The 72,089-nt window shown below is 39.1% G+C and overlaps 3 protein-coding genes and 1 long non-coding RNA gene across 4 annotated transcripts; 2 read left to right on the top strand and 2 right to left on the bottom strand.

Moving 5' to 3' along the window:
- Positions 1-2,906: 2,906 nt before the first annotated feature.
- Positions 2,907-4,490, top strand: LOC104229166 (uncharacterized). The gene is made up of 4 exons (XM_070146711.1): positions 2,907-3,146; positions 3,189-3,705; positions 3,844-3,950; positions 4,347-4,490. Exons 1-4 carry the CDS (start codon positions 2,907-2,909, stop codon positions 4,488-4,490), a joined length of 1,008 nt encoding a protein of 335 aa, XP_070002812.1.
- A 41,278-nt stretch (positions 4,491-45,768) lies between these two features.
- On the bottom strand, positions 45,769-47,425 carry LOC104229162 (uncharacterized). Its single transcript, XR_711540.2, has 4 exons — positions 47,321-47,425; positions 47,165-47,236; positions 46,866-46,991; positions 45,769-46,222 (listed from the first exon to the last, which is right to left on the bottom strand). It is a non-coding gene; the product is annotated as an uncharacterized lncRNA (long non-coding RNA).
- Positions 47,426-48,497: 1,072 nt separating this feature from the next.
- Positions 48,498-49,190, top strand: LOC138869119 (uncharacterized). Its single transcript, XM_070146710.1, has one exon. It carries the CDS (start codon positions 48,498-48,500, stop codon positions 49,188-49,190), a length of 693 nt encoding a protein of 230 aa, XP_070002811.1.
- A 9,130-nt stretch (positions 49,191-58,320) lies between these two features.
- On the bottom strand, positions 58,321-66,925 carry LOC138869118 (uncharacterized). The gene is made up of 4 exons (XM_070146709.1): positions 66,740-66,925; positions 66,227-66,376; positions 61,529-61,663; positions 58,321-58,894 (listed from the first exon to the last, which is right to left on the bottom strand). Exons 1-4 carry the CDS (start codon positions 66,923-66,925, stop codon positions 58,370-58,372), a joined length of 996 nt encoding a protein of 331 aa, XP_070002810.1. The 3' UTR covers positions 58,321-58,369.
- Between the last annotated feature and the right edge of the window lie 5,164 nt (positions 66,926-72,089).

Genomic DNA, 72,089 nt, shown 5'->3' with positions numbered 1-72,089 from the left:
AGTATATTTCCCCTACCATTTTCCCACATAATACCAAAACCTTGATTAAAATCACTAGCTGAATAGTCAACAACCAAAAAACTTATAAGTATTACTACAAGCAAACTAAGTTTAATATTAAAGGAAGACAAAGAAGTTTGTAGAGTATATATTTGTTTAAGTGTTATTAGTGGAATTGGTCGTTTGTGAGTATTTTAGAAAGTAAAAACATTAGTCATGAAAATGACTTGTAATGAACCTATTAAGTTGCCACCTAATTAAAGGTGACTAATAATATGCCGTAGAATTTTGGCACAATTGATACCAATTGCTTAGATTTTAACTTGTCCTTTAATGCATTTTTAGTTAATTCTGATCAAGTTTGGTTGTTTTGTAGTGCATAAGCTTGAAGACCCGAAAACATGGAAAATAAGTGAAAAGGTCACAAAAAGATGGATATGTTGCAAGTATGCGGCCGCATAATTCACATGCGGACCGCATAACTCACATGGTGATCGCAAACAAGGAAAGACTTTTGGCCAAATGAAGAATAAAATATGTGGTCCATGATGCAGTCGCATAACACCTATGCAAGCCGCACAATGGTCGTATAACTCCAGTACAAGAAAGTTCTCAACATGATATGCGATGGAATATACGGTCTCATAAGACACATGCGGACTGCATAACTGTTATGCGACTGAAGCAAGAACTGGAAATCAGCAAGTCTGCGATGGAATGAAGAATATGCGCACCGCATAACTGGTCTGCGATCGCATAAGCTAACTGAAGGGGCATTGTTGTCCGATTTTGACTACGACTTTTGGTCCACTATAAAGAGAATAACTAGGGGTTTTGTGGGTCATTCAAGTCTGAAACAAGGTCCTACTAAGAGAGCATTGAATACTCCATTTATTTGGAGGGTTGTGAAGAAGGAATCTTGCACTTTTGTAAGCTTTATGGCTTTATTAAATACTTTATTTTTGTATTTTAGTATGAGTAGCTAGTTTTAAATACTAAGGTTGTGGACCCTAGATGGATGTACTGTTAATGGGTGTTTAACATTGTATATATATATAATGGTTGGTTGATATTTATTCAATTCTTGTTCTTTATTTATGGTTGGTGGTTGCAAACATTAATCTATTCTATTTTACTCTTTCTTTACTTCGAAAAGTGAGTTAGGGTTTGGTAGAATTGAATATCAAAAAATCAAAACTCTAAATCTTGTTTGATAGAATTGCATAGGAATGATTGGGTTGTACTTGGCATAAATTGATTGTTCTTAAATTGCAACTCTTTTATATTTGGAAAAAAACAAAAAGGGAAAATACTACCAAACCATTGAAAAATATTGGGTAGTCATTTAGAAATCATTTGCATATCAAAGGACCTTCCATTAGAAATATATCATATTAACACCGATAGCATTATATTCCATTGACGGGGACGCAACCTTGGTTTCGTTAATCAAATCATTTACATTCTTAAAATTACAATTAGTTATCTCTTTAATTCATAATCATATCATTCTCTTGTTACGTTAACGGAATAGAATTATGACCTAAGTCAGGTTTCACACTACTAAAGTAAGCTTTTCACACTATATTCCCTGTAGGATTCGACCCCAACCTTGTTAGGTTATTATATTTGACACCGACCGCCTTACACTAATTAATTGGAGTGTAATTTGAGCGTATCAAATTTTGGCGTCGTTGTCGGGGAATACGGTTTTGAAATTACTAATTAGTGTGCGCTTTACTTTGCGTCTTCTTCTATTCCATCATACTTTGCTTGTTTTGCTTGGTGTTGATAGGAAAACATGGCTGAATATGAGGAAGAAATGGAAGAAAATCCTTTTGCGGACATAGATGAGTACATTGAGGATACAAATACAATTGTACCTCCGATAGTTGGTGCTGCAACTTTCAAGGTGGAACATGGTTTAATCCTAATGCTAAAAGCAGAGGGGTTTTTTAGGAATTCTACTGATGATGATTTGACAAAACATCTTAGAAACTTCTTATGTGTGTGTGCGATGCACAAGCAGAACAACATCTCAGATGATGCCCTAAGATTGAGGGTGTTCAAGTACTCACTAGTTGGGGATGCAAGGAAATGGCTTCAAAATATGCCACCAAATTCCATTCATTCTTGGCCTGAACTTGTCCGAGCATTCTTAACTAAATGGTTCCTGCAAAGCAAGAAATCTAAGCTCGGGGATAATTTTCTTTTTCAAGCAACTACCGGGAGAACATCTACATGAGGCATGGGATCAATTAAAGTTATATTTGGTGAGGTCGCCCAATCATGATTTTCCGAATTCTATCCTGTTGGAGAAATTCTACATGGGTTTAGACGCTATGAACCAATCTATAGCCAAGAATGCAGCTGATGGATCTATTATGGATAAGAAATTTGCAAGGATCACACAAATCCTTGACAAAATAGCAAAACATAACCAAGCTTGGCACTCAGAGGACACCCTGGGTGGAATTGCATATGGTACTCCCTCCTTGACTAACATGATAAAGGAGAACCAAGAAAGAGATCAAGTAATTGCAGTGCTTGCCACCAATGTCAATGTGTTGACAAAAATGTTCACTGAAAGCCAAAGGAAGAAGGTAAATGTGGTGGAAGATGTTCAACCCTCATCGAATGAAGATTATAAGGAAGCAAATTATGTCAACAACTCTCAAGGAGGCTATCAAAAGCAACAATACCAAGGTCAAGGACAACAAAATCAATGGAGGCCTAACCCGCAAGGGCAAGGCAACCAACAGTGGTGAAATGACCAAGGTAGCTCAAATCAAGGAAATTGGAATATTAACAACAACAACTTCTCAAATCGGAGTTCAAACCCTTATGTTCCACCAAAGGGGAAATATTCAAATCAAGGTTCCTCAAGTTATTCCATGTTGGAAAACATGCTTGAACGGGCATTGCAAAATCAAGAAAGGTCTGACACTTCTATGAGGAATATGACCGAGCATGTTGGTTCTTACACTGCATCCATTCAAAAATTGGAGATGCAAATGAGAGAACTCTCTAGGGAACAAAATCCAAAGAAAAAGGGGATACTTCCAAGTGACACAATTGCGAACCCAAAGGGTAGTGGGATTGGTCCAACTTCTCATTGCATGGCAGTTACTACTCGAAGTGGGAAGGTACTTCAAGGAGAGAGTGAACAAGTGGTTGATGTGGAATAGTCCAAACAAGAGGTTGAGGCACAAGTTGAAGAGCCAATTATTGTTGAAGCTAAAAAGGTTCCGGAAGAGTTGAAAGTTCAAGAAGTAAACCAGGAAGAGGTTAAGGAAAAGGTAAAAGAGACACCAAAAACTCTACCACCTATTCCTATACCTCCTCCTCCTTTTCCTCAAAGACTTGCTAGGAAGGTTGACGATACCAAACTCGAAAAGTTTTATGACATTCTCAAGCAGTTAACGGTAAATATCCCATTTGTAGAAGCATTTCAAGAGATGCCGGGTTTTGCTAAGTATTTGAAAGATTTGATCACCAAAAAGAAAACCATCAAGAATGAAGTGGTGAATGTGACTCACCGGATTGGTTCCATCATCGCAACAACTACCGTTCAAAAGAATGAAGACCCTGAAGCTTTCACCATTCCATGCACTATTGGGGCTCATGATTTTGCAAGAGCTCTTTGTGATAATGGGGCTAGCATCAACTTAATGCCTCTTGCTATTTACAAGCAAGTAGGGTTAGGTATGCCGAGGCCCATAAGTATGAGGTTGCAAATGCCCGATCATTCCATAAAGAGACCGGTGGGAATTGTCGATGATGTGCTTGTGAAAGTGGGAGAGTTCCATTTACCCACTGATTTCATAATCCTTGATTGTGCAGATGACAAAGAGATTCCTATCATCTTGGGAAGACCATTCCTTTCTACAGGAAGAGCACTAATGGATTCAGAACAGAATGAGAGCAAGTTCCGTGTGAATGATAAAGAGGTCACATTACAAGCAAGCTAGGGTATGAAACTACCACATGAATATGAAATCATCTCGGTGATTGATGTTGTTAATGAGATGGAAGATGCAGTTGAAATGAAGATGGAATACAATGCCTTGGTGAGGCGTTGTCGACTATTGTGGTAAATTTTGATGGTGAAGATAGAGGGGTACGTGGAATTAGTAAATGCATTGGAAGGGCTCGGGTCCTACACTTATGCTCCAAAGAAACTCTCTCTCGACTTAGAGAATAAAGTCACTCCTCCCGCAAAGCCTTCAATTATTGACCTGTCGCAACTAGAGCTCAAACCACTTCCACCACACTTAAGGTATAAATGTTTTGGCTCCAATGACACTATATCGGTAATCGTTTCTTCTTTGTTGAATGATGTGCAGGTAGAACAATTGTTGAATATCTTAAAGGAGCATAGGCAAGCTATTGGGTGGACAATTGCGGACAACCGAGAGATTCCTGCCAAAATTTGCGAACACAAGATCCAATTGGAGAATGAAAGTAAACCAAGTGTGGAGAATCAATGAAGATTGAACTCTTCCATGTAGGAGGTGGTAAAGAAAAAAATCATTAAGTGGTTGGATACCGGGGTAGTCTACCCCATCGCTGATAGTTCTTGGGTGAGTCCGGTGCAATGTATGCCGAAAAAGGGAGGCATGACCGTGATTGAAAACGATAACAATTAGCTCATCCTAACAAGAACTGTGACCGGATGGAGGGTTTGTATGTATTACCAGAAGCTAAACAGTGCTACGTGCAAGGACCATTTCCCTATGCCTTTTATTGATCAAATGCTTGATCGGCTAGCAGGAAGGTCATTCTACTACTTCTTGGATGGATATTTCGGTTACAACCAAATCAATATTGCATTGGAAGATTAGGAAAAGACAACATTCACTTGTCTATATGGGACGTTTGCATTTAGCCGGATACCATTTGGGCTATGCAATGCTCCGGCTACTTTCCAAAGGTGCATGATGTCAATCTTCTCAGACATAGTGGAGGATTTCTCAGAGGTATTCATGGACTATTTCTCTATCGTGGGTGATTCTTTTGAGCATTGGCTAGGCAACCTCAGACAAGTGCTTAAGAGATGTGAAAAAACAAACCTTGTGCTAAATTGGGAGAAATGCCACTTCATGGTGGACGAGAGCATTGTTTTGGGCCACAAAATTACCGAACAAGGCATAGAGGTCGACCAGGCAAAGATCGAGATCATTTCCAAGCTTCCTCCACATACTTCAGTTAAAGGTGTCCGAAGTTTTTTGGGACATGCCGTCTTCTATAGGCGTTTCATGAAGGACTTATCCAAAATTGCAAATCCCATGTGAAAACTCCTTGAGAAAGATGCAAAGTTTGTATTTGATGAGAAGTGCCTCAAAGCCTTTGAGGAATTGAAATAAAATCTCACCACGACACCTATTATTGTCACACCTGATTGGTATCTTCCATTCGAACTCATGTGTGACGCTAGTGGTGTGGGTATTGGGGAGGTTCTTGGCCAACATCATAACAAGATTCTTCACCCTGTCCTTTATACAAGCAAGACACTTAATGATCCTCAAATAAATTATACTGTGACTGAGCAAAAACTTCTTGCCATTGTCTATGCTTTTGAAAAATTTCGGGCTTAATTTTTGGGGTCCAAAGTGATAGTATACACCAACCATGCAACTATTTGTTATCTTATGGCGAAGAGGGATGCCAAACCAATATTGATTCGGTGGGTCCTTTTGTTGCAAGAGTTTGACTTTGAAGTCAAGGATCAGAAAGGGACGGAAAATCAAGTTGCGGATCACATATCTAGGCTTGAAGAGGCAGGGAGACCAAAAGAAGATCTTGAAATCAATGACGTTTTTCTAGATGAACACATATTGGCATGGTCTAATACATTTGCTCCTTGGTATGCCGACATCACTAACTTCTTGGTTAGTGACCTTGTTCCCAATGGATTAGAAGCTTATCAAAAGAAAAAGTTCTTATGGGATGTAGGCATTACTATTGGTAGGAACCCTTTTTGTTCCATAATTGTGCCGACAGCATTATCCGGCGGTGTGTTCCGGAAGATGAGGTAATGCCAATTCTCAAGGCATGCCATGATTCACCGGTTTGGGGTCATCATGGAGGAAATCGGATTGTGGCAAAAGTGCTTACATGTGGCTACTATTGGCCAACGATCTACCAAGATGGAAATCAAATGGTCAAGGCATATGACGAATGTCAAAGACAAGGGTCAATATGTAAAAGACATGAGATGCCGATGAATTTTGTATTAGAAGTTGAGATCTTTGATGTGTGGGGGATAGAATTTATGGGCCCCTTCGTAAGCTCGTATGGCATGACCTACATCTTGGTGGCTGTGGACTACATCTCTAAATGGGTCGAGGCAATCTCCTTACCGAACAATGAAGCAAGAAGTGTGACTGCATTTTTGAAGAAGAATATATTCACACGGTTTGGTTCTCCAAAGGCCATCCCGAGTGATGGTGGGTCTCATTTATGCAACAAGGCTTTCGTCGGGATGCTTGAAAAATATGGTGTAAAGCACAAGGTGGCCACACCCTATCATCCTCAATCAAGTGGTTAGGTTGAAGGTTCGAACAGAGAAATCAAATACATCATAGCGAAAACTATCAATGCAAAAAGGACCGACTGGTCAAGGGAGCTAGATAATGTGTTGTGGGCATATCACACAGCATTTAAGACCCTCATTGGCACTTCACCATACAGGTTGGTTTTTGGCAAAGCTTGTCACTTGCTAGTGGAACTTGAACACAAAGCCATGTGGGCTTTGAAGAAGCTGAATTTTGATTGGGCCGAGGCTGCTAACTTAAGGATTACACAACTTAATGAGATGGAAAAATTTTATTTCCATGCCTATGAGAGTGCAACCATGTACAAATAGAGGATGATGTTTGTCCATGACAAGAAGATCTTGACGCGGGAGTTCAATTCTAGTGACTTAGTCTTACTCTTCAATTCAAGACTCAAGTTATTTCCGGGTAAACTCAAATCCAAATGGTCTGGCCCGTTCAAAGTTGTGAGTGTGTCTCCTTATGGTGCTATTGAACTGGAGTCGGGGGATGTGACTCGAATTTCAAGCTGAATGGACAACGAGTCAAGAATTACCTTGGTACTGCAGGAGAAAGGCATTTGATAGAACAATTTTCTCTAAGGGATAGTCCAACGGCAACTCCCACCATGGAATAATCCAAAAGGAGTCAATTGCGTCGTGCCGCGATGTTAAATTAAGTGCTTCTTGGGAGGCAAACCATGTGTGGTAACACTCTTTTATAGTTATTTTATAATTATTTACGTAGATTATATTGAGCAAGTTGACGTGTGTGCTAGAGTGTAGGTAAAATATCATGAACATGGTCGTAATGCTGAAGAAACTGAAGGAAAGAGAGTTCCAGATTGAGCGACAACTATGCGGTTGCATAATGACTATGTGAACCGCATAGTCATCGCAAACTCAGGCAGAACATTTGGCTAACTTAGTTGTCAATTATGCGGTCATTTTTCATTTATGCGGCCCGCATGTGCACTTTGCGATCGCATTTTGCATCGCATATTGTATCTAGGCTGCCCAGTCATAGGTCCACCGCATAACACTTATACGATCGCATATTGTGTTATGCGATGAACTTATGCGCCATATAACTTCCAGGTATAAACCTAACCCACTCTCTACACACACTCATATTTGAACAAAAACAAGAAAAACAAAGAAAAGAAAAAAAAGAACGCTAAAATCTGCCAGGACGAACCAGAGAAATGATCAAAACACATTTAGAATTTTTCTCATTTCCATTGTTGAATCCTCGAGTTTCAGGTATGACTTCTGGTTTATCTCTCTTCTCTTCACTCTCATTCTTCCTTCTTGTTCTCCCGCTTGTGAATCTCATGAATATCTTAAGTTTGTGCTTGTAAATGGTCAAATTGGGCTAAATTTGTGACTAGAATGATAATATAGTAGGTGCTTTTGATTTTCTTTGGTGATGAGTGGATTGAGGAATTGTTTGTGTGTTATTGTTGATGAACCAAAGAGGGGGAAGTCTGAGTGCCTCTCTCTCTCTCTCTCTCTCATGAAATTGAGCAATGGGCTTTAGATTTTAAATGGGTGGCAATGGGAACCCATGTGATTTGGGAAAAGGAACTTTTTGTGTGAAGAAGATGACTTCTGCGGGCCACATAATCTCTTTGCGGTCCGCATAATCATTGCATATGACCCCCTATATTTCCCTAAGTTAGAACAGGTTGTGCGATTACTTTTACAATCGCATACCTATTATGCGATCCGCATATGTGCCACAGACTGAGGCAGAACTTCAGGCTTCCTAGCCTTCCAATATGCGGTCACTTTGCGATCGTATAACCACTTATGCGGTTGGTTATGCAATCACATAACTGCTGATGACTTTATGCTTCTTCACATATGCGATGGTTATGCGGTCCACATACTTGATATGTGAACGCATAACCCATCGCATAGTAGGCTCAAATTTGTTTTTATTTTTGTTCTTTTTCTTTTGTCTCTAATGACTTTCCCTGACCTATTTCACTCACTCCTACAATGTTTTATCAATAGGAATGGCACCAAAGAAGTCCAATCCAACGCAATCAACGCCCGGTTGTAGACAAAAGAGGCTACAAATCCTAGCCAACAAGCAATACAAGCCAAACATCAGCGGGCTCATGCACTCCGCATTACTACGGAGCACTCCTCCTAGTCTAAAGAGGAGGAGTCACAGAGTGACATTGGACCTACTGTTGGTCTACAAGCTGAGGCACGAAGGAAGCTGGGGGAGGACCTTAACCTCCGGTTTGAGGTCAAGGGCTCCTTAGATTTATACAAAGTCGGGCTTTCAAAGAGTAAAATTCTCGAGGAAAAGCAATTGAGTTTAAATGGGTTGTCGGAGCATTACCCTCAAATACTTGAGAACATCAAGCAGAGGAAGTGGGAGTTCTTCGCTGAGGTCCCAGATAAATACATTGAGATAGTTGTGCGGGAGTTTTATGCCTCCTATGGGGCCTCAAAGAGTGCTTCACATAAGCGCAATAGGATCTTTGCAAGGTCTGTCTTAGTGCGAGGGGTTGAAGTTAGTTGTGGTGCTGATACGCTCAATGAACAGTATTTTGAGGATTGGCGGGCAAGAACAACTGAATATGATGCTAAGGTAGCCAACAAATACAATAAGCGTTCCTGGGTTGCCTCCGTAATAGCAAAGGGGACACTGTCCTAGATTGACCCTAAACACAAGATTTACAAGGAGAATCTCATAAGGGAGGGTCGATACTGGCTTAGCTTTGTTACATCCCGTCTGATGCCATCCAAAAATGAAACTGACATCAACATTGAGAAAGAACTCCTCATTGCGTGCATCATGATAGGTATCAAGATTAATGTGGGGGAGATAATATTCCAAGAGCTGGGAATCAGAGCCAATCAGAAACAAAACTCACTTCCTTTCCCCTGCTTGGTCACTGCTCTTTGCCAAGATGCAAGTGTGCCTCCTCTGCCTAGGCGTGCTAAAATGGAGAAGGCTACCAAAGACATCGACATCATGAGAATCAATGACACAGTCACAAAGGAAACTGCAACTCTGTCAGAGACTCCCATTCCTCCTCCAGCAGATATAGAAGCATCAGAGGGCCCAGCACTGTCGAACACCTCTCAGGCCCCAGCTACCTCCACAGCCGCTCCACAACCCTTTACTGCACATGCCTAGGTCCCTTTACCAGCTCTATCCAAGCTAGTTCTATATGCTCAGCATGTCAATGCTAAGGTAGACCGTCTTATCAAGGAAATTCCTAACCTCATCCGGCAAGCATTGACCCGTATCCAATCCTCAGTGACTGTTCTTCAGTAGCAGCATCAAACTTATGAGGATCGCCTCAAGAGTATTGAAGTATGTCTTGAGAAGGTTGAGCGGGGTGAGGTTTGAGGTATGCCTCATCTCCGGAAAGATATGGATGATTTGAAAGCAGAGCTGTAGAAAATGCATAGCTTAGAGTTTGACTTGACTCCATTCCTCCTGAAGGAAGGTGAGTAGGGTGCTGACACTTCCGTCCCAGGCATGGATATTGACTTCATGACCTTGATGACAGCCCCAGAGGCACAGCATTTTGAGGCCTCCATGACTCAAACTCTTCCTACTCACATTGATGTTCCTTTAGATGAGGAATCTGGAGATACTGAGGAGTCCGATGAGGGACAATTAGGAGATGAGGAGACGGATGAAGAAGCACTGGGTAAGGACACTGAGGGTCATCAAGACAAGGGTAAACCGGTTGTTGTCTCTACAAGGGCAGAGGATGAAGAGGAAGCAGCGGTGCAGATAGCAACTTCACATTTTCTAGCAGATATGGTCGCCAAGGCATATCCCTGGACCACTCAACCATCACTGGGCGAGGCTAGCAGCTCTCAGGCCCCAGCTCTAACCTCATAGCAGGTGGAGCTTCCTGCTATACCCTCACAGTAGTTGGAGCCTCTTGCTACAACCGTGGAGGAGACCACTCAATCCGAGGTTCTACCAGCTGCAGTTTCACTACCAGCAACCAATCCCACAGCTGCCACAGATCCTTTAGTTTCCCCGAGTGCCTACTGCGCCCCAGGGAGTCTGTGAGCTTTCTTTTGCTTTATGTATGCATTGGAGACAATGCATGATCTTTGGTTGGGGTGGGGTAGTTATGATTGATCATGTTCTCCATGTTTTGTGTAAATATTGTGTTGTACCCCATGTTTGTATATAAACTCTTGTAGTTTAGCAGTGAATTCCCTTTGGTTTTTCTTTGTCGGGTTCTTTTCCAATGGTGTAATAGTAGAACCACGGTAGTAGCATGAAATATTTTAACTTATTTGGTGTTGACTGTGTAGCTTCAAGCATGTGCTAAATGTTGTAAACATATGATACCCTTCCTTCTTTTGAATCTAAAAAAAATATATGTTGGCTAGTCATTATTGTGAATTTGAGGTTCGCTCTTTGACTTTATGCATATTCAGAATCTTACATATTTTGAGATGAAAGTGTTGAGTTGCCTTGTGTCACTTAAGGGCTGAAACTATGTTGAGTTGAACAATTCATATGTTGTGAGTGAGTGAGGATTTGTATGAATAATGCACACGTCTAACTTGTGATATCTAGAACTTGTCTGGTTGGTTTCTTAATGCGACTCTCAGGTTAATGATTGGATGTTGAATTGATCTTAGCCTCTCCTTGCGATTACTAGCCAGCTTTGCCTAAATTGACCTCCCTGGTACATTAATTACCCTAGTTACCCCCTTTGAGCCTTTAACCTTTCATTGGCTACCATATTACAAACCTTTACCCCTTCCGTGAAGTAATTCCTTCTTTGAACCCATCCCTCCTTACATGTGAGATTGAGGGTAAAAGCCTAAGTTGGGGGTGCCGTCATAAAGTGGAAATTGGCAAGGTTTTCTACTGTGTGTATATATATACAAAAAAAAAGCAATAACCTCAAAGTTGTGTTTATAACGAAATGCAAGCTCCAAAAAGAAAAGAAAAAAAAGAGAGAAAAGAGAAAAAGAGTGGAGTCTTGTAGAACTTGAAGAAATACTTTGAGGTGGTTCTAGGTCGGTAACCCGAGGTAAATAAGGGCTATGTAGTAAAAGAGCATAATGTAAGTAGAGTTTAAGGAGGGTATAACCACTATATTTCTAAATATTCATCCAACCCGTCCTGAAGCCTATATTATAACCCGTGAAAAGTCCTTAGTGATCTTCGGTCAATCATTCCTGAGATAGCGGCAAAGTTAAAATAAGGGCAAACATATGGACTAATACTTGTAGCATGTAGCTTTCGTTCCGAGTGTTAGAGTGTTTTGATTACATCCTCTGTGTGTGTGTGTGTGTGTGTGTGTATATATGAGTGGGATTTTCTTTGTTGTCAGTGTGCATGAATTGTAAGACTTAGCAGAAGATAGGTTCTTGAAGTAGAACACAAGTGCACTTAACTATGAATATCATTTTGTCATTTTGGTCAAGGCTCTAAGGTCACGAATTGATTAGTCGAATGGTTGAATGATAAGTTGTTTTTCAGGAAGGGTAAATAAATGGGGTTACATGCTTGTTATCTATCAGTCAAAACTATCTATAGTCATTACTGTTTTGTGGAATGTCAGAAATAAAAGTAGTATAGAATAGGATAACTTTGTTTTAGTTACTTGAGGACAAGCAAGAGTTTAAGTTGGGGGTGTTGATGTGCCGTAGAATTTCAACACAATTGATACCAATTGCTTAGATTTTAACTAGTCTTTTAATGCATTTTTAGTTAATTCTGATCAAGTTTGGCTATTTTGTAATGCATAAGCTTGATGACCCAAAAACATAGAAAAGAAGTCAAAAGGTCACAAAAAGATGGATTTGCTGCAAGTATGCAGCCGCATAATTTACATGCGGACCGCATAACTCACATGGTGATCGCAAACAGGGACAGAATTTTAGCCAAATGAAGAAGAAAATATACGGTCCATTATGCGGTCGCATAACACCTATGCGAGCCGCATAATGGTCGCAAAACTCCAGTACAAGAAAGTTCTCAACATGATATGCGATGGAATATGTGGTCTCATAACACACATGTGGACTGCATAACTGTTATGCGACTAAAGCAAGAACTGGAACTCAGCAAGTCTGCGATGGAATGAAGAATATGCGGACCGCATAACTGGTCTGCGATCGCATAATCTAACTGAAGGGGCATTGTTGTCCAATTTTGACTACGACTTTTGGTCCACTATAAAGAGAATAACTAGGGGTTTGTGGGTCATTCAAGTCTGAAACAAGGTCCTACTAAGAGAGCATTGAATACTCCATTTATTTGGAGGGTTGTGAAGAAGGAATCTTGCACTTTTGTAAGCTTTATGGCTTTATTAAATACTTTCTTCTTGTATTTTAATATGAGTAGCTAGTTTTAAATACTAAGGTTGTGGACCCTAGATCGGCATAATGTTAATAGGTGTTTAACATTGAATATATATATATATATATATATATATATATATATATATATATATATATATATATAATAGTTGGTTGATATTTATTCAATTTTTGTTCTTTATTTATGGTTGGTGGTTGCAAACATTAATCTATTCCATTTTACTCTTTTCTTTACTTGCAAAAGTGAGTTAGGGTTTGGCAGAATTGAATATCAAGAACTCAAGACTTTAAATCTTGTTTAATATAATCGCTTAGGAATAAGTGAGTTCTACTTGGCATAAATTGATTGTTCTTAAATTGCAACTCTTTTATATTTAGAAAAATCAAAAAGGGAAAATACTACCCTACTTGGGAAAATATTGGGTAGTCATTTAGAAACCATTTTCATATAAAAGGACCTTCCATTAGAAATATATCATATTAACACCGATAGCATTACATTCCATTGACGGGGATGCAACCGTAGTTTCCTTAATCAAATCATTTACATTCTCAAAATTACAATTAGTTATCTCTTTAATTCACAATTATATCATTCTCTTGTTATGTTAACGGAATAGAATTACGACCTAAGTCAAGTTCCACACTACTAAAGCAAGCTTTTCACATCATATTCACCGTGGGATTCAACCCTAACCTTGTTGGGTTATTATATTTGATACCGACCATCTTACACTAATTAATTAAAGTGTAATTTGAGCGTATCAACTAAGAGTCGTCTTTTGGAAAGTGTCTTGCTTCCACGTGGGGTGGGGTGGGGCAATTTTAGTCTTTATCCACTTATTAGGTAATTAGGTAATGTCCTGTTACACGGTAATTAATCAATTACCCGTATAATTAAGAATTGTTTCAGATTACTTAATATTCTACTCATTTTTAATATACTTTATACATCATAATATCACAGCCATGTGGTACCTTGTGTGGTATTAGTCCACAAATATCGGGTATTATAGCTCGAACCGTATTTTACCCCAAATCGTTAACCTTCAACGAAACTCATTTTCTTTAATTCATGTACCCTTTATCCTCCATGGTACTTACTTATCGCTTGTTATAAATAGCATAAATATGCTAACCTCGAGATAATCTCATCCCCGAGTCTCTATCAATTAACTGAGGACAAAACTTTATCGTACGAGAAACGCGAGATTTAACACATCTATGTCAGGTCCTTCTACCAGTTATCCCAGTGCTCGAGGCTCCCTTCAGCCCCCACCACCATCATCGGGGAGTTTCTATATTTGTGGAGATTTTGGCCATATAAGGAGGTAGTGTCCCCGCCTAGTGGGAGGTGCAGCTCAGCAGCTGAGGGGTCGCGCTAGAGCGGGAGGCCGATCAGGTGGCGGTCGGGCCTGTTTCTATGCAATCCTTGCCAAACCCGATGTTATTGCTTCAGATGTTGATCACATGTATTATCTAAGTTTTCCATAGGGATGCATTTTTATTATTTGATTCTGGTTCCACTTTTTCATATGTGTCATCGTATTTTGCTCATTATTTGGATACGCCCAGCGAGTCTCTTGTATCATCTGTTCATGTATCTATGCCGGTGGGTGATACCATGTTGTGGACTGTGTATATCGGTCGTGTGTAGTGACTATTGGGGACTAGAGACTAGAGTAGATCGATTGATGCTTAGTATGGTTGACTTTGATGTGATATTGGGCATGGATTGGTTATCTACGTGTCATGCTATTTTGGACTGTCACGCTAACGTTGGTTGTGCCAGGGTTGCCACAGATTGAATGGTGAGGATCGTCGGATTATGTTCCCAGTAGAGTGATATTGTTCTTGAAAGTCCAGCAGATGGTTGGGAAGGGTTGTCTTTATTATTTGGCCTTTGTCAGGGATGTCAGTGCAGAGACTCTTACTATTGATTCAGTTCTAATGGTGCGAGATTTTCCGGATGTGATTCCTACAGACCTGTTGGGCATGCCGAACAGGGATATTGACTTTGGATTGATTTGGTGTCGGGTACTTAGCCCATTTCTATTCCATCATATTGTACGGTACCGGCAGAGTTAAAAGAACTAAAGGAGCAGCTTTAGGAAGTCCTTGATAAGGGGTTTATTTGGCCTAGTGTGTCACCTTGGGGTGCACCAGTTCTATTTGTAAAGAAGAAGGATGGCACCATGAGAATGTGCAATGACTACAGGCAATTGAACAAAGTCACAATCAAGAACAAGTATCCTTTGCCTCGTATTGATGATTTATTTGACCAGCTTCAGGGAGAGAGGGTGTTCTCCAAGATCGACTTGAGGTCAGGGTATCACCATTTAATGATTAGGGACTCAGACATTCTTAAGACAGCTTTCAGGACCCGATATGGTCATTATGAGTTCCTTGTGATGTTTTTTGGGTTGACCAATGCCCCAACAGCGTTCATGCATTTGATGAACAGTGTGTTCTGGCCTTATCTCGACTCGTTTGTTATTGTATTCATTGATGATAACCTGTTGTACTCTCGTAGCCAAGAGGAGCATGCCCAGCATTTGCGGATTGTGTTGCAGCGGTTCAGTGAGGAGAAGTTTTATGCTAAGTTCTCCAAGTGTGTGTTTTTGCTCAATTTAGTGGTGTTCTTGGGGAACGTGGTGTCCAATGAGGGAATTCAGGTTCATTTGAAGAAGATAGAGGTAGTCTAGAGTTGGCCCAGACCGTCCTCAACCACCGAGATTCATAGCTTTCTTGGTTTAGCGGGTTATTGCCGTTATTTCGTGCAGGGTTTCTCTTATATTGCATCGTCCTTGACCAAATTAACCCAAAAGGGTGCTCCTTTTAGGTGGTTAGATGAGTATGAGGCGAGCTTTCAGATGCTCAAGACTACCTTGACCACAGCTCCAGTGTTAGGTTTGCCATCAGTTTCTAGTACATATTCAGCATATTGTGATGCTTTTTTGATCGGTATTAGATGTGTTATGATGCAGGAGGGAAAGTGATTTCTTATACTTCTCGTCAATTGAATCCCCATGAGAAGAACTACCATGTTCATGATTTGGAGTTGGCTGCCATTGTTGACGCGTTCAAGATTTGGAGGCATTATCTCTATGGTGTGTTTTGTGAGGCATTTACTGATCATCGTAGCGTCCAACACTTGTTGAAATAGAAGGATCTCAATTTGAGGCAGCGGAGATGGTTGGAGCTTCTAAAGGACTATGATATTACCATTTTGTATCATCCGGGAAAGGCCAATGTGGTGGCCGATGCCTTGAGTAGGAAGGCGGTGAGTATGGGCAGTCTTGCATTTATTCGTGTTGGGGAGAGACCTCTTGTGGTTGATGTTCAGGCTTTGGCCAACCAGCTTGTGAGATTGGATATTTCGGAGCCCAGTCGTGTTCAAGATTGTATGGTTTCACAGTCTTTTTTGTTTGATCGTATCAAAGAGCGCAAGTATAATGATCCTCATTTGCTTGTCCTTAAGGACAAGGTTCTTCATGATGATGCCAGATATGTGACTATTGGAGATGATGGGGTATAGAGGATGTAGGGCTGGATAAGTGTGCCCAATGTAGATGGGTTTGGGGAGTTGATTCTAGAGGAGACCCATAGTTCACAGTATTCCATCCATTCCGATGCCGTATGTTATACCTCGCAATATTACGTCCATATTACGTCCTGTAGTATTATATTACGATGATGTTACGTCCTACAGTATTATATTACGATGATGTTACACCTTGCAGTATTACATTACGATAGTGTTATGATTCGCTGTATTAAATTACGACGATGTTTCACCTTTAGTATTGTACGTTGAATTTGTCGCAAGGTAATTGACATCAGTCCAAGGAAAAGAATATTCCGAGATTATAAAGATTATGCTATTTCACAAGTTATAAGTAAATTTGTAAAGATGAGAGGGAAGCAAGTCGAAGAAAATGAATTTTGTTGAAGTTTGACATTTTAAGATAAAATACAGCCTGAGCTAAAATACCCGGTGTTTATGAACTAGCACCATACAAGGTACCTCATAGCCCTGATAGTAAGGTGTAGAAGGTATGTTAAAAGCGAGTAGTATTTTAAGTAAGCTTCAGATAATTCTTAATTATACGGGTAATTGGTTAATTACCAGGTAACGGGATATTACCTAAATAAATTGGGGATATATATTGGATAAACATTAAATAGTATGATGTGACAGCCCCATATTCAAAATAAATGACTCATAATATTAGCTTGAAAGGTGTCACACCTTAAAGTGACACTAAGCTTGCAATATGGGCCCCCTAAGGTTAAGAATAACATTTCAAAATTCAAAGATCATTTCCTACATGTCTTAGGAAAGAGTTCAGCAAGCTTTCATTATTTTTGATATCCAAAAATCACTCCCTACATATCTTAAGAAAAGTTCAGCAAGCTCTCCTTACAAAACCACTAACGTTAAATCATGTCTCATGTATGCATCTACATATTATATATCATATAAGCAACGCCCAAAACCTTCAACAATTCAAATTAACGTGAGATTTTGTAATATTAAGGGAGTACGGTGTAATCTTTCTCAAGAGGCTCGACTTAGGTATGTTAAGGCTATCCCTTCTTTCTTTTGGCATGATCTATACGACACAAACGAAACGAGAAAATACACAACTTCCATAAATGAATCTATTCATAAGAGGATTAGAGGTGCCTATGTTCATGAATTTCCATGTGTCCTATTATTTTATCATCTTTTCATGGGTCTCATAAAAATACGTAATTTGAAAAAAGTTTACTTCATGATATTACTCAATGGTATAATGGTCTTATGACATTCCAAAAGATTTTATTGACATACTTTTCATGCATTGTATTTATTTATACATGTACATTGACCCATGACTAGATGGTGTTATATACGCATATATGTGTGTGTGTGTATATATATATATATGGGGTATGGGAAAAGATTACGGCGTTATATACGCACCACCACCTGAATAGTTGGTATACATTGTTGATTTTGCCTACAGTGGCTGAGATGATATGATGTGATGCCCTCATAGGCTTGATGACATTAAGAACACATGTACTTATGCACAACATGATATTCATACGCTTATATATGCCACTATAAGTATTTCATGATTTACAGAGTTGTCCAAACTTACAGGTTGAGTCATGAACTATATATTTCTTCCATGTCTTTTATGTACTTATTTATGTGCCTTACATACTCAGTACATTATTCATACTGACATCTCTTTTGCTTGGGACGCTCCGTTTCATGCTCGCAGGTCCCGATAGACAGGCCGAGAGCCCTCCAAGTAGGCTATTAGCTCAGCGGAAGATGTTGGTTCTCTCCATTTGCTTCAGAGTCGCTTGTTTGGTTAGTATGATTTAGACGTGTATTGTTTGATAATGGTGGGACTCTGTCCCGGCCTTTATGAAAATTATGTATTCTTAGAGGTTTGTAGACAAATGTCATGTACATAAAAGATTGTATGGCCTTGACGGCCTATGTTCAGTATACGAGTGGCTATTTGATCTTTTGGGCTTGCATGTCTTGTGCATTATTTGGTATCACATGTTGTGTTCTACTTATCTAACGGCAACCTTCCGGCTCAGTTATCTATGATGGTATGACATGAAAGATACGTTATGTTGGTACTCGGTTGAGTAAGGTAACGAGTGTCCGTCGTGGCCCATCGATTTGGGTCGTGACAAAAGTGGTATCAGAGCAATTCTGTCCTAGGGAGTCTACAAGCCGTGTCTAGTAGAGTCTTGTTTATGGGTGTGTCATGCACCACAATTATAAGCAGGAGGCTACAGGGCATTTAGTACTGTCACTCTTTCTTATTACTCTAGATGGTTTGATAGAGCTAAATTGTAAGAATTCAAACTCCTAAATTAAAATTTTACTCGTAACACGATGATACCTATATCCAGAAAGACGGTTGGTAAGAGATATAGCTATGGAAGAGTTGAATTAGAGGAACTCGATTCTGTATCATTCTTATAATGGATATATGTGAAGTTTTTAGCAGAACATTGGTGTACTAAGACGTGTAAGCCTTTTGATTAGGAGACTTAAGGAAGGAATATTTATCCATAACTATGGTGAAAGACAATGAGAGATTCAGAAGATAAATACAAGTTTCAAAAAGTAAAAGAAGCAAGGTGAAAAAGGGTACGAGGTACCCAATTTATGAAGATTATCAGTATGTTCAAATCAAGAAGATAGATATAAACATTTTGAGTTACCTTCAATAGTAACAGAGGTATGTACAATTGGTCACACCCATTCCAGATATGCCCTATGGGGTTAACATAACTAGTATAAGAGGATGACGGGATATTAGGATTTTGCTGGTGTTAGAGTAACTCAAAATATTGGATGGATTGTTTCGTCAGTTGACATTTCTGAAGGGTATTGCAAATGTGCTAATAGATCTCTTTATGAGACACTGAGATTGTGCACTCTAAAATAGTACAACTCGATATGAGTAATACAAAGATTGGCACTAAAAACCTTGAAAGGATAAATATTACCTTAGTATGGCTCATATACCTAGTAGAGCGAGAATTCTTGACAACTCAAAGAGCCAATGGATGAAGCAAGGGAAGCTAAAAGCAAAAGAATGTATTGTTGAAGTTTTCAAAAGAAAGTGATAGGCAAAAATATTAGCAGGGAAATAAGAAGAGAGATAAGAAAGCATTATGAATAAGGTGTGATACATGGATGACAACGGTAGAGTGTTGCAGAATCTATAGTCAAATGAAGAAAGAGACAAAAGATGATGGACCTTAAGACAACAAAAGAGTGTAGGAAATACAATCACATCCTCATTTCGAGAAATAAGTCCGCAACTCTAACGTGATTAACAGAAGGAAACGTTAGGCCCCATAGTAATAGAAATCAGTATGGACTAGGTTATGGGATAATAGTCGTCATCATGAGAGTTTCATATTTCGTTCTGGCAATAATAGAATGGACAACAAAAAAAATAAGATTCATGAGAAATCCAGAGAATGGTCATTCAGGAAGACGTTTCCCTAAAGCAAACAATGTGAGCAAAGTTCAGCTTAAGGGATTGTATGTGCCAGTTATACTAAGTGTCACCTTGGTGAGTAAAGAATTTCCTTATCCTTGGAATAGAAAGATTTCCACAAGGCGAGTAAGAGTCATTGATAGTGTGAGAAGACACCAATGATGAAGGGGTAAAGCATCTATAGGTAGATTGTCATAGTGCCAAATATTAATAATTCCCTAAAAGGGGGGATATGGAGTGATGTGGCATTAAGTGGATCTAGTAACTATGGAATGATAATGCAAGAATGGGATAAAAACGATAAAGGAATGAGATTACACTTATTCAAAGCCTACAAATATGCTATGATACCAGAACATTATGTAAACACGACGTTAAGGAGAGAAAGTAAAGGTTCCTTCCCGAGATGTTATTGATTAATAAGGAGCCAGTGCGAGAGGTAACTTGAGACAAAGGAAATAACCCAACAAAGATTACGCGGAATATTGATACGAGAATGGGCCAACAAGTAGTTAGTAGTTGATTCAGGAAGAGTCTAGCTATGTCTAGACAAGAGGGTACAGACAAATCAACAGATCGTGCATGATAAACATAGGCAACCCCAATATGGGGAAATTCAGCCTTGCAGTTATGACATCTTGATCCTTGAGAAATATTCTAATAGGAGTTGGGGTAGATAAAGATATTGTATGAGTGTTGTGGAAATAAAAGAGAGTACCACTTGGGAAAGAATTCAAAACATCAGTTCAGAAGCAACCCTACAAGCACAAGGGCATGGAGGTAAGAAACTATGGATAATTATAGAAATGGAAGGACATCAAAAGGGTCTGTAATAATCACACATATTTACAAGAGTCAAGGGTTCCCCCTTAAGTACCACAATGAAAGACTACTTGAGAAACTAAGGAAGAAGGCTTCAACCAAAGCACAATGACCTAAAGAGGAAAGGGTTGTGTAACAACAGTTTAATTACAAAATTGTATGCATTCCAAAAGAAAATTTCACCTACCATGGCTAATAATCGGGGAGTAAAACCAAAAGTAATATTCGAGACCATATGAGTTGCACAAAAACTTCAGCATGCGTGAGAACTCAGATAAGCTAAGTATGCATGCAAAAAGGGGGCAAAAAGACCAGGAAAAGTAGTTGCTTACATTTGAAGAAAGCTGAAATGGAAGGAAAGGAATTATTCGGTTAATGATCAACCGTAGAAGACTCTGGTATAAGCTAAAAAAATGAATTAGGTCTAGGTCATAGACAAAGGATTGAATCATTAGAAGATTATACCATGGTCTTCCATAGCATCCACAAAAGGCTAAAGTAATAACTAAATGTCATGAGCTGCAGATCAGAAGATAGCTTGAGCCTACATAAAGGCTAATCAGAAGAAAGAGGAAACTAAAGAATTACATCAACTAAGTAAATTAGGAGCCTGCTTATTGGACCCATAAAGTTACAAACATCATGATTGAGAACATTGTAAAATCACTCATAATATCAGAGGTACAAGAGAAATAGTACAACAGCCATATTCTATAACGGCTCTACGATAAAGCCAGTTAGAAGAATACCAGTATGGAGCTACCACCAGATTGTGTATGCACCAGAGGTGCAAGTATTATAAGAGAACTTCAAGTTGTTGATGTGATTATACCGATGTGGAAAGGAGATCATGAATGATATAAAAGATGTGATGTGAGACTTCAAGATAAGTAAGGTAAAAGTAGACAACGTATGAGATACTCAAATATAGAAGGTTGTGAATAGTCTTTACTTCGTATAGAAGTCTAGAAGTGTAGGGATTCAATATCTAGGAATAATAGCAGCATCTTCAGTAGCATATCCTCCAGCCTATGGTCTAGGTATCGAGAAGCCTAATTAAGAGAGTAAAGAAGAGTTAGAGACGATGTGATGTCTCTCTTGATATTCCAGAAGGACATAAGGAAATCTATGATGCAACCAAGTTGAAAGGTTTCAAGTAAAATAAATAGATATGTGTAGGTCGCAAGCTATTATATGGTGAAGAAAAAAGGTTCTAGAAGATAGAGTAAGGATAAGAAAGGGCGAGTGAGAAAGTAACGAAGATGGATAAGTCCTCAGGATTAAGCCCATGAAAAAGAAAAGAGCAGATGGTTTCTCTAAGTTATACAAAGCTCACTATAGCCTGAATGAATTCAAAGGAGTCTAATACTAATGGATTTTAGAAGAGATGGAATGTTGCCCTAGTAGTAGAATGAGGGTGTGATTGTGATAGATAAAGGACGACGTTTGGGCCTTCGATTAAATAATAGTCTGATGAAGAAAAGAAAGGGATTTGATGAATTGGACATGATTAAAATAGCAACATAAGATGAGTCACATTAGGATTCTATGAAATACGGTTATGGAAGTATAATATCGTATCACCCAGGTGGATACGAAAAATCACTTCAAATGTTCCACGATGCAACATGAGCCCTAGTGATTACGTAAAAGGTTCCAAGTTATTAGTGGTATAGTGTATATCAATATTAAGGTGAATCAACAATAGATGGATACGAGTTACAAAGTACGAGATAAGATTAGGCCATTAGTCTTAAGATGAATAGTAATGAAGAAGCATTAAAAGACTTCCCTTTATGCATATAGGATAAGCAACGAGAGTAACCTGAAGTTGGTTGCAGACCTCAGTAACGATAAACCGATGTAAGAATTATGGTATAGTATGACCTATGTAGATGCAGTAAAGTCATACGAATAGATAACTAGGTCTATGAAATAAGATACAACGATATTCACAAGTTCTTCAAAGTACCGCGCGAAGAACTTCAGTACACCTATAGATGCCTAGAAAGGCATCATATTAAGCCTTGTATATGTTTACAAAGTAAGGCCTAGAGATTGGCTAAAAGCTGGAGGAAAAAGGAGAGAAATGTTGCATAGGCACACTTACAAGGTCAGTATCGTAGAGGCTGCATGATAGAAGGTAGCAACAGTTACGAGATTGGAAGGAGTTCGATCACAAGTCATGGCGTGGGAAAGAGGCCTAAAGGGGGGAATGCCCTGGCCTTTGGATTTATTCACAGAACTGCATAAATGGCAAGGAGAGTACTATGATATTCACAAGAGCTATAAGTTATGAAAATGATAAGAGCATTAGTAAACACTCAAGGATGAATGTTCCAAAGCGGGAAATGATGTTACGCCCTGCAATATTGCGTCAATATTACGTCCTGCAGTATTATTTTACGATGATGTTATGTCCTGCAGTATTACATTATGTTGATGTTACGCCTTGCAGTATTACATTACGATAATGTTACGCTTCACAGTATTAAATTATGATGATGTTTCACCCTGTAGTATTGTATGTTGAATTTGTTGTAAGGTAATTGACATCAGGTCAAGAAAAAAAATATTCAGAGATTATAAGGATTATGCTATTTCACAAGTGATGAGTAAATTCGTGAAGATGAGAGGGAAGCAAGTCGAAGAAAATAATTTTTGTCGAAGTTTGACATTTTGACAAAATACGGCCAAATCTAAAATACCAGGTATTTATGGATTAGTACCATACGAGGTACCCCATGGCCATTATAGTAAGGTGTACAAGGTATGTTAAAAGCGAGTAGTATTTTAAGTAAGCTGAGATAATTATTAATTATACGGGTAATTGGTTAATTACCGGGTAACGAGATATTACCTAAATAAATTGGGGATATATATTAGATAAACATTAAATAGTATGATGTGGCAGCCCAATATTTAAAATAAATGACTCATAATATTGGCTTGAAAGGTGTCACACCTTAAAGTGACACTAAGCTTGCAATATGGCCCACCTAAGGTTAAGAATAATATTTCAAAAATCAAAGATCATTTCCTACATCTCTTATGGAAAGAGTTCAGCAAGCTTTCAGTACTTTTAAAATCCAAAAATCATTCCCTACATATCTTAAGAAAAAGTTCAGTAAGCTCTCCTTACAAAAACACTAACATTAAATTATATATCATGTATGCATCTACATATTATATATCATATAAGCAACGCCCAAAACCTTCAACAATTCAAATTAATGTGAGACTTTACAATATTAAGGGAGTACAGTGTAATCTTTCTCAAGAGACTCGACTCAGTTATATTAAAGCTATCCCTTCTTTCTTTTGGCAAGATCTATACGATACAAACGAAACGAGAAAATGCACAACTTCCATAAATGACTCTATTCATAGAAGAATTAGAGGTGCATATGTTCTTGAATTTCCATGTGACCTATTATTTTATCATCTGTTCATGGGTCTCAGAAAAATACGTAAGTTGAAAAAAGTTTACTTCATGATATTACTCAAAGGCATAATGCTCTTATGATATTCCAAAAGATTTTATTGATGTACTTTTCATGCATTGCATTCATTCATACATGTACACTGACCCATAACCAGATGATGTTATATACGTGTATATATATATATATACGCACCACCACCTGATCAACTGGTATGCGTTGATGATTTTGCCCACAGTAGCTGAGATAATATGATGGGATGCCCTTAGAGGCTTGATGACACTATGAACACATGTAATTATGCAGGACATGATATTCATACGCATATGCATGCCACTATAAGTATTTCATGATTTACAGAGTTGTCCAGACTTACAGGTAGAGTTATGTACTCTATATTTCTTTCATGTCTCTTATGTACTTATTTATGTGCCTTACATACTCGGTACATTATTCGTACTGACGTCTCTTTTGCCTGAGGATGCTTCATTTCATGCCCGCAAGTCCCGATAGATAGGTCGAGAGTCCTCTAAGTAGGCTATTAGCTCAGCGGAAGATGTTTGTGCGCTCCATTTGCTTCGGAGTCGCTTGTTTGGTTAGTATAATTTAGACGTGTACTGTTTGGTATGGCGAGACTCTGTCCCGACCTTTGTGAAAATTATGTATTCTTAGAGGTTTGTAGACAGATGTCATGTACGTAAAAGATTGTAAGGCCTTAATGGCCTATGTTTAGTGTACGAGTGGCTATTTGATATGTTATGTTGGTACTCGGTTGAGTAAGGTAACGGGTGCCCGTCGTGGCCCATAGGTTTTGGTCGTGAAATCGTGATGATGTATCAGGATTTGAGACAACACTATTAGTGGAGGAGAATAAAAAAACACATAGTTGGGTTTGTTGATCGGTGTCTCAACTGTCAGCAGGTGAAATATGAGCATCAGAGGCTAGGTGGTTTGTTTCATAGCACGACACGGAGACAACCAATCCATACCCAATATCAAATCAAAATACACCATGCTAAGCAACAACGGATCCACTCGGGCCTCCCAACCTCCAATAGTCACCACACAAGACTGATATACGCGGCCTGTCTATGAGAACTCCTGGTCTCCAAATCCATAAAGCACATGAATCACCATATCCGATCCCAACTCCATCGCTCGAATACATAACACGCATCTAATACTCATTCATTCCACGAGGGATACTCCTATAATTCTTCTGTGCCACCAAGCAAACTTGAATGTCAGCAGTCTATCCAACAAGAGAGCGTCTCAATACCAATGAAGTACCCTAAACTCAAACATATTGCCCTTTTTGAAATGCATATCCTCATCAAGCCGCATCAATTAGTGATATTATTTACCTAGTCTTCTAAACTACCCATGTTGTCTAAGAATTTATGACCTTTCTTTCAGAACTAAATCGTGACCTTACACATGCAAATCTCAATCCTACACAACATACCGCATATACCATACCATCCTAGGATATACATGAGAACTTTGTATCCATTCTGAACTACAAGCAGCTACGTACTCAACTAGCCAAGAACTTTCCATTTGATCCCATCTAGAAGAAAATCACTATACATCACATGCTCCTTACCCAAGTAGAAAATGTACACCTCCAACCGTGGTAGAAACCATCAAGAGCTCTCTGAATCCCATTTGCACAAAACCAAACCGCCAGGACTGAAATCCTCTAACTCAACCAAGCTACGCAAGCCATCAAAACCTAAGACCATTGCCTCAAAACACCTGTAGAAACCCACCGCATCATAAACACCTAAGAACCGATCATATCCATTACCATGCCGATCCAACCTACTACCAAGTTATCCTAATGTTGTGAGTTTCTTCCCAATTACCTTCAAATTGATACGTTTCCTTGCTAGTACACCATTATCCTTAACTAAAACTTGCCCCATGAACTTTAGCATAAAACCACACCGCCCTAAGGCTCATAAACCATTGTATTCTTCTAAAGTATCCCTAAAAGTACCACAACCGAGATACCCGCTCTGAAGAGACCTTCTGCAAATCTAAAGCCATTATCTTTGCCTTCCTGATACTGGTATGTAGAATTCATATTGATACAGAAATGCAACAAGTCCTGACATCCTCCCATATAAATCTCAGTTTCTAAGCCAACACACATCTTGAAGATTCCCAATCACTACATGTAAATCTTGAATCCTTTAAAACTATTCCCGGGAGTCATCCACTCTACTTCGGTCTCAATTAGACTAATCGAATGAACTGAACGACCTGTGCCCCATTAGAACATCAACACCTATGGAAGTAACACTACCAGAAAATGGGCCTATGGGAACAGTTATTTTGGCAACGGTTCACAAACCTTGCCATAGATCAGATATAGTAACGGTTGAAACTGTTTCAATAGAATTTGGGTGCTATCAGCACACTACTGACATCAAACCGTTGCAAATATAACAAAAGCGTTGCCATAGAGTTTTGTTTTAGCAACAGATTTGTGAACCGTCCCAATAGACATGAATATGGAAACGGTTTTGTGAAAACAATTACTATGGGAACGGTTATTTATTCCCCTTCATTTTTTCCGCTGAAAATTTACTGGCCCGCCAAGCTAATTAATTAAGTGACCTGTATTTTATATTTTTTAACTAATTTAATACAAAAGACCCCTCGACCCAGAACTACTCCCCTCGTCGATACTGCAAGCTCCCATCGTCGAATACCCAAAATCCCCTCCTTCTTCATCGTCGAACTACTCTCTGATCTCTTTTCTTTTTGCATCTTTGCCGAGTTTAAGATTAATGGCTGAGTTTCATCAAATACCTATTCATTAGACTTCCATAATCATCAAACCCTAGAGTTCCCAAAGCTCAAAACCATGAGGACAGTCGGGGACTTCTCCGGCACTTCTTCAGGGACTTCCGTCGGTTTTTCGGCACTTCTTCAGGGACAGTTGCTTCGCCGGCACTCCTTCCCCAAATCCCCAAATTCTAAAATTAGATTTGTGCTTCAATCAGAGAAGCCCAAAATCACCATAGCCTGGTAATTTTCTTAATTCCTTTGGTCATTTTTACTGTTTTTGTTACCACTTCTATACGTTTTTACTATGTTTTTTAGTTCTTAGCAAAAAGGTTCTTAATTCATGGATTTATGATATAATTAAACGAATCCATTTAGGAATTTTTGGTTTAGTAGATTTTTAATTGAAGACGATAGAAGGAGGTTAGTTGATTAGCTAGTGGCTTCTTATATGGTAGCACTCAACATATTATTACTGAGATTGTTGAATCCTGCTTGCAGTATTAAATCTTTAGCTTAGAACTGTTAAAACAACTAGTCTTCGTGATCCATATAGATCTGGATTATGCATCCGCATTATGTGAATATTTGGGCACTGAGACGGAAAAGTACGTAAACTCTACAGATAATGTGTTTATTAAAAATTTGCTTGAACTTGAAAATTTTAAGTGGCTATGTCTTAACTTAAAATTAAATCTTTGCAAAAAGATGAAATTTGGAGACTTTGTTGTTGGCATTGGGAATGAGAGGAAGCTTCGGACAATCAGTGTGGATATATGTAGCTAAATCCTAAACTTACTATTCTGAAGATATTCTTTCTGTGTAATCTGTTTAGTCCTGGTGTCTAACCTAATCGGCCCTCTGCTATTTCATATGCTCAGTGCAGCATTTGTGTATGGTCCAATGTGGCTTCAACGTCAAAGATGGCTTATGTTTGTTTGTCAAGCACTTAACCTCTTGACAAAGTAAAAATATATTAATGGAAATATAACAGTGATGTTCATAAGTCTATGTCGTGTCATCCATTTTATTTTTTATTGTTTCCTACTGTTGTGAAAATCCGTTTGTTCTTTTTGGTTGAATCTTAATCAGAAGAGCAGGTTAACATTACTATATGCTGTAAGTAATGCAGTATGTTTCAACTAGTCTGTATGATCATCATATCTCCTTAAAGCAAACTAAAGAAAGAAGAAATTTATAAAACCTAAGTGGTCATCTGTCTTGTTAAGCAAAAAGGAAAAATAAATTTGAAATGAGTACTATTACAGTACACTTAAGAAAGAAAGAATTACAGTAGAAGACAAGCTGGTCTAGCCCTCTTAATGTAGGTTGAATGTTCCATGAATAGGATAAGCATGTGTTGTTAACCAAGAATAGCTATCACTGTTTCGTGTCATGATAACCATAATCCATACTTCCTCATTGTTGTAATACTTCCCTCTTACCCAAGTTATATCCATGGGGCTGTAATAGATTTTGCCTATAAATCATAAGGATTTTGTCTTAGAAAAGTATAATAACTTAATCACATCTTTCCTATTCATATAGTAAGAGATGATTTTTAAGAAGTTAACTTTTAAAGGCCTTGAATTGCTTTAGTGTTTCTGACTTTCTCAGTTTCACCCTTAAATTAATATGCTTTTGGTTTATTTGGTTAGTTTTCTTGATTTACTTTTATCGTATAGGATATCTATGGATAATGGTGATAAAAGTTGGATGAATCCCCTGAGATGGACGGATGAGTATATCCATGGAGTGAATGATTTTCTTGATAAGGCATTTGAACGAGCCGCCCAAGGAAATGAAATATTATGTCCTTGCAAAAAGTGCATGAATCGCTAATGGTATTATAGAAATGTGGTGGAGGATCATTTGGTTGTTCATGGATTTGTTGATGGTTATACCAAATGGGTTTTCCACGGGGAAGGCTTTTCCTCAAGAAATACTCCTCATCCAAGCAATGATGATGAAGGTTCTACTATGTGGGACGATATTGATGGACTACTTCATGATACATTTAGAAATATAGAGGGTCAGGCAGGGGATGAAGAAGGAGTTGGGGAAAGACTATTTGAAGATGCAAAGAAGTTTTTCAAATTGCTGGAGGAAGGAAAATAAGAGTTATATCCGGGGTGTGAAAATTTCAGTAAACTGAGTTTCACTATTCGATTGTACTTGCTTAAATCCTTGCATGGGTTGAGTAATGTGGCTTTCTCCGATTTGTTAGAGTTGATAAAAGAGTCATTTCCCTTTGCTCAGGTACCAGAATCTTTCAACAAGGCTAGAAACATGATAACAGATTTGGGTCTTCATTATGAAAAAATACATGCATGCCCTAATGATTGCATGTTATTTTGGAAAGAAAATGTGAATGCCAATAATTGCTCTATTTGTGGGTCTTCAAGATGGAAGAGTGCTGGTCCTTTGACTAAAGCAAGCTTGGATCTTGGATCTTCTTTAGATGCTGATGAGAGGATGCAGCAGAAAATAGAGGAAATGGAAGAGAGGATGCAACAAAGAATGCATGAAAAGTTGAATGAACAAAAGGATGCTATGGAACAAAATATTACAATGAACGTCATCGCACGACTTCAGCGTCTGAACCCAGATTTGCGACTTGATCCTGACATGTTAAGGTTCAGTGCACGTTCACCTGTAGATGCTTTCTCTGCACAACAAGCTGATGTTCCACTAAACAGTCAACCATCTGCTGGTAGTAACCATGAAGGTTAGTACGTACCAAATGTTATATATGTTCTTCTACTTCTCCTCCTTCCTTGGTTGGGATTTTGCTTTGGTTCAAGACAAAGTGGATATGGTAACATTCTTTGTTTCTTCTTCTGTTTTTGTTTTAATGCTTCAGAAATTAATTGGTAATTTCTGAAATCACAATTTTACTTCTTTTCTACATTTTGGATTAATTAGTAATTTCTGAAAACTACACATATAAGATGAGCTTTCAGTTTAATTCTTCATTCTCTTCAATCAACATAGAAGTGCCAAAATATGCAAATCAAAAAAATCATACATTCGTGTCTTTGGATTAAAAGGTATGTCAGAAACAAAGCCAATAAGAAAATCTTCGTTTTACTAGTGCGAATGTACTTTAATTCTATCTCTAGTTTGGTTTCCCGGTCGTGCAAGGCCATTGATGCTCAATCCTGAAATATTGAAATCAAACTGAAGCACCTATTTTAACATAGTCACTACTCTAGTCTTCTTCTAGTTGGCCGAAGTAACTCAAATTACATATCAAACTACATAAAGTTGTTGCCTTGCCATTTTAATTACAGTCGATGACACAGCAATCAGAAATTGATAGTGATGCTCAACAGGATAGGTTATATTACATCTAGGATTGACTACATCATAAGAACAATATATATCAGTAATTGAAAAAAAAATCGCACTGAAATAATTTCCCAGATGATTGTACAGAACTATATGTTGGGATTATTCACGTCTGACTAAAGGCACAATCACTTAAACTAATACTACTACATACAAAAATTTTAATGAAGAACCAACTCAATTTTAATGAATATTCTCACTGCCACTATGAAGTAGAACTTGAGCAGTTAATTAAATGAGCAGGAACACAAAAGCTCCACAAGTAAACAGGAGGATAATATATTTCTCTAAGGCATCTGTTTGCTGTGATGGTGGGCCTGATATATCCTCAGAGTTGTGCCAGCACTGAAGCTACACACTATTGATATGCTGATATAACCAGTTTGGGCTGCAGCATTAAGGTTGTGTTTCTGCTTTGTCCCGGCGATACTGTGGGATATATGCTATCTTTATGAATCATGTCAGTCTTCTTGTATATGGTAGTCCTATGTAGGATATTTTTACATCTCCTTCCGCATCCAACTAACGAATTGAAAATAAAGGAAGAGATTATTTGCCTGCTCAGTTTTCTTAGTGTTTTTCCCCTTAAATTTCAAAATTGGTAGCCATGGGATTGGTTAGCCGGATGTATTTCTCTGTTTTTGTTCTTACGGGAGGGACTTTGGGGGAAGTGAGGAAAGTCCAACTGGATTTTTTTTTTGGTTTTGGCTCACGTGCATTTGATGTGAGAACTCTGATTACTGACTACGTCAAACCTTATCTAACGGAAACTAAAGCTGTTCATTTTTAGTAAACTTAAGGGACTAAATATACTCAAGGATATATTAAAAGGGTGATTTTAGACCTACCCCAAACACAAAAGATGTAAGGGACCATTTATCAGTTCTGTGGCCAGAGTGTACTGTATAGAATTTTCCGTGTTAGCTGACTTAGCTCAAGGAGTCATTTTATCTGGGTATAATTATGCTAGGCAGCTATTATCTCCAGTCTTTCACTAGAAAAGCAAGCTTCTGTTTGACTGTTACTTTCTTTGTATGTATAGGCTTTTCTGTAAGAGGCAATTCTTGTATTTCAATGGTTTACATTGTGGCTTGTTCAGTAGTTTACATTTCAATGGAATACATACAAAAATACAAAAATAGCTTGATAGTTTGAAAGTATTGGTCGTTGGTAATAATATCAGATTGTTATAATGTTGCGTATAGTTTGTTGAGATAAATAAGTTGGATTAATAAAAGAAGAACGAAAACAGTTAAATGCTTGAGTATTCTTAGACCGGATTCTGTTGAAGGGTAATAACTTTATTTATCTTCTTTTGTAAGTGGAGTAGATCAAGAAATGGATGATGAAGACGATGAAGAACTAGACTTTACTAGAAATGAATTTTGTATTATTATATATAAATGATCTAGGAATCTTTTGTTACCAACATTTTTGAAACTTATTTACTCTTTTGAAATGTACTAAACTTATGCACTCATAGGGTAGAACATTTGCTTTATGGATAATTTTGTACTATTAATAGTTTCATTTTATGATAGTATTTAAATTTTAGTGTTATTATAATTTATTAAATGTATAAATATTTATTTATAACAGGTTCTATATTTGGGTTTTAACTGAACTGATACAATAGACTACCAGAACTGTTGCAATAGGACACAAATGGCGTTCCAGTAGACAATGTAAACTGTTGCAATAGGTCCCATAAATTGTTCCAAATACAAATATAACTGTTACGATAGCCTAAAGAAATCGTGGCTATATCCAACATAACCGTAGCAATAGCTTACATAAGTGTTGCTTTAAATAATATGGTAACGGTTAAAAACCGTTGTATAAACAATACAGTAACGGTTTTGAACTGTTCCAATTAAAAAAAATAATCGTTCCAACGGAGAAAGGGAAAAACATTGCGATAGACGTATCTATTGTCACGGCGATGCAAACCGTTGCAAGAACCGTTCCAGTAGACCTATGGGTATGCCGGCTGATGTGACGGTCTTTAAACCGTTCCAATATCCCTATGGCAACGGTTTGGCAGTCTGTTGGAACGGTTTTCTAACCGTTACAGTAGACCAACTTTTCGGTAGTGGTATAACCTCACCTTAATGCAACCAAATAAATTCCTGCTCTATACACCGTACATCCTTCACCAATAACAACTCAAGTCATTCTATGATTCTCATACACCCATAAAGCATAACATAACCTTTATTAAAAATTTCCTTTATTCAAGCCATCCTCGATCTCAACTCATGCAAGCCACAGTTGATTCACTAGTATATCTCAAACTGAAACCAATACAACACATAATCGTGTAATCAACTAATCAATAGTAGGATCCCCTACTTGGCTCAAAGCCATAGGTCAGAACACACAGAACTCACAATTCCCATACTTTCTTCTGTCATAATGCCATGGTGAGATTAAACTAAATCTTTCATAAGCTCGTGCATCACAAGCCATCTAGTACCTCAAATCTTCTGTGAATCTCGCATTCACCCTCATAATAGTCAAGCCCACTCCTAAGCGATCCAAATTCAAATTGCAACACATATATTTCAATGGTAATAGAGATCTCGCTACAAAACAACATAGGGATCACACAACTTCAAAACACTCCGCAGGAGATAACCCACCTGTTTCGCCTCAAACTAACATCTCTTCATACCCGTCCAATGTCATAAACATCACGCAATCACTTAATATTCCTATGTCTGAACTCATATCACAACATGAAATCTACTTTACTTCCTAACTAGACGACATGAAAAGATCCTTCAATACACCCATAACTCAGGGCTACAGATCAGATCAAGATGGAAATCAAGCACCAAATAATTCTTTCTACCCTCAAACAGACCCCTCTCATCACATTCAAATCATATGAACACATCTCGCAGTCACATCACATAGCCATCCAGTCATCACTCCCACTAATAGGGACACTATCGGACATATAAATCTAAAAGCACGTGCTCACACAATCAATACATCAGTGCTCAAGCTGCAGGCAATGCCCGGCCTCAAGTCCTCCAGACTGGCCCAACATCAACACACAAAAATCACATTTTGCCCCTCGATCGGGGAATCACAAGCCGTCGATGCACAACGGATATCGAGCACTTATGCGCGCATACGAACGCATGGAAGGAATTCAAAGAGTTATTTTCAAGCTGAATCAATGTCGCACGATAAGAATTCAAGAAGGTGGGATTTCTTAAAGTTTCTGCAGCCTCTCGAAGATAAGTACAAACGTCTCTATACCAATCCGCGAGACTCTACTAAACTTGCTCATGACTCGTGAGACCTATGTAACCTAAGCTCTGATACCAATGTGTCACGACCCTAAAAGTGACCCGGTCGTGATGGCGTCTATCGAGAAACTAGGCCAGCCGACACAATTCTCGATTCAAACCATTATTCTATAAAAGTCATTTTAAGCCATTAATTAATAAAAAATCTCATAATATAAGTCTAAATAACTAGTGCAAAATAAATACACAAGCCCGACATCGGGGTGTCACAAGTCACGAGCAACTACAACTCTGTGTCAATACAATAAAGTCTAAACAAGACAGTAAGACCATACTAAATAAATCTAAGAAAGATATGCGGGAGAAGAATAGGGTTGTGAACGCTATGCAGCTACCTTGTCGACTCTGGTGAACTTGCCACTGAGTAATCAACACCCGCTACCGGGTTCAAAAATACCTAAATCTGCACATAAGGTGTAGAGAGTAATGTGAGAACGCCAACTCAGTAAGTAATAAGAGTAAATAAAGACTGAGCAGTAAGAAAATACATAGTCCACGTCATAACACCACAGTAAGTACAATGTCTTTCCAAAATAGTGTATATATATCAAATCATTTCATTACAAAACTAGTTTTCGGTAGAAATCGTTTGAAGATGTGTAAAAATCCATTTAAAACATCTTTCAGCAGTTTTCAAACAGGTGATAAAACTGAGTAGAAATGATGAAAACATAGTCGGCCCCATGGGCAATACTCACTCGTATACCTTCCCTCGGGCACAATGAATAACAAATCACCCATCGGGAAATATATTAACAGCACTAGCCCCTCGTGCTAAAATATCAACAGCACCAGCCCTTCGGGATACCTCACAATCACTCGTAATCAGTCCCTCAGGCAACAACATAAATCAAACAGCCCCTCGGGAAACATCACATCACTCACACTGGGTACCCACACTCACTAGGGGTGTTCAGACTCCGGAGGGGCTCTTACAGCCCAAGCGCTATAACAAGCCATCTCATGGCATAATAACTCAGGCCATCGACCTATGATATATTACAAATCAGTAAAACATGTTGCAGTGTGCAGCCCGACCCCATGATATCTTCAAAACACAGGCCCTCGACCTCACTCAGTTAGAAACCTCTCAAGCCACCCGGGCGATAGTAAAACAAGATGCTCCGCGCAAAATATCATTTAAAATATCAGAAATAGTGTAAATATGGCTGAGTTGTGAAATTAGTAAATCACAGCATGACTAAGCACAGATAGTCAAAATAATGAGGAATAGTAGTAAAAAAACCCTAAGGGTCCAAAACAGGTACGGGGCCCAAATATGGCATTCAGCCCACAACATAGTAATACTTTCCAAAATACAATAGTATCAAATAGTTTTCAATCAAATACATGACTTAAAAATCGCACGGGACAGACCAAGTCACAATCCCCAACGGTGCACGCCCACACGCTCATCATCTAGCGTGTGTGTCACCTCAAAGTAGCACCACGATGTGAATTTCGGGGTTTCATACCCTCAGGACAACATTTACAATTATTACTTACCTCAAACCGGTCCAAGCTCTAGCCCGCGATGCCTTTGGCTCTCGACTTGGCCTCCAAATATGCCAAATCTAACCAAAATAAGTATATATTCATCAATATACGTTAAAGGAACAAAGCCCAAGCAAAATAGTCAAATTAACTCAAAAATTCTGAAATTGGCTCGAACCCGGCCCCCGGTCCCATGCCTCGGAATCCGATAAAATTTACAAAACTAGAAAGCTCATTTGCACACGAGTCTACCCATATCAAATTCACCAAAATCTGACATCAAATGGCCATTCAAATCCTCAAAATCAACTCTCCAAATTTTCTTCCATTTCCCCTAATTTTCACCCCAAGTTCCCAAATTAAATGATAAAAATCAAGAATTAATCATGGAATTTAACCAAATTTGAGTGAAGAACACTTACCCCAATCAATTCTCTGAAAATCCCCTCCAAAATCGCCTTCTCCCGGGCTCTCTAATGAATTTTGAAGTTATGGAACAAGTGCTCAAAACGACTGGTCGGGTCGTTGCAAAGAGAATCTAAAACCCTAACCTTTAGGGCTAAGTAAGAATCCAATAGAGATACGTAAAACAACCATACTCACAAAGAACGCGAGATGAACACAAATAGAATACACAACAGGTTAAGGATTTTGAACCAAATTTGGTTCGAATCTCTTAAGATCTGCTTGCCATTTTAGGCAAGCTATTAGGTAATACCAAAATCAGGGTGCCAGTAAGGAGGAGGGGAAAAATAAGGTAAGTAATCAACAATTGATTCCATTATATGGTTGGAATCGGAGAGATTAGGGTGATGACAGTGCTAGGGTTTTGAGAGGAGAGGAAGATGAGAGAGGGAGTGAATAGAGACGGCGGGCTGGGTGAAAATGATTTAGGGTTTTGGTCGGGTAGGTTAGTTTAAAAGGGTTGTAGTGATGTGGACCGTTAATTTTGGGAGATCAATGGTCCTGATTTAAAGATGTCGGGTCGGGTAATTTGGATGAGTACAAAACATGATTAATGGGTTTTGGACTGGGGGTATTGGGCTTGGTATATTGGGCTGGGGTAATTGGGCGGTGTATATGTCCGAAATTGGGGTTTTAGGGGGCTATATTTTAAATATCCCATTTAACCAATAAATAATTTATAAAAAATAATTATTAAATAATAAAAATATAACTTGTGCATGATAATGATTTAAAATAATTACTTAATATTATAAAAATATAAAAAGTTATTTTCTGTATGAATAATGTAATTATACATGCATATGGGCTATTATTGTAAAATGTGCAATTTAGCCTTGTAAAATATAAATGTAATTATAAAAATGCACTGAAAAGTATTTTAAGCATTATGCTGGTATAAATAATAGGTTTTGATGATTAACTCATCATAAAAAAATAATTTAGAGGGTAATTATTGGATATTTATATAAGAAAATGTAGAAACAAATTGATTCAAAGCCTTTAAAAATTATGAAAAATTATAAAAAAATACTTATGCATGCCTGTAAATCAAATGATGATGTATATGCATTATTTTGAAAGTATACATGTATATGAAGAAAAAAATTGGGAATCAACAGCGTCGGGCTACCAAGGTGTTGTTCTCGAGCATAGACGAGGACAAGGATCGAGGATGGATGGGCCGGTTCGTCAGAGTGAGGACTTCCGACATAATTCCGGCCGAGAAGATGAAATTCCCGTAGGAATGGAAATGAAGCGAAGTACAAACCCCACCCATGGTCTCCATTTAGTGCCTTGTTTCCTTTGCTTTTTCTCATCGATATTCCTTCCTATGATGCAGTGGTTTCTTGGGTGCCTGGTGCAATTCCGAACCTTGAGGGCTGGATTCGGAAACTTGCATCAACCTCTTCATATGCTGATAACTCGTGGCACGATTTGGCTAGGGGCTGATGGGAGGCCAAAAATCATGGTAAGCTTCTTTTCATATATTTGATGGTTTTTTTTCGAAATGTTTCCTTTCTCATTCACTTGATTTCTTTTTATACAGGCCTCAGAGACATTGCGGAAGAAAAGTACGGACCGCACATGGAATTGTGTGGCCGCAAAACCTCTGAAAGGGCATTTTTGTCTAAATTTTTTAGCCTTGTATAAATAGACGAGTTTCATATTTCTAGGTCAAGTTTTGACATCAACCTCTATAGTAGACGGTTTCTTTTACTCTTTTAAGTAGTTTTTTCTATTTTGATCTTTTTGAACATTGATTTCATCATTTTAATTATAAACATAGGTTTAATTATTATTTCTTCTTCTACTTCTTCTATTTTAAGCATGAGTAGCTAGATTTTTCACTAGGGTTTTGACCCAACCCTAGAGTGTAATGTCAATGGGTGTTTGATTTATTGCTTGTTTATGGTTGAGTGTTTATTATTTAGCCTTGTTCTTGTTTTTAAATGTAGAATTAATGGTTGTAAACATTAGTTCATGCCTTTGTAACTTGGTCTCTACTTGAGAAAGAGAGACTTAGTCTAGGAAAGCTTGGCTAACAAGAAAGAGTCATTCGAGAGATTGATAAGCCCAATCAAAGGGTTGAACCTAGAAATAGTAAACTTCGACTTGAGCTTGTTATCATTCATTTTGTTCAATACCCATTTGGACTTGAGAAAAACAAATTGGGTAAAATCACTCTCTGACCGAGAGGTATTGAGTGGGTACTTGAGTGTTGATAGCTTGTAAGGATCCGACCGGTCGTTTCATGAGTTACCGCTCGGTCCTATTTTTGCTTCTTTATGTCTTGTTCAACTGTATTATGTGGTATCGGGTCGGTTGGTAGGGGCTCGGAGTGGTTTTGGAAAGGAATGAGACACATAGTCTCTTTTGAGTAAGCCTAAGTTGGAAAAGTCAATCGGATGATGATTTATGTGAAAAAGGTCTCGGATGTGAATTTCGATGGTTCAGATAGCTTTGTTAGGTGATTTGGGACTTAGGAGCGTGATCAAAATATATTTTGGAGGTTTGGGGTAGATTTAGGCTTGAATTGGCGAAATTGGAATTTGGCGCTTTCCGGTTGGTAGCGGAAATTTTGATATCGGGGTCGGAATGGAATTTCAAAGGTTGGAGTAGGTATGCTCTGTCATTTGGGACGTGTGTGAAAAATTTTAGGTCATTCAGACGAGGTTTGATAGACTTTTTGATCGAATTAGGAATTCGGAAGTTTTGGAATCCTTAAACTTGAATCCGAGGGTTATTTGATGTTTGATATTGTTTTGAGCGTTCCGAAGGTTGGTACAAGTTTGAATGATGTTACGCAATGTGTTGGAATGTTTGGTTGAGGTCCAGAGGGCCTCGGATGAGTTTCGGGTGGTTAACGGACCAATTCTTGGTTTTGGAGAGTTGCAGATTTTCTGGTATTTTTGTTGCACAAATTTGTTCTTCACGTTTGCGAGAGGTCCCTCGTGTTCGCGTAGAAGGGTGAAGCAGGCTTGGGCATCAGGCCCTAAGGCATCGCGTTCGCGGCCAGAGGGATGCGTTCGCGTAGTCTAAGCTGAGTAAGGCATCACGTTCGCGAGGTGGTGTTCGCGTAAGAGGAAAGTTTGAGCTGTGATATTTTTGCTTCGTGAACGCGAGGCTTTGACCGCCTTCATGAAGAAGGAAATAATGCCTGGGCAGAAGGTTTAAATAGTTGTCTTCGTGATTTTTAGCTCATTTTCCACCATTGTTGAGCGGTTTTGAAGCTTTTTTAGAGGGATTGAAGAAGGAATCAAAGGTAAACACTAGGAGGTAAAAATTGTGAACTCAATACTTGATTCTATGATGATTTCTAACTAATTAGACATGAAATTAGTGGGATTTAAAGCCTAAAATTGGGGAATTAGGGCTTGAAATTGGAGAATGTAAATTGGGGATTTGAGGGAATATTTGAGGTCCGATTTTGATGTTCTTGGTATGTACGGACTCGTGGGAGGATAAGGATTCTATTGGTGTGATTTTTATTGCATTCCAAGAAGTGGGCCCAGGGGTCGAGTTTGACCAATTTCGGGATTTTTTATGTAATTTGATTATTTTCACATGGGCTTCATTAAATTTCAGAATCATATTGATGTTATGATTCTGATTTTGGATAGATTCGACGCGAGTTGAGGCTGAGTCGAGAGGCAAGGGCATCGCGGAGTAGTATTTCATCCGGTTTGAGGTAAGTAACGATTGTAAATCTAGACCTGAGGGTATGAAACCCCGAAATTTTGTATTTTTTGATAAATGAGGTGACGCACATGCTTGGTGACGGGCGTGTGGGCGTGCACTCGTAGGGATTCTGACTTGGTTCGTCCTGTGGTGACTGTATAGTTGCACATTTTAATATATTGTATATCATATCCATGTGTTTTAGAAATTGGTTTGTTAACTTGGGCTGAATGCCATGTTTGGGGTCTTTGTGCCGAATTGTTTAGATCCTTAGGGGTATTTTACTATTTTCCTCACACTGTTTTGATTTGAAAGCATATCCTCAATCATGTTTTACTTGTTTATTGTTTAATCCAATTTCATTACTCTACTTCTTAATATACGAACTGTTTGGGCTGAGTTTCCCTGATTTTCACCAATATGCCCGAGTGTCCGTGAGGTTAATGACTGAGAGAGGTTGAAGACCTAATGGTGAGGATTATATATATGTTATGGATTGGGCTGCACGCCGCAGTGATATCTATATATATATGGATCGGGTTGCACGCCGCAGCGATATATATTATGGATCGGGCTGCACGCCGCAGCGATATGACACTTGGGCTGTAGGAGCCCCTCTGGAGCCTATACACCCCCAGTGAGCGTAGTCGAGTATATATTATTGATCGGTATGCACGCCGCAGTGGTTATTATTATTATTATTATGAGATATTCTATTGAGCCGGAGTGCTGAGTGTGAGTACTTTTGACGAGAGCTGAGTCACAAGTGACTAAGGGGCTTGCCCGAGAGGCTATACTTATGAGTGATACTTTGCCAGAGGGCTTGTTTATGAGATTTTCTTGTTTTCACTCTTCTTTTATACTGAGCCTCTATTGAAAATGCAGAATAAATATTTTAAAGGATTTTCACTAAAACTGGAGTTTTTACAAGGTATTTGGCTATTGAACTGCAGATTTTGACTTTGATATTTCTGTTGAGATTCCTGATTTAGTATGAATATGGTTTTAAATGCTCTTCACTGCACTTAGACTTTATTTACTTTAGTTACTTACTGAGTTGGCGTACTCATGTTACTCCCTGCACCTTGTGTGCAGATCCAGGTGCTCGAGCATCAGAGTGAGAGCTTCCAGCACTCTCAGAGTCTTATCCGGAGATTGCAAGGTAGTTGCACGACGTTCGCAACCCTGCCTTCCTCCTTATCCTAGTACTTTGTATTTCAGACTTGTTTTGTATTGAGCAGACAGTGTTGAGTTGTATTTAATGGCTCATGACTAGTGACACCAGATTCGGGCTAGGTTGATGTATTTACGTACTTGTTTCCTCATATTTCTTTTGATATTTTATAAATGAAAGGTTTGAGACTTAATCTGTTTAGATAATACAAATTTTACAAAAGATCTTCTATTGTGACGACCCAAAAAGTCATCACATGTTTTAAAAATAAATTTTGTGTTCCGGGGCCTTAAAACCTTCTTTTTGTCTCACCTCAATTTGCATGCGCAATTCGGGCGTGTATCCAAAAAGCCATTATGTGAAAATCTGTGAAAAATAGTGAATTTTGCTTTTAAAATGAATTTAGGTTGACTTCGGTCAACATTTTGGGTAAACGGAACCGGACCCGTGATTTGACGGTCCCGAAGGATCCGTAGGCAAATATGGGACTTGGGCGTATGCCGGGAATTGAATTCCGAGATCTCAAGCCCGAGAAATGAATTTTTAAAGAAAATTATTTTCTGGAATATATATGAGTTTTTAGAAATAAAATATGTTTGAATTTGATGGTATCGGGCCCGTATTTTGGTTTTGGATCCCGGTACAAGTCTTATATGGTATTTAAGTTGAGCCTGTAAAATTTGGTAAGGAATGGACTTGAAATGACGTGAATCAAAACTTCGGTCGTTAAAAATTGAACTTAAGAGTTCATGAGATTTTTCTTTGATTTTGGTGCTAAATTCATAATTATTGATGTTATTTTGATGATTTGATCACACAAGTAAGTCTGTATTATGTTTTTGGACTTGCGTGCATGTTTGGTTTGGAGCCCCGAGAACTTAGGTGAGTTTTGGATACGCCACAGAGTGAAATTTGGACTTAGGAAATTGCTGGTATGTTGTAGGTCTGCTGGCTCACAAATGCGAAGAATGATCGCAAATGCGAAGAAGGCTTGGGCAGGCCCTGATCGCAAATGCGACCATCTGATCGCAAATGCGACCATCTGATCACAAATGCAGAGGGTCGTAGTCGCAAATGCGAAGCCCTCAGAATTTTGGGTGGTCGCAAATGCGATAATATCTTCGGAAATGCGAAGAAAGCAGACTTCTGAAGGGTTCGTAATTGCGACATCTACAACCTGCTAAATCATAACTTAGACGCATTTTCCGCCATTTTTCAACCCTTTTCAAAACCTAAACACCTTTGGGCGATTTTTCAAAGACAAGTACTCTTCCAAATCGATTGTAAGTCATTTCTAACTTGTTTTCATTAATTTTTAACAACTTTTCACAAGATTTCAACTCAAAATCAAAGGGTTTTCATGGGGGAAATTGGGTGTTTTGGGTAGAACTTAGGTTTTTCAAAATTTGGGAATTTGGACCTTGATTTGAGGTTCGATTTCAAAACAAACTTTATATTTGGGTTCGTAGGTGAATGGGTAATCAGTTTTTGGTTTGAACCTCGGGTTTTGACCATGTGGACCTGGGATCGATTAAATGACTTTTTTAGAAAATCATTGAAAAACTTATTTTCATGCATTAGAATTGATTTATTTAGCATTTATTAATATAGTTGAGTAACTTGTGGCTATATACAAGCGAATTGGTGGTGGAAACAAGAGGTAAAGCGGTAGTTGAGGCTTGAATTGTGTTCGTGGTATCGAGGTAAGTGTTTGGTCTAACTTTAGCTAGAGGGATTAGGAGTTGTGTCCTATTTGCTATGTGCTAGTTGTTGAGTACGACGTATAGGCGTGGTGACGAGTATCTATACGTTGGTGTCAAGCATGCCCGTGAGTCTTATACTATGATTAATGTGACTCTGTTTGTATTGTTCATGCTTTATGTGATGATTTCTATTGTTAAGCAAGGCTTGTGGAAGTAATATTGGTATTTGAACATTGAAGAGCGTTGACTCAAGTTGTAAAATAATTTGTGGAAGTATAATTGGCAATTGAACATTATAGAGCATTGGCTCATATTGTGAATTGAGTTGTGAAGTAAATGTGAAAAAGAAAAGAGGATTATGATATTGTCTCCCTTGCCGGGATGTTGTTGTTTTAATGTTATCTCCCTTGCCGGGATGTTATTGTTTTGATATTCTTTTTCTTTGAGGGGATATGATTGTTGTACTATTGTTCCCTTGCCGGGATTTTATTATGATTTTAATGATTCCCTTGCCCTTATTGCTTCGTGATTGTTGTTTGGGTAAGGAAGAGTGTTAAAGCACGAAGGGTGATGCCATGCATGACTTTTGTGAGAGAGTGTTAAAGCACGAAGGGTGATGCCGTGTATGATATTTGTGAGAGAGTGTTAATGCACGAAGGGTGATGCCGTGCCGCATGATGTATAATTATGTGCTATTATATGAGTGATAATGCACGAAGGATCATTTTGTGTCATGATTGTGTGAGGTAAAAGCACGAAGGGTGATGTGCCGATTTTATTGATTTTATGGTGAGGACGAGAGTAAAAGTACGAAGGGTGATGTCGTGTACTTGTCTGATATTTCTGATTCTTGTTAATAATTGAACTTTGGTGTTCCTTATATTTATCAGCTATTCTTCTATCATTACTTGATGTTCCTCGCAGCATGTTTCCCCCTACTATCCTTAACTATACATTTCTATCTTTATTTTCTGCTGTATATGCTTTAACTGCACAGGTTTATTTGGTAATCTGGTCGTATCCTTGTCACTACTTCGTCGAGGTTAGGCTAGGCACTTACCAGCACATGGGGTCGATTGTGCTGATACTACACTCTGCACTGTGTGCAGATCCCGGTGCAGCAGCTTTTGGACAGCAGTGAGGGTGTTGTCTTCAATCCATTCAGGCGAACCGAGGTAGTCCTATAGGCGTCCGCATGCCTTGGCGTCTCCTCCTATCATTTTCTTTTTGTTTTTACTTATTCAGAGACAGATTCGTGTATTTCTATTCAGACTTTATTTGTAGTATTCATAGATGGTCTGTGATATTATGACACCAAATTTTGGGTTGAGTTGTACTTAGACTTCCGTAGTTTGTATTATTTTAAATTATAACATTCGTCTTCCGCACTGTTTTTGTTATCATTATTTTTTTTGTTCTTGTTATGTTGTTTTTTAATTGCTAAGGGATATAACTGAAAATAATTTTAATAACTGAATTAATCGGCTTGCCTAGCTTTCACTAGTAGGCGCCATCACGAATACCGAGGGTGGGAAATCTGGGTCGTGACATCTATATTGTTCGTGTTTTTTGGCTGGCCTAGTACTGTTATAGGCGCCATCACAGTCGGTGTATTTGGGGTCGTGACGTAGCTATAATACACCCTATCCAATAAAACAAGCTTTAACCTTGAATAAAGGTATGACTTGGACGAGATCAGCATTGGAAAAATCGACTTCGACTCCTTGTGGGTACTACTATTGCATCGATAGTTTCATATCCTTGAATAGAGGTATGACTTGGACGAGATCAGTGTGTGCTTTCACGAAGGAATCTGCAAACATAGCAAACGAGTCAATATAATTAGGAGGTAGGTTGTGGTACCATATCATAGCCCCCTTGGACAAAGTTTCCCTGAACTTTTTTAGCAGGACAGACTTAATCTCATCGTTCTCCAAATCATTCCCTTTTGATGGCACATGCGTACGAGGTCACATGCTCATTTGGATCGGTCATTCCGTTGTACTTTAAAATCTCGGGCATGCGAAACTTCTTGGGAATCGACATTGGAGCAGCACTTGGAGGAAAAGGTGTTTGAACAAAATTCTTGGAGTCCAGCCTTTCAATACCAGTAGTGCTCCTAGGATTTGATTGACCCTAGAATTGTAGGTTTTCACCTTCTAGTCATTGGCTTCGATTCTCTTCTCTCCCGATTTAATCCGTTTTGTTAGTTCTTCGAGCATTTTCATGATCTCGGGGTTGGTCCCCGACTCATTTTTATTCGACCTCTCCGAGATCGATTCATTTCTGGGGATGACTTCCTGAGATGGCTCGGGCTTAATCCTGTTTGGCGTGCGGCTCTGGTTCTGGAGCCGTGCTATTGCTGCTTGTTGAGCCTATAACATTTCGAAGATTACTCGCAAATTGATCTCATCATATTTGCAGCCGTGCGTATTTGCAACCGACCGGACTTCCCTGCGGATACTATTCTCAGGATCGGTAGGCAAGTTTGTGTTGATGGCCACATGCGAGCTAGCATCGATCGGGTGTGTTAGAAGTTTGTATCAAACTGCCACTATTATTCTTAGCCTCATGGTGGGCGCCAAACTGTTTACCCTCAAAATCGAATAACAATTTAATTTGTAAATGGTTTTAAGGATATGCAGATTAATTTGACACAAAGCTATAAATTAGATTAGATTGAACAAATAAAGATAAAATGAATTCAAACCATGCAAAGAAGACAATTTCAGCCTTAGTGAAATTGTTCACCCTCAAGCCGGGTTCGCTATAGTCATTACTGATGAACAAATGAAAAAATCTAAATAATAGAGAAAATAATAATAATATATTGCCTTTGAACGCGTGTTATAGTTGTTTTTATGACCAATCAGACCCCCTTTATATAGTAGGGGAGTTCTACATTAGGTACAACTCTATAAAGGTAAAAAAATCTTATGATTAACTGATTGCCGGTTCCCTATCGATACATGCCGAGATCCCCGCCGTGATATTCAGCCGGTCACGGATATTTTGGCTTTCCGTTGGTTATGCTTGATTGTCGACAATGTCCTTCGAAGTTGTTCGAGGCTAGGACCGATTCTAGAACTATGACCTCGATATTCCCGAGAGCAGGCATCATGTCCCCGGGCTCTGGCTCGACGGGACTTTCGGCTTGATTTTGGCCCTTTGCCATCACATCTCGAGCCTGACTTATCTTGTCAAAAGTCGAGGTGCATCATGAGCTCAGTTTTATCCGTATACACATTCGGAAGCAGAATTTTCACCAAGGGGATTCAAAAAAATAAATACGCAAAATACACACACACACATATATATATATATATATATATATATGAATAAAAAATTAACTTATATGTATAATGTAATTTTTGGCGAGGGGAGATGAAATCCCTTCCGCTGCCTAGCTCCGCCACGGGTGACATTGATATATGGTATTGTTTTTATTGCGGATACATATATATATATATATATATATATATATATATACCCAAACTTTGAGTTCAGTTTACTGGAGGCAATAATTATCAATTATTTTGCAAAATAGAAAAAGTAGTCCTTCATTTTCTTTACATATAATAATGCCAATATTTTCTTGAACTGACGTAGTCACTAACAAAATTACATAATGGAATTTAAGCAGCGCAAACACAGCTTTCTAAAGTAAGCAGAGTAGCATATCAGTCTCCTTTATTCAGAATCAATACTGCCAATATTTTCTTGAACTAACGTAGTTACTTAAAAAACTACAAAATAGAATTTAAGCAGCAACAAAGCTTTAAGCAGAGTGGCATATCAGCCTCCTTTATTCCCATAATTCTTCCTTCTTAGAAAATGTACTTCACTAGTCCGGGAATATGAATTTCCTTGAAGTATTTTTCCCACTTAATAATTGTTGGATCAAAATTGAATGTATCATTTGCATTACTTTCTATTGTTACCATAAGTAACATTTCAGCGTTGGTATCATTGAAACTGATTTAAAAAAAGCAGCGGTAAACATTTGTGATTGATTTAGGGCCTTCAAACTCCTCCATGGTCGACAACATTTGTGATTGATTAAGAACCTCATCCCTGTTATTAAGGAAAAAAATTAAGAGATCATTTTTGATAATTCTCATAATTTGATTCTAATAGAAAAAGAATGGCCTCAATAGATTGGAGTAAAAGAGTGCAAAACGCATTTATAAAAGCAAAGGGAAAGTTTGACCAAGCAAAATTGTACAAAGAAGTTTTCCAAGCGAACTAAGCTCAGTATTTGAAACTATCAAAATGCCCAAGTGATTCAAAGTAGAGCATCTAGATAACCAATAAACTCAAATACCACAAGCATGAGAATTTAAAGAAAACTCAATCCAGTTTCTTGTATTGAAGCTTCAAGAGTTAATCAACTTATTTAATTATGCACAAAGTTTGTTAACTACTAAATATGATCATAAAAGAAGTGCTAATCAGAAGCTACATCACAAATAGAAAGAATGAACTTTATAACTGGTTTGAAACAGAGCCAAGATCTTCCATCAAAATTGAGAAAAGAAAGAGAAATAAACAAATAAATGACGGGGCCCATACTATCTGGAAGTTGATTTTAAGATTGAACAATAAATTTTATTCTGGAAAATCTTAGCTCAATTCAGCAAAAACCCAAATAATGTATGAAAAGCCAAACACAAATAAATCAGCTGGTACTACAATTATCAGTTAGTATAACACGCACCTCTTTTTAGCTTTTGTCAAAGTATATAAACATAGTTGATCCCAACTCTATCAAGATCAACAAGCTAATCAACCCAGAATTATTGCGATGATTAAGGTACCAAAAAGTGGCTGAAATAAAGAGAACCTGAAGACCGAGAAAGAAATAGTTGAGAGACTACCCTGATTTAAGTAGCATAAAATCCAAAGACCAAGGAACTTTCGGTCAATTATGTTTCGTCCAATTAGTTTCTTCCAGTTGTTCAAATAACAAGCTATTAGGCAATAAATCTAATAGCTAGTATAATTTAAAAAATTTACCTGACAGCCAAGATTACCAAGTCCTAATATTCCCTCTCCATCAGTAACAATAATGACTTAGGTACAAAGTTCCTGCACATGGAATAATCGATAAGAAGCTTGTAAGATGAAAGTAGTTCTTAAATATTATTATTGATGAGAAGCTTATAAAATAACCTTTTTTTCTTTCCTGAGCATTGGAATAATAGGTTATCAGCAGAATTTTAGCAACATAGACATAAAATCACCCATTGGTCTGGTGACAGAGTAGACTCATCTTGAAATAACTTAGAATAGTCAAGTAGTGTTTTAATGGGATTGTATTCCCTTAGACTTACTGTCAAATGATGTTAATGTACAATGACCAAAAGGAGAACGAGAAAACTAAACATATGTTGGAAAAGGAGAACGAGAAAACTAAACATATGTTGGACCATATAGCATTTGTTCCAGAGGGCACAAAAGGGGGAAAACATGATAAAATAAAAAGGAGAACGAGAAAACTAAACATATGTTGGACCATATAGCCATGCTACATGGTAATTCTATTAACCTGTTGGACCATATAACCATGCTATCTCTAACCTCCTACCAACTCCATTTAAGTTCATGTAATGAACCTGATGTGAAATTTTCACTGCCATAGTGAGAGGTAAGACTACCAAAGAATCATCATAGCCATGTATCCTTGCAGGAAAACTTAATATTGGAAAAGATTGTGCATTAATTTCTTCTCCTGATATTTGATGAAAAATGTTACCAATCTAATTATGAGTGCAGATGGAAGAACGAACTCAAGGTTATAAGTCAACAAACTATCAAATGACCTGAAGTTCTTGGCTTGAAACAATATATGAGGTAGAAGGCCGTGTGATAGCATCTCTCCACCACAGTGAAGTCAAGTCCTTTGTTGTAGTGTGAATTCCATAACAAGTTATATCCACATAACCCTATAAAGATGACTGCCAAGAATGACTAATTATCGTATAGTTGACAATTTTACTTAAACTATATTAATTATTTTCACAACCAAACATCCATTAATTAAAAAAATCTAGTCGCAGAAATTGGTAATACGATTACCGAGGGAGGTGTTGTGGAGATATTTGGAGGCTAGAGGCGGTCATGTTGCATACATTAGGGCTATTCAGGACATGTACGAGGGTGCTAAGACTCGGGCGAGGACAATGAGAGGACGGGGACTCAAAACACTCCCCGGTTGTAATGGGGCTGCATAAGGGGTCAACCCTCAGCCTATTTCTGTTTGCCCTGACGATCGATGCTGACGCGTCACATTTAAGGAGATGTGCCGTAGTGCATGTTGTTTGCAGATGATATTGTACTGATTGACGAGATGCCTTGTGGTGTTAATGAGAGGTTAGAGGTTTGGAGACAGACGTTGGAGTCTAAAGGTTTCAAGTTGAGCAGGAGCAAAACAGAATATGTGGAGTGCAAGTTAAGTGACGCGACTCAGGAGGAGGACGAAGACGTGAGGCTTGAGTCACAAGTCATTCCTAAGAGAGAAAGTTTCAAGTACCTTGGGTATATTATACAAGGGAATGGGGAGATTGATGAGGATATCACACACCGTATTGGGGTGGGGTGGATGAAATGGAGGCTCATTTCCGGTATTTTGTGTGATAAGAATGTGTCACCAAAACTTAAAGGTAAGTTATATAGAGTGGTGGTCAGATCGACTATGCTTTATGGGGCAAAGTGTTGGTCGGTCAAACCATACCATGTCGAGAAAATGAAGATGGCGGAGATGAGGATGTTGAGGTGGATGTGCAGGCGTACCATGTTAGATAAAGTTAGAAATGAAGTTATTAGGGACAAGGTGGATATGGCCCCTGTAGAGGATAAGATGCGGGAGGCGAGACTTAGATGGTTCGGGCCTTTGAAGAGGAAAGACACTAATGCTCCGGTGAGGAGGTGTGAGAGGCTGGCATGGGAGGGCCAACAGAGAGGTAGAGGCAGGCCGAAGAAGTATCGAGGAGAGGTGATTAGACAAGATATTTCGATTTCTGATTGCATTACCTTTTGCTAGGTTTGTATTTTTTGTTTTACTTGTCAGATCGGTTTGCTTGTTATTGCCCCTCCCCTCTCCCCTTTCTGAGTCGAAGGTCTTTCGAAAACAGCTTCTCTTCCTTTTAAAAGTAGATAAGGTCTGCATATAACTCTATTCTCCCCAGACCCCACTTGTGGGAATACTCATAGTATGAGGTTGTTTTAATTTGTTTCTGTTGATAATTTATGTCAATCCATTAACAACATCTTTTTTTCAGCTGTGGCAAACTTAAAACATCACTTCAACTGATTAGAAAACAATCAAAGATATTTCGTGGAACTGTTTCCAAGGATCTGATATGCATTATTCATCCACTAAAATTCAAAAGTTAAAACAACTACAAGCAAGACTCACGCAAATTAGCAACTCCACTAATCCAAGTTGAAGACAAAGATAATTACCCATATTTTGGCAGCAATATATTGCAGCCATATTTTTATACTCAGCTTTAAAAATATTCCTTCCTTGATCTTTTACTATTTTTCTTTCCATAAAATAGTATATATTGTAAGCAATTTTTTGTTTAATAATTTTAGGAGATCTTCGTCAATTCTTAGAGTACTTAGTATTGAAATACATTGAAGATAATGACGCGTTGTTTGTGAAACTATCATCATAGCACGGCATGGTTGAATTTAATATTATTTTGTTTTAATAAAAAACTTGAAAGTATTTCGGATGGATATATGACATGTTATTTCCGTCAAAAACAATACTTTGATTGTAGAATTGTAATTATTTTTCTGTTTTTTATATAATATCATAAAACTATAGTTTGTGCTGAACGGAAATTAGTTTTTTTGATCATCCAATTTGAATGATGATTCTAAATTCATATTGAGGAGTCAAAGCCTAATATTTTTCTTGATTAAACTAATAAACTCTTTGAGAACGAGTATGACTCTTAACTTATATATTGAGAACTTAAAATCTTCACAATAGCTCCCTCTTTTCTTTTTTTTCTTTTTTGCAATTCCTTCTTTTGTTTCTAATTTCATTCTATTTTGAAATAACTTTTTGTCAAACAAAGTTCCAAAAGAAGGTACTTTAGGAGATTATCTTGTGTCTGGCTAAAACATTTTAGAAAAGTATCGTTTAAGTGTTAAATTACAGTTAAATTTTAAAAGACATGTAAATGATCACTTTATAATTGGAGCACTATTATTTTAGGCATTATACATGGACAATCCCCTTAAAGTTATTATCATTTTTCATTTAAACACCTAAACTAGAACTACAACCAATTGAGTACCTTATGTTGTTGATAATGTGTCTGTTGCAAACATATTTTCATAATTCTAGCAAATCTCGTTTTATAATTCTAGGAAATCTGCTTAGTATATTTTACTTACGTCTCTTTTCTTCCAAACATTGCAACAGCTCAATCACATTCACAGCGCTTTCTTAATCAATAATATCTCCATAAATTTGGAAACTTCGTTTGCACCATGTGGAATTAGATATCTTTCATACTTAATTAATGCTTGAAATTTTTCATGTGTCCTTAATATAATGTGTCATCCGGTAGTTCACTGTATATAATTGGACAGGACAAAAATTGTTGCTGATCAACAGATAGCTTAAGCTAGCAGTCTGGTTGAATCTTGGTACCTAACTAAAAGTCCAGTTGATAATATCTTTTGCATAAATTTCCTCGCTTCCAATGGACATTCCTCCATCAATGGAATCGAGCTGCATTAATCAGTTTCTCGAGGGCAAGACCATTTTCATCACTGGTGCAACTGGCTACCTAGCAAAGAGTACTTTCTCTCTCTCTCTCTCAATTTGCCCTAACAGTGCTTCCTGAGGAGATGACTACATAGATGATATTAATAGTGCATTTGTTATATATTAATGTAGTTCTCATTGAGAAGATACTGCAAGTCCAGCCAAATGTGAAGAAGCTCTACTTATTAATTAGAGCTCCAGATTCAAATTCAGCTAAAGAACGTTTTAACAACGAGGTACGTACTACCAAACTATAACATAACCAATAATAGTAGCAGTAGAAATAATAGCAACCATCATATTAGACTATACAGCTCCAATGCATACCACATGAGAATTCAAGATTATCAGAGTTTAATGTTTGATGTGATTAGTTAAAGGATATGTTTTAAGTGCAGGTTATAAAGACGGATCTTTTTGTCGTTCTAAGGGACAAGTTGGGTGCCAACCTACATTCCCTTCTAGAAGACAAGATTTTCTCAGTTGCTGGTGATATAGCTTGTGATAGTTTGGGGACAAATTCTGAGCTGAACGATGAGATGTGCAAAGAAATAGACATAATTGTAAACTCAGCTGCAACAACTAGATTTGATGAAAGGTAGTTCTATAGAATAGCAAAATTATTCCTTAAAAAAAGAATAGAATAACTTACTCCATTCTTTTACAGATATGATACTGCAATAAGAATCAATGCATTGGGTACCTTGAATGTTCTCAAATTTTCCAAGCAATCTGCTTTTATGTGAAGTCCAACTTGCTTTATATGTCGCCTAGTTTTCTCATTTTGAGAAACCTATGTTAGGTCTAGACCACCCAAAATAGAGGTCCAAACGCCTCCTAGACCGTAGGCATGAGACGGGTAATGTACGCATAGGGTACTAGTTATAATTGAACTAGTACGCTTTAGGTAACAACTTAAAGATTGTAATCGTGTTGTATGAGATGATAGTCTGTGCCCGCTGAATAATACGAGTAACACCCCATCAGGAAGCAGTTATAAAATATTATTTATGTTGCACGGGGTGATCCTTTAGGCTAAAAAACATAGGACTCCTCCCCCTTTTTATCTTTCTTTTCCTACTAGAATAAAAAATAGTTGTACCCTCTGTTAAAAACCTGTTTATAATAAAATTCTTCAATTTTTGTGCTCTCTCTTCGTTTATTTGATCACATAGACTAATTCATATAATTCGAGTTCGGCCGGGACCCACAGTTATGGACCACGAAGAGTGCCTAACACCTTCTCTTCGAGGTAATTTCGAGCCCTTACCCAATATTTGGTGATGCAAACTGTTAAACCTAAGTTATTTGAAATTGGTTCCCTAACGCACCTCAAACTCGTTAGGTAGCGACTCTCTTTTTTAACACCTTCCTTAAAAGAGTTGTCATGTTTCAAAACCAGATTTCGCGAGAAAAAGGGGCGCGACTATCACACCTCCTTTTTACCACCCCGAGGGGGTATACAAGGGAGGTTTTCCAATTAAAGTGACATTAATCGAAATGAGATTATTTAATTTATTAGAGTCGCCACTTGGAATAGTTTATTTGGTGTTCCAAGTTACCGATTTATTTTAAAATCCCAAATAGAGGAAATTTTTATTTTTTTTGGAAGTCCGCGAATCAGAAATTCTAGATAAGGAATTCTGTTAACCCGGGAGAAGGTGTTAGGCAATCCCAGATTCCGTGGTTCTAGCACGGTCACTTAAACTGTTAAAATTGGCTTATTATCTGATTTACTACATGTTTTAACCTATTGTGCATTTTTAGCTTTTATAACCGCTTTTAATTATCTACGGAGAATTCAATGCTATTTAAAATACGTCTTAAACCAAGCTACATGAAATGCACCGGTGGTTCGCACTATGCTTTGTTTAACATTGTTGATGATTGAAATTGGGTCACATGAAATGTGCACCTGAATTTTAATATTTAAAAATCACAACTACGTCACAGGAACCGTACCCGTAGCTATGATGAATTATTTAAATAACGCGCCTAAAGCGACTACGAAGATTCAATTTTTAATAGCAACATTTGTGAGGGCCGTGGATGATTTATGGCACACCTCAAACCTTTTTCTATAAGGGTTAGCTCTTGGTCTAATTTTATGAGGGCCATGAATTATAGTTTTTGTTTGGCATGGCACGCCTCAACTTATTTTAACAAAAGGAGGTTGCATTTTTATTTAATTAAGACTAAGGATACTTGTAATTAAATCCTAATTTGAAGTTCAAACTAGGAATCCCTTAACTTAAATTGTGAGAAGGCAAGATTCCAGAGTGGAAATGGGAGCGGATCACCATGGATTTCGTAGTTGGGCTCCCACGGACTCCGAGGAAGTTGGATGCTATTGGGTGATTGTGGATCGGCTAACCAAATCCGCGTACTTCGTTCCTGTGAGTACTACCTATTCTTCAGACTGATTGGCGTAGATTTACATTAGAGAGATTGTTCGCCTGCACGGTGTGCCCGTTTCCATCATTTCAAACCGAGGCACGCAATTTACATAGTAGTTTTGGAGAGTCGTGCAGTGAGAGTTGGGCACTCAGGTTTAGTAGAGAATAGCATTTCATCCTCAGACGGACGGACAGTCCGAGCGCACTATTCAAATATTGGAGGACATGTTATGCGCTTGTGTCATTGATTTTGGTTGTTCGTGGGACCAGTTTCTACCACTCGCGGAGTTTTCCTACAACAACAGTTATTAGTCGAGTATTCAGATGGCTCCGTATGAGGCTTTATATGGGAGGCAGTGTAAACCTTCAATGTGGTGGTTTGAGCCAGGTGAGGCTAGGCTTTTGGATACAGACTTGGTTCATGATGCATTACAAAAGGTGAAAGTGATTCAGGAGCGGCTTCGCACAGCACAGTCAAGATAGAAGAGTTATGCCGACAGAAAGGCCTGTGATGTGTCTTACATGGTTGGGGAGAATGTCTTGCTGAAGGTTTCACCCATGAAGGGTGTTATGAGATTCAAAGTGCAAGTTGAGCCCTTGGCTCATTGGGCCGTTTGAGGTGCTTTGGAGGATTTGGGTGGTGGCATATAAGCTTGCCTTACCAAAAATCTTGTTAGGTGTGCATCCAGTATTTAATGTTTCTATGCTCCGAAAGTATATCGGCGATCCGTCTCATGTCTTGGATTTCAGCACGATTTAGTTATATGGTGATTTGACTTCTGATGTGGAGCCAGTGGCTATTTTGGAGCGACAGGTCCGAAAGTTGAGATCAAAAGATATAGCTTAAGTGAAAGTCCAGTGGAGAGGTTAGCCCGTGGAAGAGGCTACTTGGCAGACCAAGCGGGAGATGAGGAGTAGATATCCACACCTATTCGAGGCCCTAGGTATGTTTCTAGACCCGTTCGAGGACGAACATTTGTTTAAGAGGGGGAGGATGTAACAACCCGGCCGGTCGTTTCGAGAGTTATAACCTCGTTTCCCCATTTTTGCTTCTTTTTTGTGTCCTTTAGCTATATTATCATTGTCGGGTCAGTTGGTTTGGGTCTGGAGTGGTTTCAGAGAGGATTTGAGACATTTAGTCTCTTTATGAGAAGCTTAAGTTGGAAAAGTCAACCGGATGTTGACTTATGTGTAAACTATCTCGGATTTGAATTTTGATGGTTTTGTTAGCTCTGTTAGGTGATTTCTTTTTGTACTTAGGAATGCGTTCGGAATGTGTTTTGGAGGTCCGTAGTAGAAATAGGCTTGAATTGGCGAAAGTTTGAAATTTGGCGATTTCAGTTGGCAGTGGAAAAGTTGATATCGGGGTCGGAATGGATTTCCAGAAGTTGTAGTAGGTTCGTGATGTCATTTTTTACATGTGTGTAAAATTTGAGGTCATTCGGACTTGATTTGGTAGGTTTCGGCATCGTTTGCGAAATTTGGAAGTTTAGAAGTTCTTAGGCTTGAATCTGAGGGTAACTTTGTTTTTTGATGCTGTTTTCAGTGATTCGTAATGTTCGACTAGAGAGCGAAGGTGCGGAGTTTAAGTGATTTTCCACAGATGCGGAGATTTTGGCGCAAAAGCGGCACCGCATATGTGTATATTGAGTCGCAGGTGCGAAAAGCCTGGGCAGAACCTATAAATAGAAGACTTCATGAATTTTTGCTCATCTCCACCATTTTCAAGTAGGACCTTGCAGCTTTTGGGATGATATTTGAAGGGATTTTAAGGGGTTTTCACTGAGTTCAGTTGTTTGAGCTCTATTATGATTAGCTATGGTGTTTTCCTGTTGATTTCCCACCTAATTAGTAGGATTTTTGAAGTGAAATAGGGGGTTAGGGCTTGGGATTTTAGAGAGAGTAATTTGGGGATTTAAGGGACCAAATGATGTCGGATTTTGATGAAATTGGTATGGGTAGATTCGTGAGTGAATGAGATTTCTAGTTTTGTGACTTTTGTCAGATTTCAAGATGTGGGTCCGGGGGCGGGTTTTAGCCAATTTCGGGATTTGAGTCCAATCCCGTAGTTTTTCTTGAGGAAATGGTTCTTTCGCATATACTGATTATGTTGTACTACTTTTGGCGAGATTCGGGACGTTTGGAGGCCGATTCGAGAGGCAAAGGCATTGCGAAGTTGGATTTTGTTCGAATTGAGGTAAGTAACGGTTATAAATCTGGTCATAAGGGTATGAAACCCCGGATATCGTGTCGTATGACTATTTTAGAGGTGATGTACATGCTAGATGATGGGCGTGTGGGCGTTCACCATAGGGATTGTGACTTGGTCTTGCCCGTTAGACTGTAGAATCGATTAGCCTACTATTTACTACGTGTTCCCTCAGTTTTATGGAAATTGATTACACTTCATGTTAGAAGTCCTGTTTAGGCCTTGTGATATCACTATTGAGACCCGTGAGGTCGTGTACTTGCTGAATTAACTACTATTAGCTTTTTTTGTTGTCAGCCATGATATTACTTGCGTATTTTACCTTCGTCCCCTCCTATTTAATATTGAATCATGTTATTATCTTTGTTTGGGCTGAATTCTATGTTTTCTGAGAGCCCGAGGGATTGGAGAGGTTTATGAATGAGATAGGGCTTGAGTTCCAAGCTGTGAGCTATGTGAGAGTATATAATGGACCAGGTTACACGCCGCAATCAGCCCCGGGCTATATATGTATATATTGGATCGGGTTTCACGCTGCAACAAGCCTTCGGGCTGATTATTTATACTGAATCGGGTTGCATGTCGCAACGAGTCTTATGGATGTTTACATATTGGATCGGGCTGTACGCCGCAGAGATATAGCACTTAGGCTGAAGGAGCCGCTCCGAAGTCTACACACACCCCAATGAGCGTATGTACCTATTGAGTATGATTATTGAGGGCTGAGAGCTGAGTGTTTGAGTTGTTGAGATGAGTTGAGTGATTGTTTCCTTGAGAGGCTGTACTTGCTTTTAGTTAATTGTTTCACTTTGTTGTTATTTGTCTATATTGTACAAATTTCTGGAAGACTTGATATCTGGTTTGCTTGAACATAAACTGATGTGACTTAAACTAAAGTATGACTGTTCTTATTTGAAAGATATTGAGATAACTCTATTTGTATAGCTCATTACTATTTTTCAGTTCCTTATTTATTTCTGTTACTTACTGAATTGGAAGCACTCACGTTACTCCCTGCACCTTATGTGCAGATCCAGGTGAGACCGGTCGCAGGGATCGTTGAGCTCGTGCGTGGTTGACTTCTTGGAGATCTACGAGGTTGCTGCTAGCGTCCTTAGCCCTTGTCTCTCCTTCCCTTGTTGTCTTTTCTTTCTGTTTAGTATTGATGGACTATTGTAAATTCCGAATTTTTGATTTGGTTTTAGATGCTCATGACTTAGTGACACCCCGATGTGGGGCTATATTTTCCACATTTTATTATGAGTTTATCTCTTCTTATGAAATCTCTGTTATGAAAAGATTTTGAACTATCTTTTTGTAAATTTTCAATGTGTTTTGGGAAATGTTGGCTTGCCTAGTCCCACGATAGGCGTCATCACGATGGGGTTTAGTTTTGGGTCGTGACACTTTCTACATAGTCCAAATAAGGAAAGATTAATACGAATAATTTATTTGATTATTAAGGAAATAGTTAAATGACTATTTTGCCAGTGCAAAATTTATTTTTAAGGGATTAGAAATATGAACGATATTTTACTAAGAGCCTTTGTATTTTTAATATAGTATAGATATGAATATAAATATAGATAAAACGGCTTAAAACAAACCACCCTCAATGAAATAAGTGCATGTTCCTGTATATGCCAAAAAAAAAAAAAACAATCAAAATATGATTTGTTCATGTACGACAAATGAAATGAAGGTTAAATCAAAAGTCTTGATTTGTTATATTTAAACCGGAGCCTTCTCTTTTCTATTGGATGGTTTAACTTCTTTCTTAACTGATATACAAATTTAAATATTTTAAAAAGAAAACTTTTGAACATGTTTTGATTAATGTAGCTTGAATAAGAAATAAATTAACGTTACTCCATAAATGCTTCTTGGAAAACAGATGTAGCAGGTTTGAGATCAATTCATTGGATCCATCTCTTTCATATGGGGAAATTTCATGTACATGTTACTATCACTGATTATCTACTTATAAAAAACTATTTAATATAATTCTAAAGAGTGTAATGATTGTTAAAGAAATTTTAAACAAAGAAAAAAAATTAATATGAATTAACTCAGTATTTATCTCTTGCTTCATAATAAAAGGTGCATCAGCTTCTGATCATACTATCTCGACTCACGATCATGATTAAACACTTATAAAGAACTATTCACTATATTTCCATATGAGAATTTTTCATTTATGTCATACCATCACAGTTATCTACAAATAGAAAACTAATTAATATATTTCTAAAGAGTGTACGGATTGTTAAAGAAATTTTAAAAAAAGAAAGAAATTAATATGCATTAACTCAACTTGCTACATAGAAAAAGTTTGACCAACTTCGGGTCATACTATTTACCCACTATGTCTACATAAATATCGAACTAATTCTTCATACAGAGAATACTAAAACTTTTCTCCAATATTGCAGAAATATCTTGATACAAAAAAAGAAGTCAACAACAACAACAACAACAACGACCCAGTATAATCCCACAAGTGGGGTCTGGGGAGGGTAATATGTACGCAGACCTTACCCCTACCCCGAAGGGTAGAGAGGCTGTTTCCAGGAGACCCTCGGCTCAAAAAGCAATAGGAGATGATATATTAGTACCATAAAAATGCGTATTAAAAATAACAACAATATATAAGAGATATGAAATATGAAATACAGAATACGAAATACGAAATACGAAATAGATGGCTGGTATAATACAACTAGAAGGTAAAGCCCTGCATCAATAGACGACCAATGACATTCCTAGTCTAACTCCTAACTGGATAGTCTCACTCTATTGTGCTGTAGAAATATTCACACTCTCCCCTAACCTACAACCTTAATGCTCGACCTCCATAATTCCCTATCAAGGGTCATGTCCTCAGTAATCCTAAGTCGCGCCATGTCCTGTCTAATCACCTCTCCCCAATACTTCTTAGGTCTTCCTCTACCTCTCCGCATGCCCACTACAGCCAGTCGCTCACACCTCCTCACCGGTGCATCAGTGCTCCTCCTCTGAATGTGCCCGAACCATCTGAGTCTTACTTCCCGCATCTTGTCCTCCATGGGGGCCACACCCACCTTCTCTCGAATATCTTCATTCCTAATCTTATCCATCCTTGTATGCCCGCACATCCACCTCAACATCCTCATCTCTGCTACTTTCATCTTCTGGATGTGTGAGTTCTTTACCGGCCAACATTCAGTTCCATACAACATGGCAGGCCTAACCACTGCTCTATAAAACTTACCTTTTAGTAACGGTGGCACTTTCTTGTCACACAAGACTCCCGACGCTAACCTCCACTTCATCCACCCCACCCCTATACGGTGTGTGACATCCTCGTCAATCTCCCCGATCCCCTGAATAACCGATCCAAGGTACTTGAAACTACCTCTCTTGGGAATGACTTGAGAGTCAAGCCTCACTTCAACTCCCGCTTCCGTCGGCTCAACTCCAAATTTGCACTCGAGGTATTCCGTCTTCGTCCTACTCAACTTGAAACCTTTAGACTCAAGAGCATGTCTCCAAATCTCTAGCCTCTCGTTGACGCCGCCTCTTGTCTCGTCAATTAGAATAATGTCATCAGCAAATAGCATGCACCATGGAACCTCCCCTTGAATATGATGAGTCAGTGCATCCATCACCAGGGCAAATAGGAATGGGCTGAGCGCAGACCCTTGGTGCAACCCCGTAATAACTGGAAAGTGTTCAGAGTCGCCTCCTACTGTCCTAACCCGAGTCTTAGCTCCATCATACATGTCTTTAATCACCCTAATATAGTTACTCGGGACCCCTTTATCCTCTAAGCAGCTCCATAAGACCTTCCTAGGAACCTTATCGTACGCTTTCTCCAGATCAATAAACACCATGTGGAGATCCTTCTTCTTATCTCTGTACTGTTCCACCATCCTCCTAATAAGGTGGATAGCTTCTGTGGTAGATCGTCCCGGCATGAACCCGAACTGGTTGTCTGAAATAGACACCGTCCTTCGCACTCTCATTTCTACCACTCTCTCCCAAACTTTCATGGTATGACTTAGTAATTTGATGCCCCTATAGTTGTTACAGCTCTGGACATCACCTTTGTTCTTATACAACGGGACCATTGTACTCCACCTCCACTCTTCAGGCATTCTATTAGTCTTGAATATAACACTAAACAATGCAGTAAGCCATTCCAAGCCTGCTCTACCCACACACCTCCACAGTTCAACCGGAATTTCGTCTGGCCCGGTAGCTCTGCCCCTTCTCATCTTACGCATTGCCTCCATGACTTCATCGATCTCAATGTCCCTACAATTACTTACTTCATGGTGACTGTCGGCATTCCTCGATTCCCCAAGTATAATATCCTGATCCCCTTCTTCACTTAGAAGTTTATGAAAGTAGGTCTGCCACCTCCTCTTAATCTGGTCATCTCCCATCAAAACTTTGCCGTCATCATCTTTTATGCACCTCACTTGGTCCAGATCCCGAGTTGTCCTCTCTCTCGCCTTAGCGAGTCGGAATAACTTCTTCTCCCCACCTTTGTTCCTTAGTTCCTCATACAGACGAGCAAAAGCTGTCGTCTTAGCCTCCGTCACTGCCATCTTCGCCTCCTTCCTAGCTACCTTATACCTTTGACTGTTCTCTCTCTTCTCCTCCTCGTCAGTGCTCCCTACTAACCTTAGGTAAGCCGCCTTCTTTGCTTCCACTTTACCTTGGACAACTGCATTCCACCACCAATCTCCTTTGTGTCCACCATAGTGGCCCGTAGATATCCCTAACACCTCTCTCGCCGCCTTTCTTATACAGTCCGCCGTCGTCGACCACATTGTGTTTGCGTCCCCACTACTTCTCCAAGCTCCCATTGCCGATAACCTTCCTTCCAACTCTTTAGCTTTATCCTTAGTTAAGGCGCCCCACCTAATCCTGGGGCGTCCTTGTACTGACCTCTGCTTCCTCCTTATCCTAATACAAATGTCCATCACCAAAAGCCTATGCTGCGTTGAGAGGGTCTCACCTGGGATAACCTTGCAGTCCTCGCACAACCTTCTGTCGCCTCTCCTGAGGAGGAGATAGTCAATCTGAGTCTTCGCCACCGAACTTTGGTAAGTAACCAAATGTTCATCCCGCTTCGTAAAACTCGAGTTTGCAATGACTAGATCGAAAGCCTTGGCAAAGTCCAACAGCGCAATGCCCCCTCCGTTCCGCTCTCCGAAACCAAATCCGCCATGCACCTCAGTGTACCCACCTGCAGATAACCCAATATGACCATTGAAATCTCCTCCTATGAATAACCTCTCAGAAGGCGGTATACTACGAACAATCTCATCCAACCCCTCCCAAAATTGCCTTTTAATATCCTCATCCAAGCCTGCTTGTGGTGCATACGCGCTAACGACATTTAAAGTACCTTCACCCACCACCAACTTAATAGTCATTAGCCTATCATTCACCCGCCTGACCTCTACCACTGACTCCCTAAGATGGCTATCTACCAGGATATCCACTCCATTCTTACCCCTCAGGACACCAGAGTACCACAACTTATACCCATCCACGTTGTTCGCCCTCGATCCGACCCACCTAGTCTCCTGGACACACGCTATATTAATCTTCCTCTTCTGCAGGATTTTCGCCAACTCTATGGATTTACTCGTTAGTGAACCTATGTTCTATGACTCGATTCTCAACCTATAGGCTCCCTTGCCCCCTCTACCTCCCCTGCTACCCGACCCACCCCCTGAACCCCACCCCACCCTCTGCCCCACCCGAGGACATGCCCTTATTCTATCATCCGAGACTGCAGCCACTACACCTACAACAATCTAGAGAAGACTCGCTAGTGCACAACGTACACAAATCAAACTAGAAGGAAACACGTGGTAACTAGTATCCTAGTTGAAAGGTTTAACTATTGCGAAGTAAAGTAACAGTAATTTAGCTAACACCAAAAGGGAAATAGTAAAACAGGAGGTACCAACTCCCGATAACAAAACCTGTGGCTGATTTGCTGTGCTCGATATAGTTGTACGTTCCCGCCCACTTCCTACCACCCTTGCTGACACTCGCCCAGGTTGCTCTCCTTTGCCAGTGCTCGTGCGCCCAACTTGTCTCCAATACTCCGAGACTTCCTGAAAACACAGAAAATACCACGACCCAAAAACCAGAAGGAGCTATCACCGCTACCACTGGTAAGCAAAGAAGCAGAGCAAAACGATTGCTCTTTTCAATTGAAACAGATGCACCACTTGCAATATGAACAAAGACAACCCAGCGAAGCAGCCGCAGACTTAGCAATCAACTATCAGTAAGCAATCATTGATTGGGAAGGACAAAACACAATGAAATCTCCAACACCCAGAAATGATTTGAGGTTACAGATCAAAATGGGTATACAAAATTATAAAAAGTCACTGAATTTGTAATAAACCCAACAGTTAATAATACTAGATTAGGTGAGTAAGCAACGTTAAGGATTTTCAATAGGGAATTAAAAAGAAAAAAGAAAAAATGGGTAAAGAGAAATATGACTGACTGTTGGGAGCTATGTGTGTTAATGACGGTTTAGAGAATCCATATTTGTAAATCCCAGATCCATTTATAAAAAGAACAAAAAATCCAAATCCAAAAGATTGAGACCAATCCAGAAAGCATAACCAGATCAAATCAATAGAAATACGAAGAATCAGCAAAGGTAGAGAGCGAGAGAATCAATTGAGAAATACTCCCGAGAAAGGCATTTTGAATAAAAATACAAAAAAAGAAGTCGAAAAATGAAAATGAATCTAAGGAGAGTCTTTTCATTGGTGTTATTGATGGTCTTGGCCATTGGAGGAAATTTTGTTAAAGGTACTCACAGATTATTATTACATGTGATCCAGCTGCATGCGCAAAAACATGCCAACAAGCCTATGGTTCAAGGCTAATTAAATCTTATTGTAAGCACATACCATTTGGAGATGCAAAAGTTTGTGTATGTGAACACAACCCGTCCATTCTCAAAGGATCACGAAAGAGAGTATTTCCATGATTCATGTAAACCAGTCAATTGAAAGAGAGTTAATATACATAATCACCTTGCTATTTTCTCTGTAATAGCTAGCAATTTCTTTTAAGAAATGAAGGTTAGATACTTCCATCAATATTTTAATCAGTATATAGATGCTTTCATAGATCTCCTCATTACTTATTGTTCTTTAAGGTAGTTTTTTCATGTTTATGTGACTGATATGTGTAGATGAATAAAACTAAGACTAAGGACTTATTCTAGTTAATTTTTATCATATGAAGAGTGAACAAACCAGCGACAAGCAAACACAATAACAGAAAGAAACTACTAAACTAAAGAGACTCGTGGTAGATAAATTCTTCTGAAAAAGTTATAAGGAAATACACTAATGGCTAAGAGAACAGGATCACTTGAATATGATACAGATTTGGAAAAAATTAAAAGAGTCGTATAAAATATTCGAGAATACAAGGGGTCAATGCTTATTTCCAGATCGAAATGTTAGATAGAAAGATTAGAACAAGAGTGTAATTAAAATCGTCAAAAATATTAGTTAATGCAAAAGTTTATCAATTGAGATTGTTAAGACTTTCAAGTCTTAATCGGATAAATAAAAACGAAAATATTAAAAAAATAAAGAAAAAATCCATTAGACCGTAGCATTCTATAATTATCATAATCAAAATTCTTAAATTATTTGGAAAAATTCCATTGATCTTTGTGCTATTATTTTTTGTCGTAACCAAATTCTTAAACTCCTCTTTTCTTGTTATGAAACTACTTTATTATCCAGTAGAAAGCGACCTGAACTTGAGTTTAACAAATGCAACAACCTAAAAAATTATTTGCTCCTAACTAGAGTTTGTGTCATCACATACAATTGTTAGGTAGTAGCATGGAAGGAGAGATAGTAAATTTTTAGGTAAAAGGTCCGAGCATGCATAAACGTCCATTTCATTACAAATTTGTTACATGCGGAGTTTTATAACGGGGGTCTATTTTTGTTATGACCCAAAATTCACTAGTCGTGATGGAACTTAACCCAACTAGCTAGGTAAGCCAACTAATAATTATCCAATTCCAATAATATTAACAAGACAATTAACAAAAGGAGTTTTTTTGAATCTTATACTTTCCCAAAGGGCTGGTAGTACAAATCATGCGCTTCTAAGAAAAGAATTTGCAAATAACCGGAACTCATGTACATCTTCAAATCTAGCTCTCATCGACCACAACAACCTCAACAACCAACATCTGCATGCAATATGTAGAAGTATAGTGTCATGACCCAAATTCCATTATTGGCCGTGCTGGCACCCAACACCGTTTTTAGGCAAGCCAACACTGATCAACTAGTGAATTCCTGTTTAAATAAATTAGTAAGTGATAACTTCTCCTTATTTGATAAAAATTTTGGAGTTTGAAGTTTTAACATAAATAAATAGAAGCAATAAATACGATTCGTAATCATAAGTCTACTAGTATATGTGCCAAGACCCGGTGTCACAAGTATTTGGGTAATCTAGTAGAATATACAAAATCATGCTAGCCTACTGTTTGAAAAGAAATAGATAGAAAATAAAGACATAAGAGAGACCCCAGTTGTTGCAGAACGGCTCAAAAGGGAAGTTCACCGAGAAGTCTCAAGCTAAGGAGTCAAGCGCTGGACTGGTGGCCAGATGCACCTGCCTCAAATCATGTACAATCAAGTATAAAAGTGTAGCGTGAGTACATAAAAATATGTACCCAATAAGTATTTCATCTAACCTCGAAGAAGTAGGGATGAGGGGTCGACTCTGACAATTACCAAGGCTAATAATATAAAAATATGAAGTTCCAATTTTAAATCATAATGTATGTAGATAACAATAAGCTCAAAACAAGAATAATAACTGGAAAATCCTTCCATCATATTTAAGAATTCAAAGCATTTTCTTCATTTAAAACAAGTGACCTTTCAAGCAGCAAATTATACAAACTATAAAGAGCTTCAGTTCTATTATCACACACAAATACCACCAAGGACGTTCGGCCCGATCCAACATAAATGTAAAATGTGCACTACCGAGGGTCGAACGGCGCAAACCATAGACGCATATATTCATCCCACTCGCGAATCATACATCAACATGATCAAATATAAATTTAAGGAATTACCCCGTTCACGGATCATGCATGCGACGCGGTCAAGTATAATTTTATCATTTAGATCATAACCCTTTATTGATTCTTTTTAAAAATGAAGACAATTCAACTTGAAGCCCTAAAATCTTTAGAAATCCTAAACTTAATTCCTTTTATTACAATTAGCACGTATTATCAAATAATGGTGTCCACAAAGCATGGTGTAAACCTAAAACTACCCGGATATAATAGAAATAATAGCTACATATGGACTCTCGTCACTTCGTGCGTACGTAGCCCCCAAAATAATCACATATTAATTAAATTCACCTATAGGTAAATTTTTCCTCTTACAAAGTTAGAAAAGAGACTCACCTCGCTTCAAAGCCTACTTCCAAACTCAAGAATGCGCTTAAACCCTCAAATTGGAGCCGAACAATCTAAAACTATTCAAATGGTGTAAAAAGCAATCATTATAGGTTCAACAGTTCATATTCTAACTATTAAAGTGATTACCAAACCTCAAAGGCAAGATTCCTAAAATTCACCCCCGGGCCGACGTGCCCGAATTTCGGAAATTTCTCAAGGAAATTGTTACACGTGATGTAGGGAACATAATATATTATTTTCACTAAGTTTCATAATGATTTTCCTGGTAGAATCTCATTTTTATAAAAACCCTAAGTTTTTCTCTAAACACATGATTTTCACAATTTTATACATGTTAATTTACCCATAATCTAAGTGTTTACCTTGAAATTGGTAATTATAATTAGATTTGATTTGTGGTTCTAAAAATACGTGATCTATTTTTATGCTAGTTGTTTAGGAAATAGATGCTATGTAAGAGATTAGAAAATGAGATAAGAGCTTGTAGATAGTATAATGACCAAACCGAAGGGCTGGAAATCGGGGCCTCGAGCTGGCGTATACGGGCCTCGAGGTCGAGCCGGATGCTAGGCTAAGGGCAATCAAGGGAGGATTAACAGTATGAGAGCTGCGATTGCGGCTCTTTATGATCAATAATAAGCAATAAATGAAGGACAATTAATGAGGTATAATAAATGTAAATAAAGCAATAAATGTAAGCAATATAGCCAAATAGAGAGTATGTTTTAGTTAGAGAGCAGAAGAATGTTCTTGTATTGAATGAAGTATATTGTGTCCCTTTACAAAATAATAAGAACCCCTTTATAGATCAGGGGAATCCTAGTATAGTACAAGTGCATTTATTAGCACATCATCCTGTCAACTTCCATCAAGGGCCTAGGGAACTCCCCATTTTTCTATGGCAGTCGTCAATCCAGATTGTGTCAGATCGCACCTCGGCCCTACCTCGGGTTCTAGGAGGTGCATCTTTGGATCCCTAAAATGACCATAAAATCGGTCCCTTGGATTTTATCGTATACAGATAGTCCCCGTGTTTCCTAGATTATGATGATAGGAAACAGTTTTGAACTCTTGCACTCATCATGACGTCAGCCTATCAGGGCATTAAATGCCATAACTCAATGGCCACGCAAGGGTCACTGTCAACACGACTATCAAAAAACCCACGAACCGTTATTGGTTCAGCTTTTTCGTTGCCTATACGGCTTCTATAAATACCCCAATTGCTTAGTGACTTGTAGTTTTGTGATTCCTTCAAGATTTCAGAGCCAAATCCATCTTCCTCTACGCCCCTCTTTTTTGTTCTTGGTTTCCTGCCTTCCTTCTTGAGAAAAAGAAAACTTTTAGTTTCCAGGCCAGAACCTCTAAGACAGTGCCTCAGAAACATGAAGCCGCTTCTTCATCTCGAACATCCAAGAATAAATCCAAGGGTAATCCCAAAGTGGCTCCTACCGTTGAAAAGTGTACACCCACCGAGTTCGATAGGTTGAAGGATTTTTCCATCGAGAGACCTTTATCTATGCCGAGTCGATGCGAACATGTGTCTTGGTTCATTAGCGTTAGGAAGGATACAAACAAAGTGCGGGCGGATTGCCAATGGGAGAAGAAAGTGCTAGTTGAGATCCCTAGCCCTAACGAGTGCATAACGAACCACAAGGCCTGTTTTCTTTATGTATACACATACCCGTTCACTTCGGGCCCTGTCGACTCCTCCAACCCTTCTTCTCCAGCTATAGACCCAGTCATTCTCGACTTCTACTGTAAATACCGGGTGACGCTGCGCCAAATTTATCTCTCTTTCTGGTGGATAGTTTACATGCTTTGTTACTTTTCCAACAAAGTCAAGGGTACAACTTTTACCCTTGATCATTTGATCAGGTTGTACGGACCTCGTCTTTTTCGAGGCTTGATCAAGCTTCACCCTCAATCTTCGAAACCCTTTTTCTCGAGTATCAATTAGCACAAGGATCAGGGTGGATGAGTCGGTTTGTCCGAGTAAGGACCTCTGACATTATTCCGGTTGAATAGATGTCGTTCCCGGAGGAGTGGAACATGAAGCGTAAGTGCTTCTTTTTTAGTATGCTTTATTGTCTTCTTACTTTCTTCTCAAAAAACTAACTTTCCCTTTGTTCACGCAGCCGCCCTTTGGTATTCCGAGTCTGTTGCGGACATGTTGGGGTGGATTAGGGGATTAAATACCTTGTTCCCCTATCTCCAGCGTTCTTGGCTGGAGTTGGCTAGAATGCGATGGGTGGCCAAGAATCATGGTAAGCTCCTTCTTGCCACCTCTATCATGTTTTCATATTTCTTCACCATATCCCCCAAGCTGATAAATTTTGATTATTATGCTTGCGCAAGCCATGGCAACAGAGTGCTGATGAGAGCGGCTCCTGCCGGCGAGGGAGGATCTTCTAAGCCGGATAAGGGTAAGAAGAGGAAAAAGGGGACGGCTTCCGAATCCCCTGTATCAAAGAAGCCCATGTCTCGCAGGCCTCGAGCTGAGGCCGAGGTCTCACCTTCAGCTTCCGGAGCAAGTTCCGATGATGAGGATAAGGATGAGGATGATGATGACGATGATAACCCTTTAGTACAAAGGAAGAGGTCGGGCACGATGCCCCCCAAGTATCTGTGCCAAGGGCCGCTGAGTCGGGAACGGCTGATTCGGCTCGCGCCCATGCTTTGGAGGACCTTGAGGAGGGTGCGGATGCGGTCCCTGAGTCCTCGACCAGACCCGACACGATCCTTGCTGGGGAACTCACTGCTGTCAGCTCCAAAGGGCCCGAGCCTAGAGCATTTCAGGGACAGGACTTGTTCTTCGGGTTCTTTGACATTCTGGGGGGCCTTAATTTGGGTCCCCGACTCTTACCCGGAGAGCTTAGGGATACACAGGACTCGAACATCGCCAAAGTGGGAGACTCTCACAAGGGGGAAGGCGAGCTCGAAAACTTCCTTGATGAATTTAGCGAGAATATTAGCCTTGATTCTCCCGGTGACATCGAAGAAGTGGAGGGGTGCCTGCGGCAGGTAATACCTTGACATATTTTGGCGCTTTCAAGTAATTTTCTTTATTTCTCTGACTTCTTTGTTTTGTTGTAGGCTAAAAAGTTGTATGACCATGCCTCTCCAAGCTTTGAGAAGAGCTTATAGGTCGTAAGAAGGAAGTCAAGGGTCTTGCCTCGAGTGTAAAGGAGTCGGAGACCCTTTCCGCCCGAAAGGAGGAGGAGTTGAGTGTGCTCCGGGCAAGGTTAGAAGAAATTAGCTGAGACAAAGACAACCTTGTTGAGCAGCTAGTAATGTATGTTACGAACCTGCCTTTTATTTTGACTTGATACTTATCAACTTGTTTCGCCTTTTTTAGGTTGGGCAAAATAACGCTCTCATGGGGCGTCTTCAGGAGAAGATAGTTGTCAAGGATGTGGAGATCCTCGACCTAAGGAGGCAGAATGGGGTCCTGGCCTCGTAGAGGGACTTTTTGCAAATGGAGTTGTCATCGTCCACAGACCTCTTGAAGAGTGCCAAGGAGGAGACTGATGTGCTATCGTTAGCTAGGTCTATGGCAGAGGAAAAGGCGTCCTCGTATATTAAAGATGCTTCTACTATGAATGAAAAGGCTCGAGACATACTAGTAGGGGTCGAGCAGAAGTTGACTCGAGCCGTTGCTCGTGCACAAGCACGGAAGCGGGCCTTTGAGGAAGCGAGTGGCAAGGGCGTCGATTTCTTAGTCGATATCGTGCGGCCCGAATCATGGAGGAAGAAACTACCTATTCGGATGCAGCGGACAAGGGTTCTGATGATGATTCCGGGGGTGAAGAGTAAATTTAGGTCGTCCTTTTCCCTTTTTGTGCCAGGGTTACTTAGGGAAAGAATTTGTAAACGCTCCCCTGTTGTACATGTATTTTTTGGGAATACAATGCTTTTCCTTTTCGCTTCCAGTTTTTGAGCGCTATGATTTATTGCTCTTGTTTTCAAATTCTAATTATTGGTTCTTCGGAACATATGCTCAGAGCAGTTGAGGCCTTTGAGATTGGGTACCATCTCAAGATATGGCCGATAGCTTTTATATGATCAATGCCCTGCAAATGTCGAAAGCCCTCGGGATCGAATGACTCTCGAGTGCTGGTGCGACGGTATCACTTAAGTGATATGACTGTGAAATGACCGAGGTGGCGTCGCCAGTGCATTTCCCAAGAAAATAGTACTAACATGGCCAGATTTCATTGGTCCTTAGGGCAGGCAAACGGTCGCCACCTACTCTATATATGTACTTGCCTTCCCTTCTTTTGAAAATACTGTTGTACTAGGTGACTATCTTTTATATAGGGTTTCTTCTCCATGCACCAAGTTTACTTCAACTCAAAGCTTTCACCTGTGTTTTTTGCTTCCCCTTACTTTGTTTCACCTCAATCATGGCTGCTAAGCCCAAATTCACTTGCCAAGGAGAGGAGAAATCTGTTCTAACCTCGCGCTCGGTCGGTGGCACACCGCCGGCTTCTGGCGAGCAAACATCGAGATGCTTCATCTCGAAGAGGGATTTTACGTTAGCGAAACCTCCCAATGTTCCAAACTGCTGGGAGCATGCATCATGGTATATCTCTTCGATAAGGGAGGAGCATCTCGAGGCAGTCAGAAAAGAATGTGGATGGGGAGAAGAAGTGATGCTACACGTACCTTTATCGGAGGAGAGCATTATGGCTCATGTTGAGGGATTTTTGAACGTATACATGTACCCCTTTACATTGGGCCCTCTTAATAGGGTCGTGCTCGAGTTTTGTAGGAGGTATCATGTTACATTGGTGCAGGTTCACCCGTCTTTTTGAAAGATAGAGCTGATGATAAGGCATTTTGCGTACAACTCCAGGCTCGAGTTCACTATTAGTCATCTCATTAGGTTATACCTCCCTTTGCATTACCAAGGCTTGATTACTCTATGGCGTCGATCCACTCGTCCCCCTACCTTTAGTGATGAAAAGACGAGGACCGAGGGTGGATGAGCCGATTTGTTCGAGTACGAACAATTGATGTTATCTCCGGAGAGTTTCTGGCATTTCCTAAGAAATGGAATTTCGCACGTAAGTGGTACACTCGTGCTTTTGCTATTTTTGTCCATAATGGAGGTGCTCTTTGTGAAGATATTCTCCCTTTTGCTTTTTGTAGCGATTCCCTAGCTGCCGAACGAGATTTCCTATCTGGCGAAATGGTCTCGTAAGCTTACAGCTTGCTCGACTTATGACAAGTGCAAACGGAGAGACCTGTCCAAGGGGAGATGGGAGGCCAAACATCATGGTAGGTGCTTAGTGGCTCGTTTTCTTAGAAAGGTACTTTCTTTATAGCGCAATGACTCTACCAACGCAGGTGTTAGAAAATTTTCCAAGATAAGGTCATGTCCCCTTGGGAGGAGGAGAGATTGCCAACCTCGGGGTCGAGGATCGATAATAAATGGAAAGAATCTTCGAGGTGTGAGGCTGCTCGCAGTGGGGGGAGTCCTTTTCTGAGGTTCAAAAGAGATGAGTCGGCCGAGCTTCCGGCTTCGGAGACCTCTATTCTTGAAAAAAATAGTTCCAAGCTTGCCGCTATTTCCCGCTCCCGTCGAAGATACTTCGAGGGACAAGGGTCATCTGCCGCCTCCCTCTTCCCCTACTGAAGGAACTTCGGGGGAAACTAAGCCATCAGATGTATGCTCGACTTTTGGTGAGGCTCAGTGACTTAGCTTCATGGTAAGATTTGGTAGCTGGTATAGGCTTCTTTCAGTTTTGCGTCTTCCTTTTCTTATTAAGCTTTCTTTTGCAGGCCTTTGACAAGATTAAGTCCGACCTGCTTCGCCGTGAGGCCAGGTTGAGGAAAGCTTTGGATGGGGAGAAATCCCTTAGGCTTCTTTGCACGAAAAAGGAAGATGAGCTGGTATACCGACAGTATGAGGTAAATCGAAGTCGGAACTATGAGGACTATCTCAAAAGACAGGTAATCTTTGTTTCGAGCCGATGCACGCTCCTCCTTCTGCTTTTGCAGGATAATATTTTCCTTTTTCAGCTGCAGATAAAAATGGAGGACTTGGAAGAAATTTAAGGCAAATTTGGTCAGGTTAAGCGTGAGCGTAATGAGCTAGAATCCTAGGTTGAGGCCCAGAAGGATGCCTTGGCCGAGGCCTCCGCCCTTAAAGTGTAGTTCCGGAGCGTTCGTGCGAACAAATCGATCCGAACGAGCATGATTGCGAGGCTCGAATCTGACATTTTTAAAGAAAAAGGCAGAGGTCGTAGATGCTCGGACTGAAGGCGAGCTGGTCCGAGCCAAGACCGATAAGAAGGTGGCCGTCTTTTTGCAAGATGTCGTCGAGGCTCGGGCTGAGCTGAGAAGAGCTCTAGACCGGGAGAGTAGGAGCAAAGAGTATGTCAGATGTAAATCTAGGAGGGAAGCTCTCGAGGAGAAACATGCCAAGGGCTTTGATCTCTCGAAAAAGATAGAGCATGCAAAGACGGATGAGTATGACGTTAAGTTCCTTCTATCCGATGCCGAAGATAGTGAGAAAGAGACCGATGGGCCATAGCCCTCGAGGGGGACATAGATTGGATATTTCTTTTCTGATTTTGTATATAATGCCAATATCATAAATGGATCTTTGTATTTTTTCATATATACGTATAAAAGGAAGCCTTGCGGCTTAATTTTTCATGTATTTCCTTATCCTTCAATGTTTGTTAGCCATCAGCCAGATGGACTGGTCTTCGAGTTAAGATAACGCTTAGATTTATAATACGGCCCTGGGGCTCGTTGAGCTGGCCCGTAGGCTCTTACACGCTTGGTCGGTATGACCTTTTAGTATAAGCTGACGTTTAAGCTCTTACGCTTTTTCTCCTAGGCATATTCAGTTAACTATTTTGGGTTCAGTCTCCGAGTCGGATTTCAATTCGAGCTTATTAACCCTTAAGTTTTGAATTAAAAGCTGGCCCTTAGGCTCTTACACGTTTGGTCGGTACGACCTTTTACATGGGCTGGCATAAGTGGCTCTTACGATTTAGGCCGGTATGACCTTTTACATG

Source organism: Nicotiana sylvestris, chromosome 5 (assembly GCF_000393655.2).
Source record: "Nicotiana sylvestris chromosome 5, ASM39365v2, whole genome shotgun sequence".
NCBI lineage: Eukaryota > Viridiplantae > Streptophyta > Magnoliopsida > Solanales > Solanaceae > Nicotiana > Nicotiana sylvestris.
This window is presented reverse-complemented; position numbering and strand designations above follow the sequence as displayed.

Bases quoted from the DNA above. Each gene is read 5' to 3' on its own strand.
- LOC104229166 (XM_070146711.1), top strand. From the start codon at position 2,907: ATGCTTGAACGGGCATTGCAAAATCAAGAAAGGTCTGACACTTCTATG. The intron at 3,706-3,843 runs GTATGCCGAGGC...TTGATTGTGCAG, and splicing joins TTACAAGCAAGTAGGGTTAG to ATGACAAAGAGATTCCTATC. The intron at 3,951-4,346 runs GTCACATTACAA...AATGATGTGCAG, and splicing joins TCCGTGTGAATGATAAAGAG to GTAGAACAATTGTTGAATAT.
- LOC138869119 (XM_070146710.1), top strand. From the start codon at position 48,498: ATGCCTTGTGGTGTTAATGAGAGGTTAGAGGTTTGGAGACAGACGTTG.
- LOC138869118 (XM_070146709.1), bottom strand. From the start codon at position 66,925: ATGATCAAGGGTAAAAGTTGTACCCTTGACTTTGTTGGAAAAGTAACA. The intron at 61,664-66,226 runs GTTCGTGGGTTT...CTGTGTTTTCAG, and splicing joins AAAAAGCTGAACCAATAACG to GAAGTCTCGGAGTATTGGAG. The intron at 58,895-61,528 runs GTTTTGTTATCG...GGGATCGGGGAG, and splicing joins GCACAGCAAATCAGCCACAG to ATTGACGAGGATGTCACACA.